This window comes from Littorina saxatilis, linkage group LG12, assembly GCF_037325665.1.
Source record: "Littorina saxatilis isolate snail1 linkage group LG12, US_GU_Lsax_2.0, whole genome shotgun sequence".
In the NCBI taxonomy this organism is placed as follows: Eukaryota; Metazoa; Mollusca; class Gastropoda; order Littorinimorpha; family Littorinidae; genus Littorina; species Littorina saxatilis.
Window position 1 is genome coordinate 38,989,683 of NC_090256.1, and position 72,089 is coordinate 39,061,771.

A 72,089-nucleotide genomic window follows, 5' to 3' on the forward strand; every position below is an offset into this window, starting at 1 on the left:
TTTTTGTTGCAACAGTACATTTGTAATATTGTGATGACCTACTTCTTTAAATGTAACGCTTGACTCACCCCTTTTCATTCCTTGAAGGTTGAATTGAGGGTGTGACGTGGTGGATTTGCTGAGTGTTTAGGGTATAGTCTCTCAGTCTTGTCAGTGGTATGACTATGTGTAAGTGTGTGTGTATGAGTGTGTGTGTGTGTATGTGTGTGTGTATGTGTGTGTGTGTGAGTGTGTTTGTGTGCGTCATCACAAATTCTGTATTCTGTATTTTGTATTCTGTGTGTGTATGTGTGTGCGGGCTCGCACGTTTGCGCGTGTGTGTGCGCGCGCGCGCGCGTGTGTGTGTGTGTGTGTATGTGTGTTTGTGTGTGTGTGCGTGTGTGCGTGCAGTGCATACAAGAATGTATACATACACATCATGTGTGACTTGGAATAATGGCCGATGTGAATGCGTGATGTATTGTGTAAAAAAAATTCCATCTCACACGGCATTGAATATGTGCACGATATATATTGCATAAAATTTTTTTTTTAAATCCCTGCGCTTAGAACTGTACCCACGGAATACGCGCGATATTACCCAATATTGACGGACTGTGTGATGATATCTTCTGCTAATGCTATGGTCTGTTGAGACAGTGATATCAAAATCGAGACCGGAGGTCGAGATTTTGATATCACTGTCGAAACTGACCAATAGCAGAAGATATCATCACACAGTCAGTCAATGTTAGTGATATCAACATCGAGACCGGAGGTCGAGATTTTGATATCACTGTCAAAACTGACCAATAGCAGAAGATATCATCACACAGTCAGTCAATGTTAGATATATTGCTAATTCTCTGGACATGTATTTACTGTAAAGAAATGACAAAAGTATTTGTCTCAGTTTTGGCTGTTCCATATCCCTCCATCTGATTATTATTTCTTTTTGTTCACTCTATTCTTGTACTTTTCAGTATTTTCAAATGTCTTTTCTTTCAATAAGTCTTTAGTCACTTGCTCAACTAAATTCTGGGATCATTACATTTTCAGATATATTTGTTTGTTTTTAAATTTAGGTGTTTTTGTTTTTGAAGAGGGGAAGCAATAAAGAGGTCGTCGATATCAAAACTGATATCGACGGAAATGTCGTCGATATCACTTTTGCACTGAGCTCAGTTTTGCCCAATTGACCAATGGAAATCCACGTAACATATGAAATAGCAATATAAGCCTCATATTGATTGATTGATATATCTTTGTCAAAATATGTGTGTGTGTGTGTGTGTGTGTGTGTGTGTGTGTGTGTGTGTGTGTGTGTGTGTGTGTGTACGTGTGTGTAAATATCTTTTGTCATGTAAGCCGTGTTTGCTTAGTGTTTTGGTTGTTGTTGTTTTATCTCAGTTATTTGTATGCTTTGTATGCTCGTATAATTTGTGCTGGTTTGTTTTAGAATGAAATTGTAAAGCGCTTGGGGCCAATTGATGGGACTCGCGCTATAGAAAAGTTGTTCATTATTAGGCTTATTATCATTTAAAATAACCGGATTCACATCCCCCTTTATCACATAGTGACTCATTTAGCGTGTTGCGACGCCCATGTGGAGATCATCAACAAGAGTGGTACCTGCGATGTCAGGCCCCTCTAATAAATAATAATGAGTATATTTATATGGCGCAAATCCTAACGTATGCATGTACAAGTTCCGTACTTTATTAAGCTTATAGCCTACATTTAGCTGCACAACAACAACACCCACATTCTTTTGAGACGTTAGAGGTGTGTTGATCAAGAAGTATGGGGCATTAACTGTGTTGCAAAAACCTGTTGGCTAGCTCATCAGACGTGTAAGTGACACCGTATTATTATAACGTTCCGCTACAGTTGCTGCTACAAATAGTTCCAGGAGCTGTTCAACAACGTAACAAAAATAGTTGAAGGTAAGCTTGATTTGATGGCAACTCCCGCTTCCCAATTCAAACCTTTTACACATATATATACATTGTATAGGCTATATACACTCGGCATTTTTTCAAACAATCACAGGCACATATGGACAGAGAGAGAGAGACTGGAGAGAGAGAGCGAGTGTGTGAGCGAAAGAGAGAGAGAGAGAGAGAGAGAGAGAGAGAGAGAGAGAGAGAGAGAGAGAGAGAGAGAGAGAGAGAGACATACACACACACACACATTACAGCGCACGTAGGTTCGCACGGCACGCACTCACACAAACACACACATTCACACACATACACACACACACATACACACACGGACGCGCGCACACACACACACACATATATATATATATATAAATACACACACACACACACACACACACACACACACACACACACACACACACACACACACACACACACATAAACACACTCACATACACATAAAAGAAGAAAATGTGATCATGGAAGTATTTACGTCATTCTTGCAAAAGAGAGAGAGAGATGAGTAGGGGCAGAGAATCAGAGAGAGAGAGAGAGAGAGAGAGAGAGAGAGAGAGAGAGAGAGAGAGAGAGAGAGAGAGAGAGAGAGAGAGAGAGAGAGAGAGAAGGGTGGAAAGCAAAACTCGCAGGGCTAGCACTTGAATTTCAATTACTCATATATGGTATTTTTAATCATCCTCATGAGAAAAGCACCGAGTAATATAATGAATGTTGTACGGCGTGGAAGATCAGTACAATTCGCGAGTATTATTCCATTTAGGGGAATGGCCCCTAATATGGACCACTTTTTGTTTCATGCTGATAACTAGCTTGTTTTCTTGCGAAGAAGTTTCATTTTGTGTTTGGTAGTCCTTCTCTCTTAGGTTAACCGTTGGGCCTAATTAGAGTGAAATAGCTTTGATACACATTCAACAAAAATTAAATACAGAAAAAAATCACAAAGGGTCCATATTAGGAGCCTGGGCGCCCAATATGGACCAGTGAAGCGGCCTTCACAAATCACTGTAAAAAGACCCTATATTTCAAAATAACATGAAACAACTTAGTGTACAAGTCAGCCTAATTAAAATATGCTCTAGATTTATCTGTTTTGGGTTGATGAGAGCATTATTTGAAGCACACCAGGAAACTAAAGAAGCTTATCAAAAACAGAGTGAAAATAAGTGAAATTATCAACTTCCACGAAAAGAAGACTTTTTGTTATATTCAAGTTTGTTAAATCTCGAGGGCTAGTTAGCCTATAGGTTATTTCTAGCAAGCTTCTTAATGAATTAATGAAAATAGCCTTTAGCTTTCATTTTCTTCGATTTGTTGAAGGTGGTCCATATTAAGGGACTCGCCACATACTTTGAGATTTTGCTATTATTATTTGTTTGCCGAGTAGAAACTCGGGGTCAACACTTCTAAAATGCAACAAATGCGGTCTTAGCTGTCATAAAAAGCAATTTTTGTGTGATAAAAGCTTTGGCTGTGGACAGAAACGAGTCCGTTTTAGACGGCAAATTTAGAGTGAACGCTGCCAAAAGTGAAAAAAAGAGAAAAAGCCTGACGGTTTTGAGATTTGTGATTCTGCAACTGTTTTGACATGTGCAAGTTATCCAGAGAGGGTGAATACAGCGAATAAAACTTTTTTGAACGCTCTAGCGCCGCTAGTTTGCCAGAACAAGAGGTGGTCCATATATTAGAAGCCGGTCCATATTAGTAGCCCTTCCCCTACCTGCCGCAGCGTGTGTTAGCGAATGCTTCGCGCCGTGACGTGCGCAAAATATATCTCCTTTCTTCTTCTTTGTGTTTTGGACGAATGGGATTTTTCGTGTTGGCCGTGTTTCTGTTTACCCCACAAAGGCAGTCATACTCGGGGGATGCATGCTGGGAGTTTTCGTTTTTCTGAACCCACCAAAGTCTGACATGGATTGCAGGATCTTTACCGGCGTGCACACTTGGTCTTGAGCCGCTTGGGTGTGCACACGAGGTACTAGCAGGTCTGCACATAAGTTGACCCAGGGGATTAGACAGATCTGCACTTGTGCCCGACAAGGCGCAGCCGGTGTAACTCGAGAAAATTACTCCCACGAGATTTTTACTCCGGAGTAAACATTTTGTACGAAAAAGTTACTCCCTTTACGAAAAAAGCACCCCCCCATTACACGAGAAAATTACTCCCCAAGACAGGTGAGTTCCGAGTAAACATTTCGTACAAAAATGTTACTCCCCTGACGAATAAATAACGAATAAATTACTACTTCACCCAAACACAAGCAATTTAACTTCCCATGCCAGGTGTACGAAATGTTTACTCCCTTGTCCCCTGTTAGTCTTGGTGGTGGAAGGGGTGGAAGGAGGGTAGCGCGACAACGGTGTGCGCGAGATCACTTATTGGCATTATCCTTTCGCCCGCATCCCATTTTTGCGTACGAGATTTTTATTGGAAGTGAACAAAATGGGGAGTAAAAATTTCGTGGAGGGAGTAATTTGTTCGTGCCTTGGGGAGTTCTTTTCTCGTACGAAAAGTGTACTCGGAGTAAGAATTTCGTACAAAATATTTACTCCGGAGTAAATTTTTCGTGGAGTAAAAATTTCGTGTTACACCGGGATTCGAACGACGTCTTAACCACTAGGCTATTGCGCTCGTATCGCACAATATGAGTGTGGATGCATTCATAATATGTGAACATGCAAATGTTTGCGAATACAAATATGCAAACCATGAACACAAATGCATTCAACACAGAACCGTGTAAACGTTTACAAGTCTATATAATTTGAGAGTTCTGTCAAGCAAATCTGAAAGTCCTGTCAAGCAAATCTGAAAGTTAGGTTTGTCTGACAAAAGAAGAAATTCAGCTATGCACCGTTTCAAGTGCTTGTTAGTGAGTGAGTGAATACGTTTGTTTGCTTGGTTGTTTCGTTTGCTTGATTTTTAATTTGTTTGCTTGTTTATTTGTTTGTAAACTTTATCGTGGATCACCACTGAAATGAAAGATACCACCTCACGAAATAACGTTTTGACATGTACGTTAAAGCTGAACAGATGTTACTGCGGACAGTGCAGGTCCAGGGAAAACTTTTCGGTTCACCATCTGAGATCTGGTCGGGGTTTACACGGGATAAGGCCATCCCTCCACTTGGGCACATACCAAAATTCAACAGCCGGGGCGCTCTCTGTGCACAGAGGCTAGTTTTAAATACCTAGTTTCGTTAAAGCCATTGGTAGCTTTTTAAAGAAATCGATTCATATTAATAAAAAAAAATTCTCCACACTGGACTGACAAAAAGCAGGCAGGCTGTTGATTCTTTGGTATGTGTGAAAGTGGAGGATTGGTCTTATTCCATGTAAAATTTGACTGGCCAGATCTAAGGTGGTGAGCCGAATAGTTTACACGGGAAGGACAGCGCCTTAAAGAAAAAACAAACAAACAAAAACGGAACAAATTCTCTGTTTGTTGTTTCCTTCCTTTATTCTTAGTCAGCTTTGTTGTAGAGGATGTCACGAAAGGAACGACATTATGGAAAAGAAACGACGACCTGTGACGCTGAACCGAGTCGGGGTTACTCTGGACAGAGCAGAATCCCGCCTAACATAAAAAAGTAACAAGTCGCGTAAGGCGAAAATACAACATTTAGTCAAGTAGCTGTCGAACTCACAGAATGAAACTGAACGCAACGCAACGCATCAAGACCGTATACTCGTAGCATCGTCACTCCACCGCCCGTGGCAAAGGCAGTGCCAGTGAAATTGACAAGAAGAGCGGGGTATTCGTTGCGCTGAGAAGGATAGCACGCTTTTCTGTACCTCTCTTCGTTTTAACTTTCTGAGCGTGTTTTTAATCCAAACATATCATATCTATATGTTTTTGGAATCAGGAACCGACAAGGAATAAGATGAAAGTGTTTTTAAATTGATTTCGAAAAAAAAAATTGATAATAATTTTTATATATTTAATTTTCAGAGCTTGTTGTTAATTCAAATATAACATATTTATATGTTTTTGGAATCAGCAAATGATGGAGAATAAGATGAACGTAAATTTGGATCGTTTTATAAAAAAAATATTTTTTTTACAATTTTCAGATTTTTAATGACCAAAGTCATTAATTAATTTTTAAGCCACCAAGCTGAAATGCAATACCGAAGTCCGGGCTTCGTCGAAGATTACTTGACCAAAATTTCAACCAATTTGGTTGAAAAATGAGGGCGTGACAGGCCTCAACTTTCACGAAAAGCCGGATATGACGTCATCAAAGACATTTATCAAAAAAATGAAAAAAACCTGTGAGGATATCATACCTAGGAACTCTCATGTCAAATTTAATAAAGATGGGTCCAGTAGTTTAGTCTGAATCGCTCTACACACACACACAGACAGACACACACACATACACCATGACACTCGTCTCGATTCCCCCCTCTACGTCAAAACTTGACTAAATGTAAAAATAGAGGAACGGAAAACAAGTCGCGTAAGGCGAAATTACTACATTTAGTCAAGCTGTGGAACTCACAGAATGAAACTGAACGTAGTCCGCCGCTAGTGCAAAAGGCAGTGAAAGTGACGAGCCTGTTTGGCGCGGTATGTAGCGATTGCGCTGTGCTTCATAGCACGCTTTACTGTACCTCTCTTCGTTTTAACTTTCTGAGCGTGTTTTTAATCCAAACATATCATATCTATATGTTTTTGGAATCAAGAACCGACAAGGAATAAGATGAAATAGTTTTTAAAACGATTTCGGAAATTTAATTTTGATCATAATTTTTATATTTTTAATTTTCAGAGCTTGTTTTTAATCCAAATATAACATATGTATATGTTTTTGGAATCAGAAAATGACGAAGAATAAGATGAAATTGTTTTTGGATCGTTTAATAAAAAAATAATTTTAATTACAAGTTTCCGATTTTTAATGACCAAACTCACTCATTAGTTTTTAAGCCACCAAGCTGAAATGCAATACCAAACCCCGGCCTTCGTCGAAGATTGCTTTGCCAAAATTTCAATCAATTTGATTGAAAAATGAGGGTGTGACAGTGCCGCCTCAACTTTTACAAAAAGCCGGATATGACGTCATCAAAGGTATTTATCGAAAAAATGAAAAAAACGTCCGGGGATATCATACCCAGGAACTCTCATGTCAAATTTCATAAAGATCGGCCCAGTAGTTTAGTCTGAATCGCTCTACACATACACACAGACAGACACACAGACAGACACATAGACACACATACACCACGACCCTCGTCTCGATTCCTCCCTCTATGTTAAAACATTTAGTCAAAACTTGACTAAATGTAAAAAGAAGAAATAAAGAAAAGAAGAATGGGAAAAAAAGAAATACAGAAAAGTAGAAAGAAAGAGGAGAAAAAAGCGCGCACACACACACACACACACACACCACACACACACCACACACACACACAGCCACACACACACCACACACACCAAACAAACACACACACCACACACACACACACCACACACACACACACACACACACACCACACACACCACACACACCACACACACACACACACCACACACACACACAAAAGAGGAGAAATGAAGAAAGAACTTAAGCATCATGCAAAAATTCCTTAACATGTAAACCGGTAAAAAACGTAAGTTTTAAGTCGGTGACCGAAGAAGAAGCGGCCATGCATCAATGAATAGACATGGTTTATCCTCATCTCACCTGTTCGGCATGTTTATTCATCCATTCACGTATTTTCTTAACCTACAAAATGTTGAATAGGTCGATTTTAGTGGATGGGGGCAAAGATTGTATGGAGAGGCGGCTTATGTTGATTTTAGACCACTTTCTGCTGTTGGATATATTTGCATTACAGCACAGCAGGCCGGTTTGCCGTTTGGTAATGATGTCTTGAATGTGTATGGACAAACACATCAGAGAAGGAAGCATGGTCCGGGGTGACTCATATGTCAAGTGTGTGTTTTTCCCCACTAAAAATCGTGTTTTAACGTTTTAATAGATATGTTTTCTGTTATTATTATTTTTTTAAGTTTTATTTCTTTTGTACACGATTTTTTGTGCTTTATTTTCATGTTCACGTGGGGTGTTTTTTTTACCCTTCATTTTCTTGGTTTTCATTGTTGAACAGACATTCACATTTGCTGAAAGCTTTGCTTCACTAAAAACTGCATGTACTCAACTGCATCAATCCTGTATCTGGCAGAAAAGTATTATCTGTCAAAACACTTGTTCAAAAATCAGAACTTTGAGGTAATGAGTTTGAGCATGGGCTACTGCTTTTGAGGTACAACAACTCTTGTGATTCTTGGAGCCCAAAAGGAGCGCTATCACATCTTCAACACACACAAAATCAAAAATATCCTCCTAGGTAGTTAAAAAATCATGTCAAACAACAGAAATATGCCCTGGCTTTCACATGGAATAAGAGCATCTTTTCACATAAGGATAGTCATACCAACAATCTACACCCATGCTGCTTTCTGTGCCAAGTGGGAATTTTTTGGCTGAATTCATTTCTCAACCGACGGCAGTGTCAACTTGTGAAATTAATTCGGGAAAAAACCCCAAATATCTCCACTCTGCACGGGGAGCAGTGAGGTTGCTGAATATAGGTAGCAAGTATATGTGTATCCAGCAGGACAGATCATTGCCATTACTCCATGTTTCTTCTTCTTCTTCGTTCATGGGCTTAGACTCCCACGTTCACTCATGTTTTTAGCACGAGTGGATTTTTACGTGTATGACCGTTTTTACCCCGCCATTCAGGCAGCATACGCCGATTTCGGGGTCGGCATGCTGGGTATTTTCGTGTTTCTATAACCCACCGAACTGTGACATGGATTACAGGATCTTTTCCGTGCGCACTTGGTCTTGTGCTTGCGTGTACACACGAAGGGGGTTAAGTCACTAGCAGGTCTGCACACAAGTTGACCTGGGAGATCGGAAAAATCTCCACTCTTAACCCACCAGGCGACAGCGACCGAGATTCGAACTCACGACCTCCCGATTAGGAGGCCGACGTCTTACCACCACGCCACTGCGCCCGCCACTCCATGTTTAAAGCCTGGACAGATCTGTGTGGGTTGACGTGAACATTTAATGGTTTCAGGTCAAAATACACATGAATATTTAATAGTTTCGGGTCAAAATACAGTCTGGCAGGGACCTCAGGAGTATTTTTCTTTTGTTAACGAGTTGTTGCAATGCCATTCACCTCTGATTTTCTGTTCTTTTTTTTCCACAGCTATAACTGATCAACAATGTCCTGAACATTTTGGCCTGAAGATAATTTGTGTGTGTGAGGTTGGTTATGTAGCATTGGTGAAGCTGTGAACGGTCTAGTAGTGTTGGTAACCTGGCCACTACTGAGCTTTTCCATCATCCAAACTCTGTCTCCAATGGGACAAGAAAGAATCAAAAACAGTACAGTGGATCCCCCTTTTAAGACCTCTTAAAATCTGAGAAAATCAAATCTTAAAAAGGAGGGAGTCTTCAAATGGAGGTCAATTTACAGATGTGAACTGAAAATCGGAAAAAGTAATCAGGGAGTCTTAATAGGGGGGGGGGGGGGGGGGGGGGATTTCACTGTAGGAACACCCCACTACAAACTTCACCAACCAAGATTTAACACGAAGTATGAGTTGTCCAGTTTTAATGAAAACCAATGTTAACACTGTAGTGTTTGACAGCAGTCAAACCTGCGGTCAAGTAAAACACATAGACAATGAAAAGCTCATGACAAACATTATTTCAATATTTTAATCAAATATGATTGATGAGCCAACATTCCAAAAACAAATGTTGTAATCAAATCAAATCAAATCAAATTAACTTTTATCATCTCTCTTGGAGAAATTGCAGTTGCACATGTCGCATAACATTTCATTACATGTACATGGTACTTTCTACGAAGCTTGTCTCCTTTGGCGATCTCTTTCTCCCATTGTTGACTGACTGTTGAGGTTTTTAAATCTCTCATTTTCAATAGCTACTGTTTCACAAATAGTCACTGCATTTACATGCTTTGAAAAGGTTCAGTCCCACAGTATGTTTTACAAATCCAGGTGCAGTTTTACAAACTGTTAAAGACATAAAATGGGGGTCTTTTTTTTTTAACCAGTTTTTAAAAACGTTTAAGACAGTGCACAAGCCTGTGGGAGGGATGGGTGTGTGTGTGTTTGTGTTTGTGTGTGTGTGTGTGTGTGTGTGTGTGTGTGTGTGTGTGTGTGTGTGTGTGTGTGTTTAACACAAATTCTACACATGCTGGAAAGCAAGAAGTAACACATTTTCTAATAAAAAAAAGTCCTTGTTCACCACTACACAAATACATCCAAGAACCACCTCTCTGAATGTAAATATTGTTTATGTACATATGTCTTGAACAACAACAACAGAAAAACTTAAAGGGTGGGGGGGGGGGGGGGGGGGTGGAAGCTGTTACCTGCTGTACACAGAACATACAGCTTATCCAGGCAACACCATTTCAATGGTAGAGTCCAACCACTATCAGCCGAAATCTTCAATTTCACAGTTTTTCCCCGAAAAACCTTGACACATCACTGACTCAGAGAGAAAACTCAATAGAGAATGTTCGGAAATAACACTGTCAAGTTTTTACGAATTGTGGGAGAACTGCTTTACCTTGATTCCATAGAAACACTGAGGCAAGCCTACAATGTCACATGTAGCTTGCCTCAGTGTTTCTGTAGAAATAGGAAGGAAAACTGAGGGAAAGAAACTCTTCCAAAACCAATACAAACCCAACAGAGTTATTTCCGGTATTCATCTATCAATCAATGAACAAGATTGTCAGGTGAATAATGCATTAATTTGGCAGAATTCAATGAGGATAACATCTCAAAGCTTATTGTCCTCAGTCTAACCATTCCTATTCAGACCAATCAAATCTTACTGCCCTGCGCTTTTTCTGAGCGTCAACACTTCTGATCCTGTGACAAAACTCAATTAATTAATGAAAACTTTCTCGTCCCTGCGACTTATCTAAGCGCCAACACCTGTCAAAATCGAAAATTTTTATCTAAATTTTGATTTGATTAATATACTTACCCGAATCACATGATTTGCATTGACCCACTTCGATGCTTAGGTTATGATAAAAGCTACCCCGTCTAGGTATAAGGGGAGCAACCCCAACTAAAAAAGTGACTGCACCAGCATGACTGGCACCCTGGGTTACGTCCCATGCAGCACACTACGTCATCAATGGTGCTGGTCACGTGATACCCCTTCAATCGACTAATAGAATATCAAAAAGATCGAGCGGGGCAGGCGGGAGGGAATTACTTATGTGATTCGGGTAAGTATATTAATCAAATCAAAATTTAGATAAAAATTTTCGATTATAATTACATATTCTTACGCCGAATCACATGATTTGCAGATAACTTCAACCAGGCGGTGGGTAAGATCAAAGAAGATCAAACTCACTCTTAAATTCTGGAGAGGCATTGTCCCGTTGCCACCAAAGCAGGAAGGGACCTAGATCCATCGTTACAGATAGATCCATACTGCCAGAAGGCAGCAATGTCTCCCTATGAAACTGATAAAGACAAAAGCCGAGCTACGCCAAGCATCAGAGAGCCCGTAAGCTGTGCTCAGCACTTCTTCCCATCTCCTGAACCATAAAAAACAGCCCAGAAAGGGGCTCAAGTCTTGAATAACCCGAGCCGAGTAGAGGGACAGACAAGCTGCCCCCCCCCCCCCCCTTACTCTTGGAAGGAAATGCCAAAAACCCTGGAAACGACTAAGCGTAAGGTTGACCGATCATAAATGAAAAGCACCAACCTTCCCCAGGACCGTAAAACAATCATGCCAAAGTTAAAAGCCTTGGCATGGAGAGAGGCCCGAAAGGCCGGAGAGATAACGGTCAGCTCCAGAGAGGAGTGACCTGTTTCCGAGAAAGAGAGAGAGACGTCTGGGTACAAAAAACCAGAGTCAAACTCAAAGAAAAAATCTCAGAAGAGACGGTCACCAGAAGTCCACTACCAGTCCATGCAGAAGCATAGAGGGAGGTAAACAGAGGAAGAAGCGGCCTACGAAAAGTGTAAGCCGCCAGCAGGGCGGAGATCGCGGTGGCCAAAGCCTGATGTGACCGGTGACTCTAACCGAAATGACTAAAGTCAGAGTGTTCACAAAGCAGTCTGCTTGTAGGTAAATGAAAGAAAATCAAAAACCCAAAACAGAAACGAGACTGGAAAGGAAAAACAGAAAACCGTGAAGCTAACCAGCCTTAAGAAGAAGAGCCCGAAGTAAATATCGCGGCCGACCGAGCCCAGAAAATTCCTGAGTCTGGCTGAAAAACCAAACACGTCTGATACCTCAGAACCGAGAATCAGACACGGAACACAAAAGGCAAGAGTCCGTAATAGTTGCAAGTGGTAGAGGGGTGACCGTAACAGGCAACCCAACCCCACCGGAAGTCGACCCGACTCGCCTCATGGCAGGATGAGGGAGAAGAGGAAGACACAAATTCTAGAGACACGGAGACCGTAGTCGCCCATGCCAGGCAGGAGACTATTACACGGGCTAAGGCTGAGAGCCGTAACGCCCGTAGACCTGCCATCAAAGATGCTGGGCTGAAAGCCCGCACCAAGAAACCAGGAAATAAACTAGACCTCTACCGAAAGGGGAGGGTTAGCCAATAAAGCTGAGAAAAGTGATAGGCCACAAGAATGACCCCTCACCATGCATTGCTAAAACCAATGCAAACTCAGTAAAATCTGAATGTAACTTCCGAGGCCAACTCAAGTAAACCTTAAGTTTGGACGAAACACCAGAACAAGTCCGATCGCTAGAGAAAGACAGAGTCAAAACCGGCGAAAGACCCACTAGGACCGAGTCCAAAAGAGCAAACAACAACCAACACCACCAACGGATGAAATGGCTGTTGCACCAGCCGAGGCTAAAAAACCCGGAAGCCCTAATGCCGGCTGTTGTTCCCTAAAAACACCGACTAAGACGTCTGTGAAAGGAAGAACCCCTCCGGATAAACCTGAGCTGAGGACTTAGCCTGAACAAGCTGAGTCTGCTTAGGTAGAGCCCGTTTTGCTGCTTCAAAGCTTGAAGAGCAAAAGAAGAGACCTGAAGGTCCCTACAAATCTTTATTTCCTTGGAGGCCAGGAGGCCAGGGAGGCCTTGGAAGCCAGGAGACCTTAGAGGCCCGGAGGCCTTAGAGGCCCGGAGGCCTTGGAGGCCAGGGGGCCTTGGAGGCCAGGAGGCCTTGGAGGCCAGGAGGCCTTAGAGGCCAGGAGGCCTTGGAAGCCAGGAGACCTTAGAGGTTAGGAGGCCTTAGAGGCCAGGAGGCCAGGAGGCCTTGGAGACCAGGAGGCCTTGGAGGCCTTGGAGACCAGGAGGCCTTGGAAGCCAGGAGACCTTAGAGGCCAGGAGTCCTTAAAGGCCAGGAGGCCTTGGAGGCCAGGAGGCCTTGGAGACCCGGAGGTCTTGGAGGCCTAAGAGGCCCGGAGGCCTAGGAAGCCAGGAGACCTTAGAGGCCAGGAGGCCTTAGAGGTCAGGAGGCCTTGGAGACCAGGAGGCCTTGGAGGCCTTAGAGGCCAGGAGGCCTTGGGGGCCAGGAGGCCTTAGAGGCCAGGAGGCTTCAGAGACCAGGAGGCCAGGAGGACTTGAAGGCCAGGAGGCCTTAGAGGCCAGGAGGCCGAAGAGAGACCCATCCACCAAGGGTGAAGAACTAAGGGTGTCTCTCATTGATTCCTCACAGACTAGGAATGGGCGAGGAACAAGTCCCGTCTGAACATGACCGTATGGGCATTGTGCAGAGAGGAAGGCCTTCTCTGTTCTAAATTCGCCCTAGCAAAGGTGGAGAAAGCATCCCCTGCGTCCTGCTCTTTACTGAGTGTAAAGGGCGCCAAGGACTCCGTAAAGGAGTGTCTCCAAAATGGAAGCAAGTTCCAAAAGCTGTCTGCCCACTTCCTCAGAGGGGAAGAGAGTCTGCTCAGAGAGCAGGGGACTCGAAACGTTCCCCAAAGAAGAAGTTCCGGCGTGACCGGCAAAGGTGCACGCCGAGGGGCAAAAGACGACAGCAAATTCCGGGACATCTTGGGCAAAGGCAACTTCCTCTAAGCCGCTAATGTCCCGAAGCTGGGAAGGCCGGAGCCTGAAGCCCCTTTCCTGCAAGTCAACGGCCAAACTTCACCCCTGACTAAGAGGAGGATGAGAGGCGTCGAAGACCAAAGGCACAGGAAGTGAGAAGAACGGCAGAACCCACTACCGAAGTGTGTGGTAGCTGCTAATCCGCCTGAGGCAGGGAGCCTGCAAGCCCAAAGGGCACTGCTGACGAAAAAACCAGACTCAAACCAGATGGGACCATAGCAGGTCCACTATCCAGTGAGCCCCCACTTCCGGCCGGAGCCAGAAGCGCAGAGGTCGCGTACGATCGCCGACATAAGGCAAGGTTCAAACCGAACGTGACCGTAGTCTGTGCACTAACCAGTGAACCTACGCTTCCAGCCGGAACCAGACGCACAGCTGTCGCGGACGACTGCTGAAGTAGGGCAAGCTCGAACCAGAAGTGACAGCAGCCTGTGCACTAACCGGTGAGCTCACGCTTCCGTCCGCAGCCAGAAGCGTAGAGGTCGCGTACGACCACCGCCGTAAGGCAAGGTTCGAACTGAACGTGCCAGTAGCCTGTGCACTAACCAGTGAACCAATACTTCCAGCCGGAACTGGAAGCACAGCCGTCGCGTACGACTGCTGCCGTAGGGCAAGGCTCGAAACCGGACGTGACAGCAATCTGTACACTAACCAGTGAACCTACGCTCCCGGCCGTAACCGGAAGCGGCGCCGTCGCGGACGACTGCTGAAGTAGGTAAAGGCTCGAACCAGAAGTGACAGCAACCTGAGCACTAACCAGTGAACCTACACTTCCGGCCGGAACCGGAAGCCCAGCTGACGCTGACGACTGCTGACGTAGGGTAAGGCCCAAACCGGACGTGACAGCAGCCTGTGCACTACCGGTGAACCTACAATTCCGGCCGGAACCGGAAGCGCAGCTGCCGCGGACGACTGCTGACATAAGGCAAGGCTCAAACCGGACGTGAACGTAGTCCGAACACTAGCCAGTGAGCCTTTTACTTCCGGCCTGAGCCGGAAGCAGCTGTCGCTGACGACTGCTGACGTAAGATGTGGGACGCACCGGACGTGGCAGCAGGCTGCGCACGAGCGGAAGAACCACTGCTTCCGGCCAGAGCCGGAAGAACAGCTGCCGGAACTGACTGCTGTGGTAAGATGTGGGACGCACCGGACGTGACAGCAAGCTGCGCACGAGCGGAAGAACCACTGCTTCCGGCCGTAGCCGGAAGCCCAGCTGTCGCGTACAACTGCTGGTGTAAGGCGGGGTTCGGTCCGGACGTGAACGCAAGTCGCTCACTAGACGGTGAACCCCTACTTCCTGCGAAAGCAGGAAGCCCAGCTGTCGGAACCGACTGCTGGAGTACGGAGAGGTTCTGACCCGACGTGAACGCAAGTCGCTCACTAGCAGGAGAACATCCGATTCCGGAAACCGGAAGTGCAACTGCCGTAAACGGCTGCTGCAGACACCAACCTTGTTGTGGCCGGATCCCCGGAGGGACATGCACTGTTGCGCTACCGCCAGCGGAAGGCAACAAATGCCGGCCAGGAAGAGGAGAAGAAGATCCCCACGGGACCGTCCAGAAACATCACGGTGGACAGCAGCCTGGTCCGGAGAAGACCCAGCGTCTGAAGGAGAGAACGTCGCCTAACCCCCAGGCGGGGGGCAGAGCTGACGACGAAGTCCGCCGCGGCAAACCTCGCGAACGAGGGAATCCATTTCTGGAAATAAGCAAAAGATAAGGGCAGACCCCAGAGCCCTAGACTCTGGAGCCGAAACAGACGTAAAACGACAGCCTTAGAGGCCAAGACGGACGGCTGAGAGCCAGACGGCCAATCGTCCGTAACAGAAAAACGGCACAGAACAACGTAAAAATTGCCTAAAATTGTGCCAACATGAACAACAACGGAGTTCTTCAAAAGAAGAGGCTGCTGAGGGATAGAGCTTAGCAGGGCCCAAGCCCTAACCCTCGGCCTTAGCTCCCTCTAATTCTCATTAACGGCCATGTAAGCACCGAGAGAAAAATAAACAAACAACTGAAACTAGCAAAGTCCGAACGGACGCCAACCTTTCAGAAGCCAGCAAAGAGGGCAGCTAAAACCAGTTAGGAGCTACCAAAGGCAGCTAAACAACTAGCTATACGAAGAGTTAAGCGTCCGAGTACGGACGAAAAAATCAACATAACAACAACATGCTAACTAAACATGGCGACCAAGGAGGAAGCCACAAGTCTGAAAATAATCAAGTCCGTACAGACACAAACATTTCAGAAGTAAGCAAGCAATAGAAAAGCACATGCGTAAAAGCTACCGACGGCAGCTACAAAGCAAGCTACAACAGCGTTAATAGACCGAACACGGACTAAAACAACAGAAGCCAGACAACGTGCTAATGCAAATGGCGACCGTGAGGAAGCCAAACAACTGCTGAAAACTTCAGAGTCCAACGGACATGTGAAATTCACAGCAGAAGCAATAAAACATACAAGAAAATATGAACGATCTCACCAGCTGCAAGCCAGCAAGAAGTAGACGGGGGCCGAGGCCAGTGGGTGCCGTAGACACAAAACAAGCCAGAGCAAAAGCAAACACAACCGTCACCCTTGAGTGATAGTAGTCGATTGAAGGGGTATCACGTGACCAGCACCATTGATGACGTAGTGTGCTGCATGGGACGTAACCCAGGGTGCCAGTCATGCTGGTGCAGTCACTTTTTTAGTTGGGGTTGCTCCCCTTATACCTAGACGGGGTAGCTTTTATCATAACCTAAGCATCGAAGTGGGTCAATGCAAATCATGTGATTCGGCGTAAGAATATGTAATTATAATTCTATTGATAACATCTCAAAGCTTATTGTGTCCTTCGCCTGACCATTCCTATTCAGACCAATCAAATCCAACTGCCCTGCGCTTTTTCTGAGCACCAACACCACTGATCCGGAGTGAAAACTCAATTAGTTGATGAACACTTTCTCGTCCTTGCGCTTTTTCTGCGGTTGTGCGCCGGGCTTCTGCTGCGCGTCAGGATGGTTGGCCAGCTCGGGGGGACAGGTGGACACCGGACTGGACACCATCAGCTGCTTGAGGTCGTAGAACACCATGCTGTCCTCCTTGGTCAGGAACGTGATGGACGTCCCCGCTTTGCCCTCACGACCCGTTCGCCCCACACGATGGGTGTAGTCTGCAACACAGAGACATAAGATAGTTTATTGTCCATAAAATTAAACAGGGTGTAGTCTGCAAGAAAGACATAAGATAAAGATGATCACTGTAAATTTACCCCCATCTCGATATTCCCTCCCTTATAACACCTGGATTTTTAAAAATGTTTTGAGGTCTTAAACGGTTGGGGGGGGGGGGGGGGGTGTCTTTTGTAGTGCCTCGAAGCCTGAATAGTTTGATTTCTGTGTATGGCCACTGTAAATTTACCACCATGTAAAGATTCTAAAGATTCTTTTAAGACTTGATTTTCTCAGATTTGTTGAAGTTTTTAAATGGAAAATTTCCTAAATAAATTATCATTTAATTAATATACTTACCCGAATCACATTAGCATTGAGTCACCTGAGATGCTTATCACTGAAAAACGCTTACCCGGCTAAAGAATTTAAAGGGAAGCAACCCCATCACCAAAACGAAAGTGAAAGTAGCTTTGGTAATGGGCCAGTACACCGGGAGTTACCTCCCATACGGGTGTATGCCACGTCACTTCCTCTAGGAACACGTGCCTATTATCATACGGCTTTAAAAAATCTTAAAACCATAAGCGGGGCAGGTGGGAGGGAATACAGTATGTGATTCGGGTAAGTATATTAATTAAATGATAATTTATTTAGGAAATTTTCCATTTAATATCATATTCTTACTCCGAATCACATTAGCAGATAACATCAACAAGGCGGTGGGCTAGAAATGAATCAAAACTCACCATCAAGTTCTGGACAGGAACTGGCCTGCTGCTATGAGCGCTGGAAGGCCTCTGGAGCCATCCTGTCGAAGAGCTGTGACGTCCCGAAGATAAAAGTTTATGAAAACATCTTCGGAACGCCAATACGCAGTTGTCAGCACCTCCTCTAGACGTCTGGAGCGCAGAACTGCCAGAGAGGATGCCCACGCCCTCGTCTCATGGGCTCGGGCCGAGTCAAGTGGCAAGGAGGGCATAACCCCCCCCCTCTTTGTGCGCCTCCACTCATAAGCCTGCTTGATGAGCGAGGACACCCACCGGGCCAACGTTACCTTCGACAAATCTTTCTCGCGCCTAGTAAGGAGAGAGATAAACAACAACTTCTGAGAACTAGACCGAATCGGCTGAGTCCGGGCTAAGTACAGACGAAGTGCCCTCACAGGGCAATTGACCGAATCGGGGTCACCCGGGGCCAACGCGCTGGTCAGAGCCTTAACTCTAACCAGCGGAGAGGCCTGCCCCGGAGACTGATTCTTGGCCAGGAAATCAGGCCGGAAACGCAAAGATGCGGAACCGTCCGGCTCAAAGGAGATATCTCCAGGCTGACCCGACAGGGCGTGGACCTCGCTACCCCGTCGGGCCGTAGCCAACAAAAGGAGAAACAGCGCTTTGCGAGTGACATTGAACAGACTGGCCTCGCTTAAAGGCTCAAAATCCGCAGAACGAAGGAATTCCAGGATTAAAAACAAGTCCCACTTGGGAGCGGGCAAACGAGCTTTAGCTTCCTTAAGAGCAGCCCCTTTAATGACTGCAGCTATAACGCCCCCGACTCGAACAGAACGACCAATCTGCTGAAGAGTCGCCGAGATAGCGGAGCGCCGGACCCTCAACGAGGAGACTGAGGCGCCCTGTGAAGACATGAAAGAGAGGTGGTTAGCGACCTGAATAGAGCGCGGAGCCACCGAACTCACCCCTCTAGCTGAACACCAGGCAGTCCATGCCTTCCAGTGGGAAGCATAAACTGAAGAGGTGGACGCTCTATGCGAGCGAGCCACCAAGTCCAGAGTCAAAGACGACGCCCCAGAGCGCTTCAGCGAGTCCCGAACAACTTCCACACGTGAAGCTTCAGAAGACTGGGCTCCTCGTGTGGAATGCCTGTTCGGGGCTGCACTAGTTCCCCTCGCACGAGTGCGAGAGGAATGGGGGGCCCTTGGGCAAGCCGAAGAAGATCTGGAAACCAGACCTGCGACGGCCACAGAGGAGCGACCAGAAGAAGAAGGGCCGGCTCCTCCATCTCCGCTTTCCGGATTACTCGGCTGAGTAACGGAAAGGGAGGAGTCTGAAGATCTGTATGTGCCCCCCAACCCTCCCTGGACGCATCTGTAAAGAGGTCCAGGTCGGGGAGGGGCACGACGATCGGAACACCTCTGCAGACCCACTCCGTGTGCAACCACGGAAGGGTCGCAGACCGGAACCATCCCTGCAAAGGGATGAGGGCGTCCCAGTCCACCAGAGGAGAGTCCACAAACGGCTTCAGCGCGAACTGAAGCGGACATTTGTGGACCCGGCCCAGTGAAACCAGAAGAGCCATAGACTCCATCTGCCCCAAGATGGAGGCGAGCGAGCGGATGGAAGCCATCAGGAGAGGTAAAGTGGAGCGAATCTGAGCTTGGAGCTTGTCCACCCTTCTCTGAGAAGGCTGGACAGTCCAAGCGACCGTGTCGAAAGACATCCCCAGATAAGTGAATGTCTGTGACGGGGTCAGCTCCGACTTTACCCGGTTGATCGAGAACCCCAACCAGTTGGATTCTCGAAGAACCGTCAGGGTATCCTGCGAACAGCCGCTCTGGGACTGGTTCATGATGAGCCAGTCGTCCAGATAAGCCCGCAGACGGATACCCTGGGACCTCACCAGTGCACAGACCTGTCTCACCACCATGGTGAAAATCCACGGTGCGAGAGACAGCCCGAAAGGGAGTGCGCGAAACTGGTAGATCTGATCTCCCCACCGGAAACGAAGCCATTTCCGGTCGGTCGGATGCATAAGAATGTGAAAGTATGCGTCCGTGAGATCGATCGAGGTCACCCAGTCTCCTGGGCGGAGAGAGTCTCGGACAGAGGCTGGCGTCTCCATCTTGAATTTTATCTCCCTCAAGAAAGTATTGAGGAGAGATAAATCCAACACGGGACGCCATCCTCCTGATGCTTTGGGAACAGCGACCAGACGCCCGTAAAATCCCAGGGAGCTGTGGACCCGAACTCTCTCCACCGCGCCCTTCTGCTCCAGGGAGGCAATTTCCGACTGCAAGACGGAACGTGCTTCCTGCGAGAAGGGGGGCTTGAACCGCGGAGGCACTCGGGTAAGAGGCGCCTTTTCCTCCCGCCAGAGTAGACGGAAGCCCGAACTCACCACTCCCACAATCCATTGGCTGTCTACTACCGACATCCAACGAGAAAGTGCCCGGGAGGGGCCTCCCGCCATCACCAAGGTGGAGGGCGGGAGGGAGGTGAGATCGGGAGCGCTTCATTGGGGGTGTGGCTTACTTCCAGAGCCGCCACGCCCCCTCCCCGATGCCGTCCTCTTCTTCCCACCACGAGCGGCCGGCGAAGCCTGCCGCTTCTGAGCTGGCTTGGGGTTAGACGATGTCTGAGCCTGCTTCTGTTTAGAAGGCTGAGACTGTTTCACCCCCTTCAGAGTGTAGTCAAGGAACTGACTGTCCTTGTTTGACTGAATCTCCTTCTGTCTGGCATCCAGTGCCAGCGGACAGAAGAGAGACTCCTCTGAGACCGGGGAGACTCTCAAGGTCTCCCTAGTAGCCAGCTCCGTGAATTGGGACTGCGAGAGGAAGAGATCCCTCCTGCAGAGTACCGCTTGGGTGTACTGCAGGGAGGAAAGACGCAATTGTTCCTCATTGACCTTGGCCAATGCGGTCAAAAGCGCAGAGACATCGTCCGCATTCTGTTCTTCACTGAGAGTGAAAGGAACTAGCGAATCGGTCAATGCCCGAGACAGAGCCCGAACGAGAGTCTCCGCAATGGAGGACAGTTCGATCTGCCGACGTCCAACCTCCTCAGCAGAGAGGAGGGAAGCCTCGGAAACCGGCAAAACCGAATCACGCTTGATCGGTTTAGTCAGAAGAGGCAGCAATTCCCGGGAAACCGGAAGGGTAGCCCTAGGGAGTGCAAAAGACGCCAGCCAATTCTGGCTCTGATTGGGCATGCCAAGCTTCCTATTGGCCGTAGGCACGAAGGAAGAGGCTTGGGCAGCTGAAGCCACCCACTGCTGAGCTGATTCCGGAACTGGACCAAAAGGAAGCAGTAACGGAACAGGCACTGGCCGAATACCACTCCCCGCATGTGCTGGACGAACCAGTGAATGCGAAAGTTGGTAAGCCACTGACGGAGACTCGGCGAACCGGAAGGAAGAAACATCCTCCTGTGCCGGCCGGAAGTCCGCCATGGCAGAAGGAACGAATGATGCGGAAGAGTCCGCAGCCACCACCCCTTCAGGAAAATAACGAGACGTTACTTCCGCCGCGACGTCAAGAACAGACTTGAGCTTCGACGGAAACACGCCCCGCGACTCCTCGCTGACCACTGATGGAGCATCAGAATAGTCACACGTGGAACCATGACCGAAGTCACCAGTTCCGGAAGCAGAAGCATGCCCTGGCAAACCGGAAACCGGAAAAGCCTGAGCACTAACGTCATCCTGCCGCCCAAAACCCTGTGAAGGTAAAGGGTAAGCAGGACGACCATCCGCAAAAACCGGAGCTGGATGAGCTGACGTCACTCCCCCGACTGAGTGGAGTGATGCCTGCTCAAGCCTAGGCGCTTGAAAGCCGGAAGGCGCACGCTGTAATCCACTATCTGGTATCCGGAAGGAACCACCAGAAGAGGAAGAAGCGTTTCCGGCCGAAACCGGAAGTGTAGTCAACGGAACCGCAAAATGCGGAAGTGAAGACTGCACTGGTTGACTTCGCGATCCGGAAGGACCGGAAGTCAGTGAATACTCCATCCTGCCGCGACCGCCGTAGCGTGCCGGAGCGGACGGATCATCACTTCCGGCAAGTGCCGGAAATGCGGCAGTCGAAACCGACTGCCGCCGCTGTTCGAACAAGTCCGGGGCCTCGTAGGTTATCGCCGGAAATGAAAGATCAGCAAGGTATCGGTCGTGACCCGATGCGAAAGAGCTGTCCCCCGAAGGAGAACGTCCAGGCGCCTCACGAGGGCTATCGGACCAGCTCTGCTTACCAACCGACGCTGAAGAGGGAGGACGCTGCTCCAAGCCGGAAGTGGAGGACAAAGACACGGAAGCCAATGCCCGGACGTCACTGCCAGATGCCGGAAACGCCGAACTGCTGGCGACGGAACGCTGAAATTCTGCCTGCACCAAGCTGCGGATTTCTGGAACCAGTGACTTTAACAGAGAGGAAACCAACGCACCTTGTCCAGGTGCTAACAAAGAAGACGAAGTCTCCGATGTAGAGACAGGTGCAGAAGTAACAGTAGCGCTAGGCGCCGCAAAAGAAGCAGAAGTAGTAACAGCGCTAGGCGCCGAAATTGGTACAGCCAACAAAGTGTTACGCTCTTGGTCTGTAACAAGTAACGTTGCTTTGGAAGAGGAAGACTTAGCCTTAATTTTCCCCTTGGGGTCCGACTTGCCACGGCGCTTGTCTGAATCAGACATGTTGACAACAACACGTGGCAACGCGAAAAAATTTACTGAAACATAAGTCTAAACGACTGGAAAATTCAGTAAACACACGCACTAATGCGTTAACAAAATACTATAGCTAAACTTGCCCCACAAGCAGAGGCACGGAGAGCTACAAACAAAGTCACACGAGCTAGAAAACTAACTCACACAACAAAATGGCGACACGCAAGACACTGACACAAACGTCAACAACACGTGGCAAAGTAAAAAGATTTACTGAAACGTAAGTCAAAACGACTGAAAACACAGTAAACACACACGCTTACGCGTCAACAAAATACTAAAGCTACACTTGCCCAAACAGAAAGAGGGCACGCAGAGCTACTAGCAAAGTCACACGAGTTAGCTAACTAACTCACACAACAAAATGGCGAAACACGCAAGTCACTGACACACAAGTCCGTAAAAAACGGACAACGTACAGTAACGAAACAGCGCAAACAACCAACAACAAACGGGAACGAGCTCACCAAACTGTAGGCAAGGCGAGCAGACAAGCTGGGTAACGTGGCCGGCGGGTGTCACTCAAACACACAAGGTCAGCCACAGAGCGTCAAAAAGTGAACCGTCCTCTCCGAGGTGAAAAAGACGTATGATAATAGGCACGTGTTCCTAGAGGAAGTGACGTGGCATACACCCGTATGGGAGGTAACTCCCGGTGTACTGGCCCATTACCAAAGCTACTTTCACTTTCGTTTTGGTGATGGGGTTGCTTCCCTTTAAATTCTTTAGCCGGGTAAGCGTTTTTCAGTGATAAGCATCTCAGGTGACTCAATGCTAATGTGATTCGGAGTAAGAATATGATATTAAATGCTGGGTGCGGGTTGGGTGGGGTGGGGGAGGGGAGTGGGGGGATAGGAGGAGATTTCTGCAATTTCGCCTCGTAGACTGAAACATTCCAATGACTTGTAGATTTCCAAACGACGTACCTTCAATTGTGCGCGCCATGTCGTAGTTGATGACGAGAGAAACGTCCTTGATGTCGATACCTCGGCCAGCAACGTCAGTGGCCACCATGATGTCTTTGGTTCCGCCCTTTAGACTGGCCAGGGCGTACTCTCTCTGCTCCTGGCCCTTGCCTCCGTGGAGCGTGGTGGCGTTGTACTGTGGACACACACCGACAAGGTTTAGACAGATGGTTTGGTGGGTGTAAGAATGTGTGTGTGAGAGAGAGAGAGAGAGAGAGAGAGAGAGAGAGAGAGAGAGAGAGAGAGAGAGAGAGAGAGAGAGAGAGAGAGAGAGAGAGAAGTGTGTGCGTGCATGAGAGCGTACGTGTGCATGTACTGGCATGTATGATTGCATGCGTGCATGTGGTGGTTTTTTTCAAAGTGGCAAAAGAACTGACCCCCATTTTCTCCAGTGACTTGGCGAGGACATCTGCTCCCTTCTTCTGGTTGACGAAGATGATGATGGGTGGATCAACCCCAGCGTTCAAAACCTCCACAAGCTTCTTCCTGTTGACAGAAAAAACCAAAAGAAACGTTTAATAGATGATTTTCATGCGTGTTTCCGACAAACCCCTCGTTAGTGATTGGCCCCTCCAATATTTGTACAAGGTTTTGCAAGAAAAGGTCACTCCCACAACCCATACAAACCCGACGGAGTGACTTTCAGAATTCGTCTATTCAGGGCAAAAGAACACATTCACAAGAACTAACTGAAGTGGACAAACAAAAGACACGACAGAAAAAAATAAAGAAATGAGGCTGTGACTTATCTTAGAATGTCCCCAAGATGGTAGTAGCAATGACAAGACAATCACAAGTTACAACAAAATGTACAGACTGACCATACTTTCCATACACAGTGATATAATATTATCTCCCTTCCTCTTCACTTCAAATCTCCTCTCACGGGTCATGTCCGAAAAAAAGAAATCAACACATTCAAAATGATGGGTTTTTTCTTTTAAGAAATAAGGGCTGTTAAAGTCGTTAAATAGTCTTCCAGTGAGTCCAGGCTTACATAATTATTATCATCATGACAACACAACATCATGAAACAACCAGGAGAAAGAACAGATGATGACACTGACGATATTTTGATGAATTCAGGTAGGCTACTTGCCCATTTTTTGGGGGAGGTACAATTCAGATACTATCTAATCAAGTGTGTTCACAGTATATGTATTTATGTCACTCAACTGGCAACGCCCACTTGAAGTTGCCGTGACCTAGAGGGAGAAAGACAGACAGACAGACAGATAGACAGACAGAGAGAAAGGACAGATATACTGATACAGTTTTGTTCCCTATTACTATTAGTAATAGGACAACAGGTCAGTTGACTCAGGACTAAAAATATATACAGGTCCAAATGTCCTGGCTACAAAAAGAAAATGTTCAGTCAGAAGAGCTCCTACATGTCAAAAATGTCAGCCAGTCAACCGACCAGGGGTTAGAACAATGCGTCAGATGAAAAAATTCTGCACAGCTGTTTCTGGCTTGCATTTTTGTTGGAGGAGGTGCGAGTTAAATATAGCCAGGGCAGAGGGAATCTTTTGGTTACCAACAACTTCAGCCAGCACACTGTTAAGCTCACTTGCTTCTTAGGGCCCCCCCCCAAAAAAAAATAGTCTGTTTACGGTAACATAGGCACAAAAAAAGGGTCGGTAGGTCAGGATTTTTTTTCCCCCAAAAAAACATATTGTTAAGTTATTTTGCCAAAAAACAGACTTTCTTGTTTTAATTTTTTCCCCCCCAAATGCCAAAATAAAGTCTAGGGTCGCGCGGAAAAATAGGGTCGGTCGGGATACCATAAACAGACTATTTTTTTTGTGTGCCTTATACCCAAATGCGTCCGCGATATACCGGGAGATGGGCCTTATCAGTGGCTGGCACTGAGCGAGCCTGCTGCTGCTGTGTTATATCTGCTGTGGGGGAAGGGTGGGTGGTAAAAATGGCTCAGCCTGCCTGCAGCTAAAGAGGCATAAATGAAGCCCGGGAACAGCCGTGTGTCAATGACTGAAAAGTGGGAACAACACAGCTGATATCGTCAGACTGACCTCTTCTCGGACTCGGTGAGCATGTAGACAATCTGTTCGACACGCTCCACTGGCTTGCCGATGTTACCGATGTAGACCACTGTTGGGCGTCGAAGGAAGGTTCTGGCCAGACGCTCCACTGCTGGAGGCATGGTGGCTGTGAACATCACCGTCTGTGGACAAACATGTATGTGTCATCAGAGTTATATACTGGCTATATGGATTTTACACACATAAAAAGAATGTACCGTACTGTGGACCCCCTGTTTTAACATCTGAATAAATATCTGTACTCGTAGTACTTCTAGTATTGTGGCAAAGTATTCTGAAAGTTTTAAAGCAATCCACCAAGCCATTGCTGAAATACAGCGCTTTTTGTCATGATACCCCTCAAAATTGATGCAAAATGCCTGTTTTTGACCACTCATGTGATCGACACCTGCATCAGTAGGAATAGCATAGCACACGAAATGCGCAAGCTAGCTAAACAAAACAACATATTCTGGGTAGATAATTGACTTGAATTTCTTCTTGTATGTAAAAGTTGCAATGTTTTGCCTATTGTGATTTTTCGTCGATTTTTAATGGGTTCCTTCCGATTTTGTCCGGTCGATTTTGAGGGTACCCTTATTTCAGCAGTGGTCACGTGATCCCTGTTAAAGACATCTTTAATCCGAAAAGTCATCAAGATAGTCAAGTGAATGGCCTTAACTGGCATAGAAAGATGATCCAGATAGTCAAGTGAATGGCCTTAACTGGCATAGAAAGATGATCCAGATAGTCAAGTGAATGGCCTTAACTGGCATAGAAAGATGATCCAGATAGTCAAGTGAACGGCCTTAACTGGCATAGAAAGGTGATCCAGATAGTCAAGTGAATGGCCTTAACTGGCATAGAAAGATGATCCAGATAGTCAAGTGAATGGCCTTAACTGGCATAGAAAGATGATCCAGATAGTCAAGTGAATGGCCTTAACTGGCATAGAAAGATGATCCAGATAGTCAAGTGAATGGCCTTAACTGGCATAGAAAGATGATCCAGATAGTCAAGTGAATGGCCTTAAATGGCATAGAAAGATGATCCAGATAGTCAAGTGAATGGCCTTAACTGGCATAGAAAGATGATCCAGATAGTCAAGTGAACGACCTTAACTGGCATAGAAAGGTGATCCAGATAGTCAAGTGAACGGCCTTAACTGGCATAAAAAGGTGATCCAGATAGTCAAGTGAACGGCCTTAACTGGCATAGAAAGGTGATCCAGATAGTCAAGTGAACGGCCTTAACTGGCATAGAAAGTCATCAAGATAGTCAAGTGAACGGCCTTAACTGGCATAGAAAGTCATCAAGATAGTCAAGTGAACGGCCTTAACTGGCATAGAAAGTCATCAAGATAGTCAAAGGAACGGCCTTAACTGGCATAGAAAGTCATCAAGATAGTCAAGTGAACGGCCTTAACTGGCATAGAAAGTCATCAAGATAGTCAAGTGAACGGCCTTAAGCCTTTCGCTTCCGACCGCGCATTTAAGCGCGGTCGGACCCTCACAGCAGTCGGACGCCCTGTTACTCAGGGGAAACAACCGAGAGTCCGCAGTTGCCTCGTTTTCGATAGCCAAGATGTCTGCCTCCATGTGGGTGCTGTTTTGAGTGAATTCGATTGATTTTGACGGATTTTATTGCGTTTTTCTGGACATCTTTGGTTTGATTCTCTAACATGGCGAATCGGCGCTATACTGTTGAGGAAGCTGTTCGTATTTTGATGGATATTCCCGGCAATGGAGATGAAAGTGAAGATGAAAATGTGGTGGGAGGCGAGGGAGACATTGTTCAAAATGAAAGGGAAATTGAAAGTGACGAAAGTGAGAGTGATAATGATGATTTTGTACAACCATCCACGTCGCGTGGAAGGGGGCGTGGCAGAAGGGGACAAGGCAGGGGTGGGAGGGGTGGGACAGGTAGGAAAAGAACCGACACAGTTGATAATTCTCGTCAGGAAGATCCAACATTTCCACGTGAGTATCCTATATACATAGATGTTTCTTTCCTCTACTGTTGTCCTAACAGTTTTTATGCAATCTCAATTCAACACACCCTATTTTTAGAAATATCGTAAAAAATCTCATATTATGGCTAACCTGTTGCAAAAAACAAAAAAATGAATAAGGCATATCTCAAAACTAAAATCATTCAACTATGCTGACAAAAGGCCAATAAAAATGTCTACATTAGTTTTGACTGGATATTTTTAATATTTACAAGCATAAAATAGCATTTTGTCTATATTTTCACTAATAAACTGAATAAATTGGATTATCCGCCCCTTGCGTAAAACATTGTCTGCCCCTTTTGAGTAATTTGTGGTATTATTGGAATCTCCAATCATATACCTACACATACATATATGTTTCTTTCCCCTACTGTTATCCTAACAGTTTTTATGCACTCTCAAATCAAAACACTCTTTTTTTACCAATATCCTCAAATAGTTCCGGAAGTCAAGGGGTTAACTGGCATAGAAAGGTGATCCAGATAGTCAAGTGAACGGCCTTAACTGGCATAGAAAGATGATCCAGATAGTCAAGTGAATGGCCTTAACTGGCATAGAAAGTTTGACTGAAATGACTGGGGAAATAATGCTTTAATTTGGGTGCAAAATTTGTCGCAATAATCTTTTTGCTAACTTTAAATACAAGTGCATATGGGAGTTGCAGTCCAGGAACACAGAAGAAGAAGAAGACGTGAAAGAAGCCCTTACTTGGCGGTACTTGTGCTTGCTAAGGAAGTTCTCCATCATCTTGATATCATCCTCGGCATCCTCCGTGTCTGGTTTCTGGTTGGTCACAGGCAGGTAGTCCAGAATCTTGCGCACCTCGGGTTCGAACCCCATGTTGATCATGCGATCAGCCTCGTCCATGACCACATAGGTACACTGGTTTAGCACCAGGTAACGGTTCTCCAACACGTCAATCATACGACCAGGTGTGGCAATCACAATCTGAAAGTATAGAAACCAGGAAGAATCAAAATACTGCAGAACCCCCCTTTTAACTCTTACCAGTTCGCTCCCTTACCCCCCCTGTAGTTTTCCACTGACCTTATCGAGAAAAAAAATTGGTTATTTTACATTGGATGGGTCAGACAGTGGATAAACTCACATGTTAGACACACTTTATGACAGAAACAAGCTGGGTTTTTGTTATAAGTTAGTTATAGGAATGCATTATTAGCCAAAAAATTAAAAATAGTCTGTTAACGGTAACATAGGCCAAAAAAATAGGGTCGGTAGGTCGGGACTTTTTTTTTCTTCTCCCAAAAAACATATTTTTAAGTTATTTTGCCAAAAAACAAAAACCTTTTTTTCCCCCTACAAAAAACCATATTTTCAAGTTATTTTGCCAAAAAACAAAGCCTAAACAAAAAATAAAAGCCAAAAAAAAGTCTAGGGTCGCGCGAAAAATAGGGTCGGTCGGGATACCGTAAACACTTTTTTTTTGGGGGGGGGGGGGGGCCTTAGGCATGCGTATGTCATGAAACGTCCAACTTTGAAATTTGGGCCGGTCATACACGTAAAATTCCATTCGTGCAAAAAACACGAGTGTACGTGGGAGTTTCAGCCCACGAACGAAGAAGAAGAAGAAGAAGAAATTTGGGTGGGGGTATTCAGGTGACAATAACTTTTTTGTTTATCAGCAAAACTCAATAAAACTTTGTTATGTTATGTAAAATGAATGTCAAAACAGACTAGTTAGCAGCATATCTAAAATAAACTGAACACAAAAAAATGTCTTCTTTGTGTTTGTCTCGTGTTCCAAAAAATGGGCGTACAAATTTCAACAAAAATCATGTTGTCACCCCCATAACCTTTTTTACCTTTAAAGATAGCACAATTCTCTTTGCAAATATGAAAAGCTTATTCATTTTCCTTTCATTTGATATATAACTTTCTATATTTCATTTAGAATATGACCCCAGATAGCCACTCGGCCAGTAGGCACCAACAGCACTGTAAAATATGCCCTAAAACCCCCGAACTGGTAAGAGTTAACACTATTGTGACTAGCACTGCCACGGCGTTTACGTCCTGCCTGCCCAAGCTTGCCACCAAGAAACTTCCCAAAAATCAGTAACTGTAAAGAAATCTGTCTAGCAAGCTTGAATTAAGTCCAATCACCACCAAATTTTGTGTACTAATTCAAAAATGGATGCCCAGTTCAGTCGTGCTATTTATAAGTTTGTCACGCAATTTGTTTTAGCAAAGGGGGGTGAAAGGGGGGTGAAACGGGGATAATTTGTGTTTTTTGACGTTTTTTTGTGTGTGTTTTATTTTCTACTGCTTTTTTTAAAAGTTATTTTTTAACAGAAAGTATTATAAATAATGTTATAACCAAACAAGGTGTAAAACCTATGAATTAGCTGAAATATTGTTAACATTGTACACAGAAATAAGGAGACAGTACAAAGAAAAAAAACAAGCAAATCACGCATTCACTCACAGCATCCTGACTCAAATGAAACAAAACTGTAACACTCACCAAATGATGTCTGGGTAATCCATATTGAATATAAGTCACATTTTCACAACAAAGTACCAACTGTACACCTATGAACAATTCCAAAAGGATTTGAAGGCTCCAGCCATCCATTGTTATCAGTGCTGCCACGCCCCCATAGCTCTTGCACGATTCCGAGATAGATCTACATGTTCGTCTAGCAGTATCACCGCCTACCACGTTTAGTTTGCCGACTCGTACTAGCAACAACGCGGGACTGTTTCTTCCTCGCTTTCACTGCTTGTATCGCTTTCGTGAGGCGAAAACGATACGTCCGAATCATGCTCTACGGGATCCTCTAGGTCCAACATCCGGAGAATCTCCTCCCGAGACAAGGCTCGCCTTTGATTCATTTTTTTTTCTCAAAAACGCACACAAATCAGGCGAATTTGCAAATGGCAGAAGGGGACGCCAAGTGTATCAAGGGAAACAACTCAATTTATTTGCAAGCTTCAAAAACCGGGAAGCAATCACGAGTCGTGTACCCTCTATGGCTGGTACTGAAAAATGCGCGTCCCGTCCATGGGCGTGTCAGCGCTGGTACTGATTTATCAGTGTCCCATCGCGAAAGTGTTAAGACTCCCCAATTTAAGACTCTCCTCTTTCAAGACCGTGCTTTTCCAGATTTTCTGTTCATAACCTGTGTAAATGTACCCCCATTTTAAGACATGATTTTCTCCGATTTTTGGAGGTCTTAAAAGGTTTTTTTCCACTGTAACAGAAAGGTTAGTTATTTGAAAGTGTAACAAACAACTACCCTGTTTTGTTTTTTGAATCTTGATTTTGGAATGCTGGCAGTCTACCTGTTTCAGATTTTCTGTGGTTTTTGTATGTTACTTTTGTACAGAAAGAACGGGTTTGATTTGTATCAGTGATGTGCACTTACGGTTCTACCCTAACCCTAACCCTTTTTTTTTTCCCCCCCTCCCTTTCTTGTGTTGAAATAACACTAGTTCGCAGGAACGACTGACATACAATGAACCACAGCAATAACTGGACTTGGTAAAGAATGAATTACAGTGGAACCCCCCTTTCAAGACCCCTGATTAAACACTCCCTCCTTCTTAAGACTCGTTTTTCTCAGATTTTCAGTGTATAACCTCTGTAAATTTACCCCAATTTTACAGCACTCTGTATTTGGTTGTGTTTGAATGTACTCAAGCCAAGCAACATTCCCTTGTACTGCATGTGGTTGAAATAAAATCTTATGTCTTTTAAGACTCCTTACTTTTGAAGACCTGATTTTCTCAGATTTGTGGAGGTCTTAAAAGGGGGGTTTCTCCATATTCTCCCTTGAAGATCCTCACCTCGCAACCCTGCCTCAGTTTGAAGCCCTGCTCCTCACGGGAGATACCTCCGATGACGGAGACCACCCTGATGCCCAGACACTCGCCGAACTTGTGCGTCTCCTCTTCGATCTGCTGTGCCAGCTCACGAGTGGGGGCAAGAATGATTGCGTAAGGCCCTTGATCTGCATCCTCCATTCTGGCAGAGAAACAGGACAATGCGTGTCAGGTCAAGTGCAGTCTGAGCTATGGGGAGTAAGATAAAGGTGTTTGTCTCAGGTAATAATACTTTTTGTTAAATAATAATAATTGTCAGTAAGTACTGGTGTCACATGACTGATGTGAACCAGTTGATTGGCTAATGGCGATGCGCTAAAACTGTTAGCGCACTCCAAGAGTGCGCTAACTTTTCCACAAAGCGTATTCTTCCGCCCTTTGCCTAAGCGAGACTGTACTCTCATCCTCAGAATTAATTAATGACATGTAGCTTATATATTCTCCACAATACCAATGACCATAAATTTCCTGCTTCTCAATTAAAGCAGAAGTGGGTTTTTTTCTGACAGATTGCATGTGCCTGTGCCACAGTTGCCACTGATCTAAAAATAGAACCCGCTGTGTCTAATTTTTCAGTTTCGACTTGCAAAGATTCTTCTCATAATTATGCCGTGTTAGTGGCATGTAGCTTATTATCCACATTACCAAATGATGAGTTAGTATATATACAATTCCCAGCAGCTAACAGAAAACACAAGTGTTATTCCGGCTAGATCAGCATTTGGAATTATACGTAGCAGACTACACTGAAGTACGACTGCATCTGTTCAGTAAATGAATGGTTTCCGAATTATTATTTCAAGGCAAGAACAATCGGAATCGAAAACGTGTAGTGTTTAGAACGGTCTTACCATATATAAGACTTATTACCAGCCTGCCTCATGCGTGCAGACTCAGTGCAACGTGACGAGCAATTTTTGTTTTTGAAATGAGACTGTCGCACAGTGGTTCGATTGCCATAGCCTAGCAGACGACATAAACCCCGCTCAGCAAATTAACATGTTGGGCAAATGTGAACGATAAAACGATGGGGATATAATACGTGTAGGGTTCAGAGCATTCTTACCGTTCATATTTAGTACCAGACTCCCCGATGAGTGAAGATACCACACGAGAAACATGCCACATTTATTTTGAAAATGTGCTAACCGTCGACCTTGGGGGTCAGCCAATTCAAGGGGAGTCACTCTGCACAGTCAATCCGTCGAAGCTTGACTGGAGGTTTCGAATCGCAAATAACTAAGAACACAGTCCTTTCTCCGAGTTCAAATGAGGTCTCTCTGAAAGATCATCACTGTTTAGCTTAACGCTACACTGGAATTTACCAACAGAAATTAAAACAAGAGTTCGCGTGTGACGAAAGCACGACACACTTGAGACAGCCCACACAAAAGTAGATCTGACACAAACCTGACCACACAGTTACGCCTATCCAAATGCGCGTTGCAAAATGTGCGTGTTGAATCTTCTTTTTTCTCTGGCGGTACTGACAATATCGTTATTGAAACAATCCCAGTGCACTAACACTAAGGGATTTATAGAGCAAATCTCAAAAATAATTATTGAACTCAGCGCTATGCGCTTCGTTCAATAATGAATTTTCTCGAATTGCTCTATAAATCCCTTAGTGCACTGGGATGTCTCAATAACTTAAATAGTAATTGTCACTGGCATCACATGACTGATGTCAAGCAGTAGATTGGCTCACGGCAATACGCTAAAACTGTTAGCGCACTCCAAGAGTGAGGAAGGCGAAGTAGACTTCTCCTAATTAATTTGAGGCTTCAGGCTGTTCCGACTTTCGATGATTTCCGCGAATTCATGGCGATAAACAATGTACCAAAACAATAAAGATAAAAGGCAGTAGATGTAATCAAGTTCTGCCAAATCCATGCATTAACATGTATTCACCTGACAATCTTGGGCAGTGACTGGATCCACACCAGTAGAGGAATGAGAAAAGCGGCCGTTTTACCGCTGCCAGTTTCCGCAACACCGATGATGTCACGGTTCTGTAGACCAATGGGGATGGCCTGCATCTGAATAGGTGTGGGTTCCTGTGGACAGAAGGAATACAGTGAAGTAGTTCTGGTTTTAAAGGTACATTATTTTTCATGTAAGTCATTGTGTGTGTGTGTGTGTGTGTGTGTGTGTGTGTGTGTGTGTGGTGTGATGTGTGTGTGTGGTGTGTGTGTGTATTTGTGTGTGTGTATTTGTGTGTGTGTGGTGTGATGTGTGTGTGTGTGTGTGTGTGTGTGTGTGTGTGTGTGTGTGGTGTGATGTGTGTGTGTGGTGTGTGTGTGTGTGTTTGTGTTTGTGTGTCACTGTGTGTGTGCACATGCATACAAGAATGTGTGTAAAAAAGAGTATACATATCCTATCTTCGTCAGAATATGTTTGAACAAGGTTCCAGCACGTGCCAGCAAACTCGCCACTCACTTTGTAGCCGACTCTGTCAATGGTATCCATGATGTCCTTGCCAATGTCCGACTCTTTCCAGAAACGGATGGGGTTCGGGATTCGGCCTCCCTTGCAAGAGATATTGTAGTCCTCACGGAAGATACGCCAATCACGCTCTTGCATCTCCTCCTTAGACTTATCAGCCCAGTGACGATCGTCCCACTTTTGTTTGGCTTCCTTATTGGCCATGTTTTTCAACCGTTTCCTGGAAAGAGAGAAGTCAGACGTCAGAACTGCTTAATTTTTTCGGCTATATGCCCATTGACAGTAAGTAGGGAATTATTTGGGGGGGGCGCATTCAAACATTCAACAATCAAAACCGCGACACCAATGTACACCAAGAAAAACGAAATGGGAATGCTTGTAAAAATTGACATGGAAGACAAATGAAAAGAGAGAGAAAAAGAAAGTGAGGCAGGGGTGTTGCTAGACATTTTTATGTTGGGACATTTGGCCGAAACTGTCAGAATGCTTTAGGACATTTTGAAAAAATGTCGGCCATTATTTTGGCTCATCGAAAGTCACCGCAACATTGAAGCACAAGAGGTAATCATTTTCTTAGGAACACAGAACATATGTTGCATACTGCAACTGAAACAATCAGCTTTGTTGATTTAAGTAAAACACAAAGACACCAATTCTTTAAAACTTTTTCAAACCTTTAACTTTAATGTTTTGAAAGTAAAACAATAAAACTCTTCCAATCTTGTGCAAATCTTGACAAGCCTTTCAGTTGGAAACATGACTGGTAAAACACCAATAAAACATAAACACACTCTGACACCGTCACATAACATTGTGATTTTATCAAAGTTGACTAGAAGTAGAACAACAATGAATATGGCAGAACACCTAAAATATTTTTACATCCACCGTTCTTGCACAGTTTGCAAAACATGGACCCACCCTCATAGCTAAGCCATGGGTGTAGGGTGAGCCAATTTGCTTGAAAACCACGATTTGGATGTCACTTTTCATTCTCAGCAGATGTCGATACGCGGTGAATGTGACTGTCGTCTGCTAAGCTTGTGTCGTCTGCTTCCATCGACTCGACAACACTACCCCTATCACTCACACTCACACTGTCCACGTTCGCGGTGTTGCTGTTATTTTTTTCAGAAGCACCTACCTTGGCGAAGGGTAGCACACCTTGGCCACTGATCAATTGAGTTTTTTTCTTTTTTGGTTGCGACATGATCATGATGATGTTCGGCGAACGCAAACGCTGAGAGCGGTCCGCTGAGAGTGTGGTTTCCCTTGTCCAAGGGAAACCACTCTGGCAGCTATAGTTTTTGTCAATGGCTTCCGCTCAAAACACTGATGTTTCGTTCTTGGTATTCACGAAGAAAATAAACGCCAGTCAGTTGACTAAGTACATCGGCAGCAGTTTTATCAATCAAAGCCTGACCAATAAAAAAAACGGACAAACCTTGGCCGATTCAGACGAATACTCTTCGGACATTTGGCCGATAAGTACATGAAAGTTTCGGCCAAAGTAAAAAAAAATCGGCGATTCGCCGAAGGGCCGATCCAAACGACACCCCTGAGTGAGGTGAAAAAAATGTAGAGACTTTTGTACCGCACACCATACGAGTGATGAAAAGATAATTATCTCCTCCCCATCCCCCCCCAAAAAAAATTAACAACACCAAAAATAACACACAAAAAGGATTATTCTAGCATACAGAGCTCTTACGTCTTTGTTTCCAATACAGTGCAACCTCACCCCCCCATTTAAGACTCCCCAATTTAAGACTCCCTCCGTTTTAAGATATTGTTTTCTCAAATTTGTGGAGGTCTTAAAATGGGGGTTCCACTGAATCTTGTCATAAGGGCTCTGCCTCCCTTGCTTATGATTCTCGTTTGTTACAATGGAAGAAACTGAAAGGACTTACTTCTCCTGTTCTTTTTCTGCGTCTGTCCTGCGTTTTTCCAGCAAGTCTCCATAGAACTTGGATTGATCTTTTTTCTGAGCCTGTAAACAACATACAGTAGAATTTCACCAAACAACAAAGAAAATGGAAGAAAATGTAAATGAAACAAGAAGAGCAAACGCTCGATCGAGTCACTTTCGCAGTTCTGAATATTATATGAGGCATCAGATGGACAGGAAGAAATTGCTATTCACAACACAATGAGTCACGTTCACATAAAATTTGAGCCCGGTCACTTTTATAGTTTCCGAGAAAAGCCCAACGTTAAGTTGTGTGTTGCCGAACAGAAAAGGCTAGTTATCTCCCTTGTTTTTCTGATAACGTTCGTAAAAGGCTACAGATGTAAATACTTTGATGTAAAGAATAATCCTACAAAGTTTCAATCACATCCGATGAACTTTGTCAAAGATATAAAATGTCTAATTTTTCCTTTGACGCTGACCTGTGACCTTGAAAAAGGTCAAAGGTCAACGAAACCATCGTTAAAGTGTAGAGGTCATTGGAGGTCACGACTAAACAAAATATGAGCCCGATCGCTTTGATAGTTTCCGAGAAAGGTCCAACGTTAAGGTGGTGTCTACGGACGGCCGGCCGGATGGCCGGCCGGACGGCCGGCCGGCCGGACAGACTAACACTGACCGATTACATAGAGTCACTTTTTCTCAAGTGACTCAAAAATGTAATGCAAGCAGGGTACATGATCTATCTTAACTGCTGATTTTCTCTTTTCTTTTCCTCTTACCCAAGCATTCCTCTAGCCTCTCGAGGGACACTCGATACAATTTCTCTGCATAAAACTCTTCTCTAAGTTACTCCGTTCAATAGGTTTCACCAAAAAATACCTCAAATAGATCAAAAAGTTTGATGACACTAAGCAAGGGAAGAAACCATTCTTAAAAGATGGTTTTAACAGACGCAATTTTCTCAATCTAGTGCAAAAGCTGTCCGTGGTTGTTTGCTTTATAGAATTTTTAAACATTTGCTGTCCTTTCAGCGAATCTGACAAACTTTTTTTCACAGTTGGAAAAAAGGTGACACTAAGGCTGCTTGAAACTTCAGAAAACTGTCGAAACTTTACAGGCCATTCTGAAATATTTCCCAAAGGAAATAATTTCTAGCAACACCCGTGGCTTGGATTTGGACACATATTGTATGTACAATATCAAACAAAGACTGTTGTATTTAATTCACTCACCTTGATGTCGATACCGGCAACGTTTCCTCTGCCATAAAACTGGACCCCATGCCGTTCCTTGTAGAGCTCATTGTAATCCAGTGAAGTATCATCGCCAGCGTCCCAATCAAACACAAACTTGCGATCATTCAAACGACGCACCCTTTTGCGTTTTTTGATGATTCCAAGGTAACGTTCCTGTACACAAAAAAAGAGGGGTGTGTGTGTGTGAAAATGTAAGAACTTCTCATCATACTCGCTCACACAAACAAAAAGCTGAAAATGAATATCTGAAGTTCAAAGTTTCCTTTCACCAACAACTCTTAGGAACAGGAAGAGCTACTGCTCATGCTACTGACCTTCCTCATACCTAAAAAATATGAATCAGAAGCATATTAACTGCTACTCTTATTGCTCCAACAACACCAAAACAATGATAGTTTCCAACTTATCATCCGCACTGTGACCTTGGAATTTGACCAGGATCAGCCAGATTTTGGTCATGTCACGAGATCGTGAAGTATCAAAGCTCTAGCAGGGTATGGCTTGGGCGTCGGTCATCGGTCTTTTGCCTAGGTAAATTCGGAAAAGACCGATAGATAAATGTCTGTCAGTCAATTTAAAAAAAAATCGGAATATGGTTACAGAAATCGGAAATAGCTGGAACGAGATAAAAACTTGGAAGAATTCCGCGAAAATTGGAAGGGTTGGTAGCTTTTCGGGTTACATTCTTTAATTAGTTTCAATCGAATGCTTCACATTTAGCACAACTATGAATGAAGAAACAAGAACAAGAAAGTTCAAAATCAAATGCAATTCCCCCCCCCCCCCCCCCCAATTTACTGTACATGATCTTCATGAAATTAAACAACCTCTTCAAGACATTGTGCCTTCAGTCTTCTGAAATTCTGCCAGAAGAAGGTTGCATAAACCAAAATATTGCAACTATTGGTTTTTGATCTTTATGATTCTTTATTCTTCACTGTTTTTTTCCTCCATTTAAACAATTCTCACAACAGCTCTGTAACTGTAATAAGTTTCTCCTCACTGCTGTAATGCATAATGTGCGGTCCCGGGGCGGCAAACAAGCTATTTTTTGTTGTTGACTGATTGATTTTCAAAATGACTGGTTGATTCATGGCCGAGTAAGTCAATGGACCTATAGTGGACAAAACCCAAGCCAATCCCTGCTCTAGCTTCAAAAACATTTAAGAAAATACTTATTTTAACTTTTTTTTTATAACCCAAACTTGACCTATGCCCATAAAATGTGCGGAGGGTCAACCAGACTTGGATCATATCTGGAGGTCATCAAACCCTGGAAGAGTGTAAAGTTTTATAGCTCTAGCTTCAAAATTGAATGGTTTCCTACCTTGATAGCTGCTGCTTCCTTTTCCTGGTCCTTCTCTGAGCGTTTTTCACCTTTGTCGTCTTCCCTCTGTACATCTCTTTCTCTCCGATCAGGTCTATATCGTCTGTCTCGATCAAAGTCATCCACTGAAAAAATGAAAAGAAGCAGAAATTTAGAAGAATTAAAGGAGTTTCATTGCAAATCATATTGTAAAGAACGCCAGTATGTACAATGACTTATCTCGCCTCTTTAAAAATGTGCATCCAAAGCACTAAATCATACAGTATTTTTCGTCAGTTGGCTAAAGTTTAGAGTTTTAATTTTTCATTCTGCATTACAATTTACCAGGGGTGTACCTTAACTTTTTTTGCTACCGGCCAGGGGGGCCGGTAAGTCAAAAATTGAACCGGCCCCCCCAAATCCCAACCGGCCCCCAACTTGCCGGGATTTCTTACAACCGCCCCAGCGGCTCGTCGCTTGCTAACCACATACACAAAAGACGTACATTCATACTTATAATGCATACATGTGGATTTGCACGATTAATAACTACCACAAACACACAGAAAACTTGATGACTAAAATGCTATGTTTTAATATAATGATAATTAACCTTGTTTTAATAAAGAATTTAAAATAAAAGCCGCCACAAAGAAACAAGAAATCAAAACCACATTCACACCCTGTCACACAATCACACACTAAACCTCACTAAAAAGTTACCCCCTTTATGTACCCCTACCACACAATTTACAAAGTAATTTACTATGGAACTTTACTTACCACATAAACACACACTACAAAAGAGTAAATCAGCTTTTTTTTTTAATTTAAATTATGTTTTTTGTTGTATAAAACCAAGTATAAAAAGCTGACTACAAACAAAACATTTTCTAAGTTGCTTTCTTGTTTTGTTTCTTTTTCTTTATGTCTGTGTTATTAATATTACTGTAAAAGTTGCATACCAGCCAAATTTACCACAGCTTAAGTCATAAATAATCGAAAATTTCTTATCAAATTTTCATTTAATTAATATACTTACCAACTCACATAAATAGCATTAACTTCAGTTTGATGCGTTAGACATTGAAGCACTGACCCTGGTAACAGGGGGAGATAACTCCCAAAACAAAACAAACCCTTGACAACGGGTCCCGGGAGTTACCTCCCCCCACCGGCTGCCCGCGCATGCGCTGGACATACTGCCGGTATAGTCATTCCCACTGAAACACCACCTTAAACCACACAAAGCGGGGTAGGTAGGGAGGGCATTAAGTATGTGAGTTGGTAAGTATATTATTTAAATGAAAATTTGATAAGAAATTTTCGATTAAATAACATATTCTTACTACAACTCACATAAATAGCAGATTGCTACACAAGGCGGCGGGAAACTCACCTAAACCTTCGGTAGAACCTGGCCAGCTGCCACCATGGCAGGCAAACAGCTCGAGCCATCTTGCCTAGTGCTGGCAATATCACGTAGATAAAAGTTTATGAAAACGTCTTCAGACTTCCAGTATGCTGCTCTGAGCACTTCAGTCATCCTGCCTGAGCGCAAGACCGCTAGAGAGGCGGCCCAGGCTCTCGCCTCATGCGTACGAGGCGACCGTAATGGGAGAACGGAGCGTCCCCCCCCCTGTGTCTGCCACCACTCATATGCTTGCCTTATAAGCCCGGCAGACCATCTCGCCAAAGTCGTCTTAACAATATCCTTATCCCTGGCTACGTTTAACGAGATGAAAAGCAATTTCTGAGATGAAGCTCTTAACGGAGCCGTGCGAGACAGGTAAGCCCGCAGAGCCCGGACCGGGCAGTTCAAGAGGTCAGGGTCACCGCGCGGTAAAATAGAACGCAGCGACTGTATGTTCACAACAGGAGACGGCTGGTTAGGTTTTTGATTCTTTGCTAAAAACACAGGCGAAAAACGCAAGATAACCGAGCCATCTTTTTCGAAAGAAATATCCTGATTAAGTCCGGAAAGAGCGTGAACCTCGCTTCCCCGACGCGCTGACGCGAGCAAAATAAGGAGGAGAGTCTTCTTAGTAAGGTTAGACAGACTAGCCTCTTTCAAAGGTTCGAAAACCGAGGAGCGCAAAAATTCCAGTACAAGTAAGAGATCCCAGGCTGGGACAGACGTTCTGCGTGAAGCAGAGCTAAGAGCGGCACCTTTAATGACGCTTGCGATCACCCCGTCCAGGGTAATAGAGCGTCCCAACTGCTTGAGGGTAGTGGAAATGGCAGAACGACGTACCCGGAGGGTAGACGCCGTCCGACCTTGGGAGGACAGCCAAGCCAAATGATTTGCAACCTGCATAGTACGTGGAGACAACGGGTTAACACCGTTAAGACGACACCACTGGGCCCAAGCAGCCCAATGGGACGAATAAACAGCAGAAGTAGATCTTCTATGCGCCTTCTGCACCAATGTCAGAGTGAGGTCTGACGCCCCCGAGCGCCTCAACGCTCTCCTGACAGAACCCAAGCGTGTAGAGCCAGGAGATGAGGGTCCCTGTGAGGGATCCCCGACCTCGGTTGCAGAAGCTACCCCTCTCGAAGATCGAGAGGAATGGGTGGACCGTCGGCTAGACGAAGAAGGTCCGGAAACCACGCCTGGCTCGGCCACAACGGCGCTATGAGAACCAGCCTTGGCTTCTCCAAGTCCGCCTTTCTCAGTACCTTGCCCAGCAACGGAATGGGAGGGAAGGCATAAGCTATCAGATCCTTCCAGTCTATTCCCATGGCGTTGACCTCCCAAGCCTCCGGGTCCGGCACTGGAGACACGAAGACTGGGAGACGCCGAGAGAACCGGGTGGCAAACAGATCCACGAGGGGTTTGTCTACCTGCGTCCACAGACGCCTCAGTGCTTGGTGTGCGATAGTCCACTCCGAGTGCAGAATCTGCGAAGTGCGACTGAGTGAATCTGCCAAGATGTTCAGGCACCCCGGAAGGTACTTCGCAGAAATCACAATCCCCTGAAGGAACGCCCAAGCGAGAATCTCGCAAGCTCTGTTGGACAGAACCAGCGAGCGCGTACCCCCCTGCTTGTTCAGGTACGCGGCCACAGTGGTGTTGTCCGTGTGGATCAACACATGCTTGCCAGGCGCACTGCTTCCAACTCCAGAATGTTGATATGCAACGACTTCTGATTCTGGTCCCAAAGACCGGAAGCTGTGTTCCCCTCCAGATGAGCTCCCCAACCCTGAAGGGAAGCATCGGTAAAAAGATGCAACTCCGGAGGGGGCAAGGAAATCGGAACGCCCTGAGTCAGCCAGGCCGAATCCAACCACTGCCTTGTTGACTCCAGGAACCATCCCTGAAGGGGAAGAGACAGATTCCAACCTTGCGAGGCTGGATCCCAGGCAGAGTTCAGAAACGCCTGAAACGGGCGTTTGTGAACTCTGCCCAGAGGAATCAGGGTAGACATCGACTCCATCTGGCCCTGGAGTGACGCCAACACCCTGACAGGCGCGTGGCGGAGGCTTGACAGAGACCTGACCAGATCCTGCAGCTTGTCTATCCTCCGCTGGGCGGGACGCACAGTCCAAGCTCGGGTGTCGAACACCATGCCCAGATACGTGAACTCCTGAGAGGGAACCAAGTCGGACTTCCCTTGGTTCACGAAGAAACCTAAGTCTCTCGCAGTCTGCAAGACTATCTGGGTGTGCTGCCCGCACAGGGACTCTTGTTGACTCAGAATCAACCAGTCGTCCAGATAAACTCTGAGACGAATCCCTTTCTGGCGCACTAACGCGCAAAGCTGGCGCACTATCATGGTGAAAATCCAGGGTGCTAAAGAAAGCCCGAACGGCAGCGCCCTGAACTGGAACACCCTGTCGCCCCACAGGAACCGCAGCCACTTTCGATCTGACCTGTGCATCAGAATATGGAAGTACGCGTCTGTCAGGTCGATGGAAGTGACCCAGTCCGACGGACGAAGGGCCTCCCTGACAGACGCTGGAGTCTCCATCTTGAACGGAACTTTCCGGAGAAAGCCGTTCAAGGGAGACAGATCCAACACCGGTCGCCAACCCCCTGACGCTTTCGGGACGACAAACAGTCTCCCGTAAAAGCCAGGGGATCGACGATCGATGACCTCTTCTACCGCTTGCTTCTGCAAGAGCAGTAGAACCTCCGCCTGGATAACGGCACAAGCCTCTAGATCGGCGGGGAACTTGAACCTGGGTGTTGTCCTGGTTAGAGGGGCCTTGTCCTCCAACCAGAGCAACCGGAACCCCGATCGAACCACTCCCGTAACCCAAGGGTTGCTCGTAAGAGCCAACCAAGCTGGAACGGCCCTTGAGAGGCCGCCCGCTACCAAAGGGGTAGGGGCTAGGGGAGTGGCTGGATCGGGGAGCCTTCATTGGGGGTTAGGTTTGCCACCTGACCCCTTCTTCCCGAAGGAAGGCCTCTTATTGTAGGGGCGAGAACGGCTGCCACCCCTATGCGACCTCGCGTTGCCAACCCCTGGAGGCAAAGCCGGAATGGTGGAGTAAGACACACCCCTGTCAGTTGCCAGCATCTCCCTCATTTGATCCTTGAAAGTAGAAAAAAGAGCAAACAATTCATCGCGCGAGACCGCCTGGGCCTCTTTCTCCTGCGGCGACAAAACAGGCATGCTAGCAGGAGGATCGATCGAAACACGCAACGACTCCTCGCTAACCGGATCGAAAACGCTGACCAGAGGTCGTTTCACCGGTGAAACCTTATCTTTCGAACGCGACTTCTTGGATTTACTTTTAGACGAAGACGCAGACCCAGAACTGCCCAGCGGCGAACCCACCGGTACCTGCCTGGCAGAGCTCTTACCCTTGTCCGCCATCGAAATGACAAGTCACAACGAGAAAATTTCGCAAAAATAATTACAAAATTCTAAAATGCAAATGGCGGCATGCACCCGTAACACCGGGCACTGCCTACACTAGGTTGAAGCAACAAAAAACTCCAGAAATCGGAGTCAAAAGTTCCACAACCGGCAGACAAAACAAAATGCAAATGGCGGCATGCGCTTGTAACACAGCGCTCTGCCTACAGCAGGTTGAGACAACAAAAAACCCCAGAAATCGGAGCAAAAAGTTTCACAACCCAAAAATAATAAAGCAAAAGAAGGCAGGCACCTAAACGACGGTGTTCCTACCTGAAAGCGCCAAGTTGACGAACAGATAAACTTCGTAAGACGAAGTGCAAATTTTCAACAACAATTACAAAATGCAAATGGCGGCCGGCACCAACTAACAGTGCCCCGACCGTTATAAGCCAAGTTGAGAAGAACAAGAAACTCCAAGTTAGAGTCAAGTTCCCCAACAAAATACACTTTGCAAATGGCGGCAAGGCAAAACAAGATAAACAAGAAAGATCTCACCGTAGCAGAGGCAAGAAGCGTTCAGACTTCAAAGGGTCAACGGCCTACCGTGGCAGGCCAGCGGCTGAAGAAAACAGCCAGAGTGCAAACACGTCTATCCGCTAGCGTGTTGAAGAAGGGAATGACTATACCGGCAGTATGTCCAGCGCATGCGCGGGCAGCCGGTGGGGGGAGGTAACTCCCGGGACCCGTTGTCAAGGGTTTGTTTTGTTTTGGGAGTTATCTCCCCCTGTTACCAGGGTCAGTGCTTCAATGTCTAACGCATCAAACTGAAGTTAATGCTATTTATGTGAGTTGTAGTAAGAATATGTTATTTAATCAAAAGCATTACATTTCATTTCTATTTCCTAATGAAAACAAACAGATGTTCAGATTTCCTGATCCTAGAATTGTTCACAGGTGATCTTTATGCTTTTGATTCAGCAGAGTTGCATCCCTTGTCCTATTGTTGAAGGTCTGTCTTTTCTTCTTTATTACATATAGTGGATCTGGGTTTTTTTTTTTTACTTCCTTAGTTGAAGGGAAATAATTGACAGCAGTAGTACTGTCACTACTTGTACTAAGTTGGTCAGCAAAGCTGGTGTTAACATATTTGGGAAAACGGTCTCAATGAGTATCCCTGCAGTCAATGACATAATTATATACATTTCCCAGAAACTGGATCAGTGGTACATAGCAGGCACATCAAAGGAAAAATACAGAGGGCTAGGGGGAATATGTTTGCTCTGGATGGGTGGTCAGATCAAAGGCAGATGCATTGTAAAAGCTGGTTGGCCTTGAGACCTGGGTCAATGACCGTTACTTGCAATGTGAACACAGCTGCCTGTCGAGACACTGACCTTCTTACTCGGGGTCAATGACCGAGTTTTTATCTGAGAGGAAACTGTTTTACAACATGTGAAAGTCTCTGAAGGATTGGTGAGCGCAGGATAAGATCAGAGAGGGGGTGAAGTGAATAGCGCAAAGAGGGGGGACGGAGGGGGGGTTTAACTATTTTGACTGCTGATGCAATCGCCAGCGGCTCGTGGCACTGGAGGGATGATGACACGGTCAAGTGAGGCGGAGGGGGGTAGCTGTCTAGCCAATGTGTCTGACATTGATTGATGGTAGTCCTGAGTCCTCAAAGTGGGGGTGGGGGAAGGGGGGGGGGATGAGTGGGCAGTAGAGAAGTGACAGATTTTGAGATCGCCCGCAGAGATATTTGTTCGCCGGCCGTTCCGATTGACTACGTTGCCTAACGACTTTGTACTTCAGCAACATTTGAACCCGCCCGGCGGGCGATTTCAGAGGAATTTCGAACTCGCCCGACGCGATTTGAAGTCGCCGCTGGCGAGCGGGCGAGCGCCAAAACTCACCCCTGATTTACATTTGAAGTTAACCTAAATAAGAAGTTTGAACGGGTCAAATTGAGCTTGAGGGAAAGGGAGAAAAAACAAACAGATTTCTACTAATTGCTGTATCAGTTGGCTTAAAAACATCATTTCAGCCCAGTGTGGTGAAAGACAAGGAATATTGCTTGTCTATGAGGAAGTCTCTCATTAACACACATACACACACACACAATCCATCAAGACATATCCATGCACTGTAGCCCTTGGATCTTTTCTGATTAAAAAATAACACCTGGCTTCCACACTTGACTGAATGATTAATCATGCTTCAGCATTCTTGACAGACACACACACACCCATACCTAGGGAGACAAACCTTTCTCTCAGTTCTCGTTAAAACATTCAGTCAAGTAAAACATTCAGTCATTACTTGACTGAATAAATGGTGCTCGCCCTGTGAGGACCCCCCAGGCAGGTGCAGCGCCGGGCTCCGTGCCTCAAAGGAGCCCACCCTCAGCTACTGGAGGTCCCTTCGTCTTGTCCTGTGGAGCCAGGGGACGAGCAAGGAGAGCAACTGGCCAAAAACCAAGCAAGGTCAAGGAGACCCCTGACATCAACATCATGCAATGGAATGCAGAAGGGGTCAGCAACAAGAAGGAAGAACTCGAACACTTTCTTCATAAGAACAGTATCAACATCTGCTGCTTACAGGAAACACACCTGCAAGAGGGGAAGCCGTTCAAGATCAGAGGCTACCAGGTGTTTTCAAATGGACGGAAAGGGAGAGCAAAGGGAGGAGTGATGACACTGGTGAGAAACAACATCAACGCCACTGAAGTCAAGAAACTTACAGGCGAAGCTGAGTACATAGAAGTCAAGGTCATTATCCAAGACAGCACATTTAACATCGTCAACTACTATTGCCCCGATGACAAGATGCTGTCCCTTGACACTATCCAGGTCCCAGACAGCGGCTTCCTCATCGCTGGAGACCTCAACAGCCGGTCCCAGAGTTGGGGATACAGCAACATGGACAACAGAGGAGAAGAAGTTGAAGCCTGGCAAGATGAACACCACCTTATCCTTGCAAATGACCCCACTGACACACATACCTTCTACTCGCGCCGCTGGCACACCACCACAACTCCAGACCTGGCCTTCTGCACCGATGACATCCACAGAAAGATCAGCAGAAAGGTAGAAGAACAGCTCGGAGGTAGTGACCATCGCCCAGTCGTCCTTACCATGCGTGCTAAAGCACCAGAACACTCGCAACACCCGCGATGGAACTACAAAAAGGCCCAGTGGGGCTTGTTCAGCGTACGCACCAACGAGCTGACAAAGGGCATAGAAGTTACAGATAGGAACATCAACAATGTAGTCAAAGACTTCAACAACAGTATTTCCCAGGCAGCCAAGGAGTGCATACCCAATGGCGCAAGAAAAGACTACACCCCTTACTGGACAAGTGAGCTGCAGAAGGCGCATGATGCTCTGACAGAAGCAAGAAGAGAGGCTGAAACCAACCCCAGCCAGGAGAACAACATCAAGCTCCAAGAAAGAAAAGCAAAGTTCTTGCGAACCAAGCTGGAGAGCAAAAGAAGAAGTTGGAGAGAGAAAACAGCAAGCCTCAACATGGAGAAAGACACAACAAAGCTTTGGAAACTGACAAAGGCCCCGAACGACGAAAGCACCAAAGGCCAGAAGATCACCCTGGAAAATGAAGGAAACACTCTTACAGGAAGGGCTGCCGCCAACAATTTTGCAACAGCATATGCAGCAGAAAGTAATACCACCATACCCCAGCACCGCCAGAAAGAGATACGACAGGAAGAGAAGGAAAGAACAGCAGGAGAAAATGAGGTACCAGACGCCATGCATACTGACATCAGCCTGGCAGAAATGAAGAAGGCCATCAGGAAGTTGAAGAAAAAGAAGTCTCCAGGACCTGACAACATCACAAACGAAATGCTTCAACGTCTAGGAAACACCGCGCTTCAGAAGCTACTAGATATATACAACCTCAGCTGGAAGCAAGGCCAGGTACCCCAGTGCTGGAGAGAAGCCACAATGATTCCCATCCTCAAACGTGGCAAAAACAAAAGCAAAGCCCAAAGCTACCGTCCCATCAGCTTAACAAGTTGTGTCTGTAAGACCATGGAGCGCATCATCAATCAGCGCCTACAACTCTACCTGGAGACACAGAGCATCATTGCCCCAGAGCAAGCTGGCTTCAGACAGTACAGAAGCACAGAAGATCAAACGACCCACCTCTCACAGGTCATAGAGGATGCTTTTCAGGCCAAGAAGGCTGTCCTGGCAGTGTTTATTGATCTACAGAAGGCATTCGACAAGGTCTGGAAGGATGGTCTTCAAGTAAAACTCCTACGGTGTGGCATCAGAGGCAACATGTTCCAGTGGACCAAGTCCTACCTTCACAACCGAAGAGCCAGAGTGTCGGTAAATGGTCGCTGTGGCCAGAAGGTGTTACTGAGGCAGGGAGTTCCCCAGGGAGGCGTCCTCTCCCCCTCTTTGTTCATACTCTTCATCAACGACATTGTAGCAGAACTACCAAGAGGTGTCCACGCAGCGCTTTACGCAGACGACCTGGTACTCTGGTGCAGCGAGGAGTATGCAACCACAGCAACATACAGAATACAGATCGCCCTAGAGAGTGTTGCAGCATGGGCTGAAAGCTGGTGCGTAACAATCAACAGGGAGAAGTCAACCGCCACTCTTTTCACACTGTCAACAAAAGCCAAACCTGGAAAACTTACCCTGGGAAATACTACACTAAAGTACGAAGACCAACAGACGTACCTTGGTGTCACCTTTGACAAGAAAATGACCTGGAAACCTCACATCAACCAGGCAGAGGGAAAAGCCAGAAGGAAGCTCAACATCTTAAGGAAACTGGCAGGAACTACATGGGGCGCAACTGACAAGATTCTGAAATCAGTTTACCAAGGTACTGTAAGACCACACCTCGAGTACGGGTCCAACTCTTGGATGACAGCTGCGAAGACGCATCTACAGACCCTGGACAAAGTCCAAAACCAGGCACTTCGACTAATCACAGGTGCCATGAAGACAACACCTATAGTGAAGATGGAAGAAACATCTAGCATCCCACCACTTGCCAAGAGAAGAGAGCAGAAGGCAATGCTTCAGGCCAACAAATTCAGATGCTCAGAGAACCACCCAATGAAAGAAAGGCTCCAAACGCTATCATCAGGCAGACTAAAAAGATCAAGCTTTGCTGTGGAGGCCAGAGCACTGAACAGGAAGCATCAAGAAACCCTCCCTAACCAGGTCATTCCCATCTCCTTTTCCCTCAACGCCCCACCTTGGGAAGATAGAGAAGAAACTGTCACTGTCCAAACAACAATACCCCACATCAACAACAAAGGTGAACATAGCGACCAAGCCTTGAAAGCCCTGACGTTGGCAACGCTTGAGGAAAGATACCCTGATGATGCCTGGATCCGGGTGTATACGGACGGCTCAGCCACAAATGCCGTCAAAAGTGGAGGAGCTGGGGTCCACATCCAATACCCCGGTGGAGAACGGACGGAAGAGACGCTTCCGACCGGCCTTTACTGCACCAACTACAAGGCAGAGGTATACGCTCTCATTCAGGCAGCACACACCATTGCGACAAGAGCAGACCACAACACAAATGTCGTCTTCCTAACAGACGCCCTATCTGTGCTGCAAGCCTATAACAGTGACAGTCAACCCTCATTGAAGAAGGCCCTCAACAACATCAAGAGCCTACGGACAGTGCTTCAGTGGATCCCCTCACACTGCGGCATAGAGGGAAATGAGAAAGCCGATGACCTGGCAAAATCCGGTGCAAGAAAAGAACAAGAAGACAACGCCGTGAGCCTTGCCGAGCTAAATACCATCACTAAAGCCCTGTTCCGAACCCCGGCTCAAAAAGACAGCCTTCACCTGCTCACAAGACCAGAGCAGGTTACCATCTTTAGTCTGCGAACAGGGCACAACAGGCTGAACAAACACCTCCACTCAAAGCTGAAAGTTGTGCCATCCCCGATGTGTCCCTGTGGAGAAGCAGAGCAGGACACCCACCACATCCTACAAGACTGCGGGAACTTCCAGTTGTTGAGAAGGAAGATATGGCCGGAGCCGACCCCCATCCAGGATAAGCTGTACGGCACGGCGGCGTCCCTGCAGATGACCACTACATTTCTAAATTGGACTGGTCTCCACGTGTAGCGGCAACAAGAAGAAGAAGAAGACTTGACTGAATGTAAAAATTGGCTTCTCTATCTCTCTCTCTGATATATTGTTAGTTCAACATACTCATAGAATCTTTGCTGGCCTTGAGGAAGTCCATCTGTTTCTTGCGCTCTTCGTCCATTTTCTGTCGTTGAGAGTCCGCCAGCTCCTGTCTCTTTCTCAGCGCCTCGGCCACTCGCTGCTCTTTCGTTAAGAATTTAGGCTGAAAACCAGAAATATTACAGCTACAATAACGATCACGTACACTACCAATAATCCAAAAACAGATCGCCTGCTAACGCCAACATTCCAAAATTCAGAATAAAAAAACATGAATTGTAGGTTATTGGAACGTTTAATTATTGACAAAACAAAACGTTACATTTATTAGCAAGCGAGTTTCATCTACAATTTCAAGAGAAGTTCTTTATTTGTATCATAAGTGTGTGTCTCTCTAGTTTGAAGACCACTGGGTCGACGTACTAGGAAATGCAACATTTTGTTTTGTTCAATAATCAAATGTTCCAATACTCTACAATTCTTGTGTTTTTTGGCTCACGTAAGTGTAGCCTATGCGATGCTAACTTTTGTCTGTCTGTGCGTGTGTATGTGTGTGATAGAAACTTTAACATTTGACTGAACACCGAAATACTAATTTTACCTGGTTATTATCCAAGCAACAGCTTCAAAGTATTGAAGCAATGATCAACATTTCATCGGCACGTATGTAGTTAAAGTGTGTATCCAAAGTAAACGGGTGGTGGGGGTTTTTTTTTGGGGGGGGGGGGAGGGGTAAAAAAAGCTGACTGGTTTGTGTCGTGTGTGGTATGTAGACCAGGTTAGGGGTCAAGGTTAAGTCAGATCGCGTGAAGGATTGTGGTATAGATACAGTTCTCACCCAGCTGCAGTTCGCCGATTCGGGGAAGACGATTTCACATTGTTCGGTTTCGTAGCCCCAGAAAAATAGATAAAGAAGATACCAAAGGAGATTTCCTACAGGTTGATCTGCACAGCGTGTTTCCAGTGTGTGCGCGAGGAAGCGCTGTCGAAAGAGCAGTCGATCTGGCAGTCGTGTCCCCGTAAGTAGGCTACAGACAGACAGATCTAGATCTAGTGTCTCCCACTCTTGCACCGTGTCACCTATGCTTACTGTGTGTGTGTATGTGTGACGGAGTGAATGAGTTTGTGTTACCGTTTGTCGATTTCTTACGGGAGCCTTGAAGGCTTCGCCTCTTGTTTTATCATGTAAACTACCACAAACCTGTCCAGGCTTTTAAATGAGGTACGAGCATCCTACCCAGGGATGGCCAAAACACCCGTCATATAAATACTGCACATGCAAGAACTTCTGTTGTCTGCAAAGCACTGCCATGGTCTAGTGAAATGAGAGCGAGACTCCTATATCGGACCATACAGTGTTACATTTACGCTGCAGCTTGGCTGCTTCTACTTTCACAACTGATCCCAAACCAGGATAAATGTCATCAGGTGTACCCACATACAAAAAGACTGATGCCAAAAAGAAGAAGAAAAACAAACAGTATAAGAAAGAGAAAAGATCAAACATTAAAACTCATTGTCTCCCAGGTACGGATATATCCGTACCCACTCATATGGCTCTATTTGACCAGGTACGGATATATCCGCTCAGACTGTTAGCTTCAGTCGCTTCCTGTAACGTCGATCTAACGCATGCGTTCCAGCGTGTTGATACACAGTTACTACATAGTAACTACAATTCTGAGTGACCTGCTGCAGCACAGCTGGTCTCGGCTAAAAAAAAACTTGGTCAACATAGGTGGGGTAGAAAGTGTTGAAAGAAAACTGGCTGGTGAATGTTAACAAGGAGGAGCGTGGTTGGAATTTGATAGGGAAAGAGATGGTGGGTATGTTTTGGGGGTCAAATATTTCTAAGAACATCTAGAAACAAAAAGAACATTGCTCATATCAAAACAATATCAAGTTGAGTGAAACATGCATTGCTCAGAATTTGAGTGCAACAAGCCAGACAAGACGTTAGATTGGAAGGCCTATTCATCGCTGACTGCACCCCATTGTTGATTGTGTCTCAGCTATTCTGTGTGTATAAATAAATCTGATAGTCATTCAAACTATCACTGTGTCATGATTTTTGTGTGTGGTATGTCCTGGGCTAATGACATTTCTGGCGGACTATTGACTTTCTTGAAGTTTAACTTGTCTTGCTTGCGAGTAATATCTATTAGATTTGGTTATTCCTGCTTCCACTTGGACACTTACTAAAATCAAAAGCCTGACTGCTTCCTGTGTACAGTGAGAATTTTATGCTGAATTAATTAATTGATTGACAAAGGTGTCACCTGCCAAATTAATTCAGCCAAAAATCCCACTCTGCACAGATGGTGAAGAAAATGATTTCATCTGCTATAAACCTTCTTCCTACCAACAAAGGTGTTTTCCTGTTTAATAAAATATATCTGTAAATGCCACGAAACTATCATCAGCACAGAAAGGTTAAAAAAGATATTATACCATGCAGTTCACAAACCTAAAGTTTGAAGGTCACAAATTGGTTTTTTTAAATAAAACCGCTAGCAAGACATTAGCCACTTTGTGTACAGCCTTGTTAAACAAAAGCACTAACTCAATCAATCAATCAATCAATGAGTCTTATATCGCGCATATTCCGTGGGTACAGTTCTAGGCGCTCTGCAGTGATGCCGTGTGAGATGAAATTTTATACGGCCAGTAGATTGCAGCCATTTCGGCGCATATTTACCTTTCACGGCCTATTATTCCAAGTCACACGGGTATAGGTAGACAATTATTAACTGTGCCTAAGCAATTTTGCCAGGAAAGACCCTTTTGTCAATCGTGGGATCTTTAACGTGCACACCCAATGTAGTGTACACGCAACATCAAGAGCTAACTCATTTCGCATTGTTGTTTCATCTTTTCATTTTAAGGAGACAAAAGAGCAAAATGTACAGGTGGTACGAACAGCAAAATCTGAAACACCAGGGTCTCAATAGGGGGTTCTACTAAGTACTATACACTTTTCTGTTGTTTTTTCTTCTTTGCCTTACCTTGCTCAGAGCTTCCTCTTCAGCCTTCTTCTTTGCAAGCAACTCTTCCAGTGAAAGTGGAACTTTCTTTTCTTCCTTGGACTCATGCTTGACACTGTAAAAGAGACAAATCTCATTCTTAGTCATGCCTCATGATAATGAAATACACTTTGTTTAGAGTTTCACAACATACTTTCTGTCTGTCTGTGTATTTCTCTCTCTCACACACTCACAGCCAGACCACACACACTTTTTCTCTCTCTCATGCACAAACCTCTGGCTCATGCATGTTTCAATCTGCATTCACACACATGTAATTTGATATTTTCATACTTTTTGAGTTTTAGATGTGGAAACCCAGGTTGTAAAGACAGCCATAACTTACCCCTTGTCGTCTTGTGGTGACCTAGATCTGTGTCTCTTCCGGTCTCTGCCGTCACTGCGTTGTGACCTCTCGGGACTTCGGCGACGCTCCCCTTTGCCCGGACTCCTCTTCCTGTTGACAACATTTCAAAATAAACATGGTCCTATGATGGTCAGTTGAGGATACTCCTTGACCGACTGGTCTATTACAGGGCTACTACATGTCTTTGTAACCAACTCTTTGGAATCCAAATAATCTTTCTTTCTTTATTTGGTGTTTAACGTCGTTTTCAACCATTCAAGGTTATATCGCGACGGGGAAAGGGGGGAGATGGGATAGGGGAAAGGGGGGAGATGGGATAGAGCCACTTGTTAATTGTTTCTTGTTCACAAAAGCACTAATCAAAAAATTGCTCCAGGGGCTTGCAACGTAGTACAATATATGACCTTACTGGGAGAATGCAAGTTTCCAGTACAAAGGACTTAACATTTCTTACATACTGCTTGACTAAAATCTTTACAAACATTGACTATATTCTATACAAGAAACACTTAACAAGGGTAAAAGGAGAAACAGAACCGTTAGTCGCCTCTCACGACATGCTGGGTAGCATCGGGTAAATTCTTTCTCGTCCCAACCAATATGGGACTGCCCCTAACCCGCGGGGGGTGAATCCAAATAAGATACATGCATTAAAAGCAAAAACACTGCTAACACTAACAGTAACAAGCTACTAGCTGTTCTAGTAGTACTAGTATACATAAAAAAATACTTAAAGCCCCACTACACCTCACATGAGGTTTACAGAACGATAAAATCTTTCACGAAATAAGCAAATCTAACCTTATGGAACACACTTGCAATAGCATTTCACAGCATTAAATGACAGTTTGTAGGTTATTGGAACATTTGAATGGGTATATATATTTAAACCATACAACACTTCTTGTGGTTTATTCACTCCCCCCCCCCTCCCCCCCCCCATCGTGGCCCCACTTTCCTTTTTTTTACAGACGTGATGAATTTAGTCGTCAGTTTGAGGTTTCAATGTGACTGTATCTGCAATAGCACGTTATTATGTACTTCTGAATCTTATATTATATACAACAAACGACTGCAAGTGACATGAAGTATGATGAACTGAGCGGCAGCGGTTGACTTCAAAGAAACTAGCGATATGCAGAAAATGTGTCAGCTTGAGCAATGGTAAGATGCAGCTTATGAGATGCGATTTTAGTACTGTCGCAGCAGTATGTTTTTAAGCACAATACTCGTTCTACATAGGCACAACAACAAACAATATCAAATGTTTGAAGATCTCAGTCGACTGGCATTCCAAAAAAAAGAGAAAGTTGCATGGTTTTCGGTAGCTTACTTCCCCGCCATCAAGTCGAAAGGTCTGCATCTTTACACTTACCATTCAACTGGCACGACCTTGCATGACCTGCATCCGGGATCCCTTTTTTCAAACTTTCAAAACTTCGAATTGTACTGATCTTGTCTTGATGAAATCAGAATTCTTTCATGATTTAAGAATGTTTGTCTCATATGCTGTCCATTCATTATTAAGATTTTAAAAGTTAGGTCTAAACTAGCGCCAAAACGAGGCTTCCGATTCCTTTTATAGTACATCCTTTTCTAACTGCACGAAATAAATTCTTTAAAAATGTCTCATTCTCAACGGAAAGCAGCCAGGATGTTCCTGAGCGGTAAGCATTCAAATGGAAGTATACATTTGTACTGCATGTACAAACTCGGGGAGCTCAGTGATCAGAAACAGATGGTTAAAACCAGTCTGTCACACTGTACCGTGTTTCCACGGAGTTGTAAATTTCTCAGAGCGCCGTGGGTACGGCGTTCCTACCACGCGCATATTAGAACGCCGAGCGACAGCGCATACTTTGTGCATGCTCAAAATGCGCGCCGTTGCATGGCGTTCTTGGCGACCCCACCACGTCAAATGGAGATGCCACCGCGTTGCTCCGGCGCTGTAGGAGACCCTACTGCGTGCACCTTGGCCTTCTTCATTTTTCTTGGACGCCATGCGGATGCAGCCCTAGTGTGACAGGGGTATTATGGGAGGCGGAGGGTGACTTTAAATAATGCGTTATAACATCAATATCAGACTAAGACTTATATAAACCTATATGATTTCGTCAGACTGTTATTCTAGACACAAAACTCTCAGTCTCATTTACTATATGATGGTGATGTCACTTGTCACAGTAAAGTTCTGCATGGTTTTCATTACAAAAACTGAAAAAGAACTATCTTTGGCTGACTCAGTACGCTCCATTTGTTAGGTACATGTACATGCCAAAAATGTCACTAACAACTAAGACTTGATTTTTGTTGGTCGTTTACCTTTCTCGACTCCTGGGTCGCTTGTGTTTTCCGCGGTCATCGCGGCGATCATCTCTTCCATCTCGCTCTCTTCGTTCTCTGGATCGAGAACGTTCTCGCCTATCCACTCTGTCCACTCTGTCTACTCGGGAGTCTACTCTGTCTCTCGAGCGCGACCGTTCTCGTCGTGGTTCTCTGCGTCGGGAATCGTCCATCCGGACTTCACTTTTCATCACAGGGCTTCTGGAGCGAGATCTGGGCCCTGGACCCATTCTGTGTGTGGAAGTAATCCTCTTGTGCGTTCTAAAAAGTCTTTCTTGCAAGTAAATTTCGTTCGTGCTACGATAAGGTTCTAAAGCTAACCAGCACTTCCTGTTGCTGAAACAATTGATTTTGAGAATTTGACCTGTTTGCGGACTCGTGGATTTTGTATTGTGCTCAGTCGAGGGAATGGAAAGAGATGATTTCTTTACTTTACGAGAGTAACAGAATAAGCTGTGATCTGCTCTTTAACATTTGGCCCTTGCCCTAAAGAGGGACTAATCTAATGTGGCCAAAGAGTAAATAAGACTTAATAATAATACGAGAATTTCATCGAAACGCGCACATATCATCTTACCACAAGGCGACTCAAGGAGCACTCAAGACTTGTTACGGAATAACTGAATAAAGTCATAATCCGCTAAGGATACACCTCCCCTCTCAGTCTCTCTCTTTCTCTGTTTATCTCTCTAAATGAATGACACGTTTTCCCTTTCAGTCCTGCATTTTAGCAATTCAACGCATATCCTTTGTGTTCCAATACTTTTTTTTTTTAATACTTTATATATTAAAAGTATACATATTCCGCAACAAGTCTTGAGTGCGCCTTGAGTCGTATCCTTGGCGGGTTATGACTTTATTCGGTTATTCTGCAGAAAAGACAAATGCTGGAGAAAAACCGTTCTTTTCTGCAGAATTTCTGCATGATGTCATCTTTCGCCGAAGCAGCGTTTTTCAGTTTCTGCAGCAAAACATTTTACTGCAGTAAAATTGAAATCAAGAATGCTGCAGTAAAACGGTGCTGCTGTTTACATTTTTTCTGCAGCATTTTGTACTGGCTCTTGGCGGATTATGACATTATTCAGTTATTCTGAAGAAAACCCGAAATGCTGGAGAAAAACTGTCTTTTCTGCAGCATTTCTGCATAATGTCATCTTTCGCCGAAGCAACGTTTTTTTACTGCAGTAAAACAGTTTTTCTGAAGCATAATGTTTACTTGGTTTTTTGCAGCATTATTGCGATTAACTTTTTCTTCAGAATAGTCTGTGACAGTTTTTCTGGAGAAAAACGAAGGACCTTGTAAAGTAGCGTTTGTATTCGTCGCCCCGTTTTACTGCAGCATTCTTGATTTCAATTGTACTGCAGTAAAATGTTTTGCTGCAGAAAAATCCGTTGCTTTGGTGAAAGATGACATTTTGCAGAAATGCTGCAGAAAAGATAGTTTTTCTCCAGCATTTCTGTTTTTTCTGCAGAATAACTGAATAATGCCAAAATGCTGAAGAAAAAGTGTAAACAGTTTTTCTCCAGTAAAACAACATCACCGTTTTACTGCAACATTCTTGATTTCAATTTTACTGCAGTAAAACTGTTTTACTGCAGAAAAAAACGTTGCTCTCGCGAAAGATGACATTATGCAGAAATGCTGCAGAAAAAACCCAGATTTTCTCCAGCATTTCTGTTTTTCTGCAGAATAACTGAATAAAGTCATAATCCGTTAAGGATAGAGGTGGGGAGGAGGAGAGATGTTAATTTTGTTTAGGGTAATGGAGTAAGCATACAATCGTATTTTTTTTGCATCCAACCCTCATCCGATGAGGGATTACTCTACATTACAAAATAATATACATTCATCAAACAGGTACGACGACACTGAGTGAGCCACGGGACACATACCAATACAGAGAAAGAGAGAGAGAGAGAGAGAGAGAGAGAGAGAGAGAGAGAGAGAGAGAGAGAGAGAGAGAGAGAGAGAGAGAGAGAGAGAGAGAGAGAGAGAGAGAGAGAGAGAGAGAGAGAGATCAAATCAAATCAAATCAAATCAATCAATCAAATCAAATTTTATTTTACGAGGGTTGTGGCATAAGCAATATAAACGAGCTTCTTTTCAACCAGCCCTCGCCCAGAGAGGGACTATTCTAATCTTGAATACATATATAAAATATATATATATATATTTATATATATATATATATATACATACGTAAAACAATTACAAAAGATAAGCAAGGCAGAAAAACTATTCACATGACTATATACACGTTGTAGGCTATACATACATTCTTGCGTTATGAAACACTGATGCTTTATGGACAGATATGATCAATATGAAAATAATCAGAACGAAGTCTTCCATCACTGTGACTTTTCGTAATTTGACATTAAATGTAATGAGAGGTGTTTTTTGAAAGTATTGAGACTTGTTGGGACTCGAACTGATTCCGGGAGAGAATTCCACAAAACGCTGCCAGAATAAGCTAAACTGGATTTAAAGAGATCTATCCGCGGAATGGGGACGTTGAATTTTCGGCTTGGTTTGGCTTTAAATTTTGTAATGAAAGCACTCGGTGCATGGCCGGAAAGGATTTTGTGAAGGAGCACGCCTTTATTTGATTTAAATCTTTCTTTTAAAGGCAAAATCTTAAGTTTTTTATAATCGTCGAAAACAAGACTGGATTGTTTTAATAGAACTGATTTTAGTGCTCGTCTGTGTAGACTGTACAGTGGTTTTAAAATGTTTGCACTGGCAGAGTCCCAGATGGTCGAACAATAATCCGTGATGGTTTGTATGTATGCATTATAAAATAATAACCTTGAGTGTGGATCAAGAAAGTGCTTTATTCTGTTCAACAAATATATTTTCCTCGACACGGTTTTACACAACGATCTAACATGATGGGTCCATATTATCGATATTTACTCCCAAAACTTTGTGATCTCCTACTTCCGCTATTGCATCGTTGCCAATTAATAAGGAATGAGGATTATTCTTGATGTTTTGTCTTTTTTGCCTTGTTGTAATTAACATGTATTTGGTCTTTTGGGGGTGAAGACTCATGTGGTTATATTTCGTCCAATTAATGAGATCATCTACACTGTTCTGCAATGATAAATACACTTTGTCTAATTTTTTTATCAGAAGTGTGTATGGTCGTATCATCAGCAAATAGTTCACAATCATCATTAACACTAAAAGGAAGATCGTTAATATACAGAGAGAAAAGAAGTGGCCCAAGGACAGAACCCTGGGGGACTCCATATAACACCGGTCTTTTACTTTCATAGTGGAATTCGCGCAGACGGATTGCTCTCGTCCGGCTAAGAAAGATGAGAGGAGGCATAGGGTTTGGGGTGACAATCTATACTCAGCTAATTTTAGAGAGAGAGGTGAGAGAGAGACTGACCGAGATGGAGAGAGATCGAGAGAGAGAGAGAGAGAGAGAGGGGCTAGCTGTGTGTTTGCGTGTCATTTTGATTGGTTAGTTGTTGATGTTGGTATGGTGTGGGTGGTTTGTGTAGCCTGCACTTAATGTATTTTCTTGTATTATTTATTCTATCTTCAAGCTGGATGCAACATATATATCAGTACAATATTTTCTGTTTCCTCCATATGAAACACTAACCGGCACGGTTGGCCTAGTGGTAAGGCGTCCGCCCCGGCCCCGTGATCGGGAGGTCGTGGGTTCGAACCCCGGCCGGGTCATACCTAAGACTTTAAAATTGGCAATCTAGTGGCTGCTCCGCCTGGCGTCTGGCATTATGGGGTTAGTGCTAGGACTGGTTGGTCCGGTGTCAGAATAATGTGACTGGGTGAGACATGAAGCCTGTGCTGCGACTTCTGTCTTGTGTGTGGCGCACGTTAAATGTCAAAGCAGCACCGCCCTGATATGGCTCCTCGTGGTCGGCTGGGCGTTAAGCAAACAAACAAATATGAAACACTTACTTTATTGAAAATAAACAAAAGAATGGCAAACTGCCCCATGCAGTGCCTCTAAGGAGCATCCAGAAAGACATGAGATTCCCCCAACTTCCCCGCTTTTTAGAAAATTTGCCTAGGAAGCCAGCGAGAATGCTATTTTACCCAAAGCTCTCTAACTGTAACCAGTGAGGCTAAATTTGGAAAGAAGCTCGACCGTGCGGCGAGGCAGCGGGAGCTCCAAGCATAGAAAATGTGTTTGAGGGACAGCTAATCTGGACAGATCTGCCGCTATGGATGTTCATGACAGCGACCGTGTTCAGACGTGTCTACCATGGACACAATGCTCCGTCAATGTTTTCTTGCAAAACGTTTATATCGGCTTCAAATGAACGCGAAGCTCCGATGGTGGTTTTAACAAAATGTTTTCTACGAATGTTGGTCAAAATGCGTCAGCTGCACAGAAAAATCAAAGATTGAAATCAAAGATATATTATACTACTGAGATATTACACTGTTCCGCCTCAACCAAGTTGATATGCGCCTCTTTGAGGCTTAAATTTCAATGAAGTTTGTCCCAACGTTCCAGTTGCGTAAAGAACAGCCATCAGCAAGGTTATCTCTCTTGTGCTTATCGACTGACGTGACGTTTTTGTGTTATATTCGTTGGCAGTATTTATGACAATTAAAAGTATCGTCTGCTTCAATATGCATAAAGCGCTACGTGTATTTTCTGTCGTATTAAACTGAAACACATCAATAAATTTAATTTTGTAAAATGTTGTTAATCAAGGGAGCTAATACGACTGTTCTCAAACAACGCTCAGTTGGGTCCCCTTTCGTTTAGTTTGTTGAACAAACGCACAACAAAAACTTGTCTCCCACAGAAAACAAAATTCAGTGTCTTTTTTGGTCGATTTCTTTTGAAAACTTTCATGCGCTATGGAGGTTGCAAAAATACGTTATAATGCACCTTTGTATTTTTATGAACACATGATACTAAAAACAACCTTTTTTTCCCCCAAAGAAAACACAGGTGCACGTCAGCTGCAAAAGCACACCAAATTAGAAAGGAAGATATTCACCTGATTCAAGTCAGCGTTGAAAGTAACGGTACATACAGTGAGGCCTCTCCTATGAGAGGACACCTCCCATGAATAAAGGACACCTTCTCTTGTCCCAACTATGTCCATTATTTTGACCCAAAATAATATACTTTTCCGGACAGGCTACCTGCAATGAAGGGACTGGTACAAAGGGTGTCCTTTCATCGCAGGTACAGTGGAACCTCCTTTTTAAGACCCCCAATTTAAGACTCCCTCCCTTTTAAGACCCCGTTTTCTCCAATTTTCTGTTCATAACCTCTGTAAATGTACCCCCATTTGAAGACTCCCTCCTTTTTATGACCTGATTTTCTGATTTGTTGAGGTCTTAAAGTGGGGGTTCCACTGTACCACTTTATTGCATGCCTCTCTACTTACCATCAACCTCCTCTCTCTTTCCCCCTTCGACTGCTGCATTACTCGAGGCTCAGAGGCGTTTTCCACTGCCAATCTGCAACCGCTTGTGTGCATTTTGCAGATAACCAATGCTGTGTTATCCACTCTTCTTTACATCTGTTGCATGAACTGAAAGCAGTGTGGGCTGTGTCAGTGATCACGTGTGCAATGCTTGAAGCACTATTCTGTGTGTGTGTGTTTAGTTTTTCAATCAAGAATATAGTGCAAGTCCAATCTTTTATCAAATCAAGATCCGTTTGTAGAATTTATTTGTTGAAACTGGCATGGTTAAGAGGCAAAACTTCTCCAGGTACAAATACTTTATGTGTACCTCAATTTGTCAATGACAAGGGCACTGATCAACACAAACGCATGTACACACACATGCACTCTTTGTCATATACACACACCTAAAAACTGTCATGTTTCATGAAAAAATGCTTTATTCAATTCACTTCATACCACATACCAACAATTGCAAAACAAATCAACTGAAATCAAGTTCCAATGAAATCCAACGAAACTAGCTAGTCTTGCATCGCATCAATTTTGGCGATTTCGACAGTACATTTTCAAAACACATATAGAGCCGTTAATAAGTATACACATTAACTTGTATTCCTACACAAGGTGCTCAGGTAGAGTGTGCACGCAAAATAAAGTTTGACCAGTGTACAAATACGTAATAATTATACCATGACAAAATGGTAAACAAAGTTCATAACAATCACCACACCAAAATGAGATTATGCTGCCATGTCTACCAATGATCGAGAATGGAGTTCCTTCCTGCAACTCCCCTCTAGCTCTGGATAGCGACACCTCGATCCGATAACACGGTGATAAAAAGGGAGCACTAACTTACACAATGCTTTTTTTTTAACCGACAAACATCCCAAAACCAGAATGGACCAGCAACCTTCATGAAGAAAAATGAAATGTTCATTGAACATCTACTAAGAAAAATGCAGTTTTTCTAACCTAATTGAAGACAAACACAGCCAAAGCTTATTTGATTAAAAACAACAATAAATGTATTTGCTTTGTGCAAAAATGTCTTTTTTTTGTCTTTAATAATACACATGGAAAAAAATATTTCTAGTTCTAGCTGCAAAAGTTAGTATTAAACATTAAAAAAAGATAAAAATGAACAAAAGAGGGAAAACAAAACGAACAGAAGAATATGTCAAAGCAACAGACTGTAAATAAAATGCTTTACATGACCCTAACTGACATTACACAGAAAAACAAGTCTGAGCAAGAGTGACAAAATAGCCAAATGACAGAAGTAAACAGCATGATCATGAGGAAGTCCACAAATACTAGAAGCATTTTAAACTTTCACAGCCCTCTCTAACACCAGAGAAAAACAAGCACCTCCACATTTGTATAAAAAACCCAGCATGCCATTAACAGAACACAGCAATTGAACATATCATGATCGTAGTTAAATTTATGGAGCCACCAACAGTATACTAGATGTTTGAAAGATACAAGATTTGAAAGATACAGAGTCCAAGACCCGAAATTCCAACCCACATCTTTAAAGGTTAGTGAGAAACAAAAGGAAGAAAATCCTACAATTCAAACCTGCTTCAAAATACATGCCCACTACTCAACAAGTCCAAGCTATAAAAAGGACTAAATTAAACACAAAAGCTGAAGACAAACATCATGATGCTCACAATCCACTATACAAACTGATAAATTATGCCGACTATTTTGTATGCATTAACACTTTTGTCAATCTTACACATTGATGTGGTTATTCCAGTCAAAACTAAGAGTGAGGGTAACTGAACATTACCAAAAAAAAATCAACAGCAAAATCTGCAAGAACTAAGGGAAAAGACACGCAATGCTGTCAACCGAAACACAACAGCTTCAATCAACCCACACACGTATACCTTATTTAAACAATACCATTGTAACGAATTCTTAGTGTGGCAGTCAGCACGGTAATTCAGCCGAGTCTTCAAAACTTCAAATAGTCAACCGAGACGGTATATCGTCATAAGCATAAGCTAATCGAGACAGTGAATCTCCAAAGATTCTTTAGATAGTAAGCCGAGACTGTATTCGTCATAGTGACGTCACACTGTAAATGTCGATGACGTAATTTTCGTAACCCGGTCTCTCGTCTAGGAAACACGACGGTTTGGAAAGTATTTCTTGTAAACATAATATTATTGCTAAGACCAGCGATAGTGGCATGAAGCGATGTCAATGTTTAGAATTGCTTCATGATTACTAACATTCTCGTCCATTTGAGAGCAATGTAACCTAGGTATCACTTGACGACAGACAACAATCGTCGAAACGTAAAACCAACGATCAGTCCCAGTCTGTTCGTCAAGACCCGAAAAAGTCCTGTACGAAAGATTCTAGGCAGGTTAGTAAATGATTCATAATCAGTAACTTTTTGATGAAGCCAATCCTTGTGTGTGTTAATGTAATCATTTGTCTGTTCGTTTGGAGAAATTAGATGACACGAATAGGTAATTTGTGTTCCATTTCTCAAGATGCTGAAACATGTTCTGTTTCATTTTACATGTTACTAGATGAACGATTTGTTAACGGTATGCTACACTTTGTGTGCAGACACTGAATTCTCTTCACAGAGGATTTGATCAGCTGTTTTATTTGTATACCTATACCTACACTGAATTCGCTAACCTGTTCGTCGATGAAGAATAACCACTTGGTGTAACCTGCTGTACCTGTTGTCTACGTCGACCTGTCGTCACTGGATCGTCGTCGTCCCAACATTTGCTGTTCGTCATCCTGTCTTCATTATTTCTTCGACCTCAAGCTAAGCGTCTAACACTATAACTCATCGTCATCATATGTTCTAAATACTGTGTATTTCACCAGAAACTTTTGGAAGAAGAATGACTTGTGTTCTCCCATTGTGGGCATCTATTTATTAATTAACCTGTGATAAATAGAGGATGTTGTGAATTTTGAACAATATATAGTTAGCTACTTATAAACGAAATTGTTCAAACTAAATTAACGCTGTTGTGTATTCTTTGGGCAAGAGAGTACAGTGTCAGCACAGAAAGAGATTGTGTGTATCTCAACCAAACGTTTATACCCCAGACCAATTGGTAAAATCGTCACAGCCATAATATGCAGAGCATAAAAAAAATAAAAAAATAAATGGGGTGCTGACTTGATAAGTGAATGTTAACACGATTGCATGAAGGAAAACAAACTCCACACGATTTCTTACAACCGAGACAGAAGACACCAAAGGAACAACACAAAGTAAATAAACGATTAAGCAGAAAAAGGAAACGCTATCACCTCTTATTGGTTTTGTGTTTTGACCACAGTATAAGCATTTCACCCCTTGCAGAGTTGACCACGGTAGAAGGGTTGAAAGAATGTGCAAAGAGCCTTGCATAAAGGTGCTTCTGTGTGACCTTGCAAATCTTTTAATTAACTCCATGACCAGAGTTAAATTGTGTTAGCATTTTGGAACGAGTTCAAAAGCAGTCTGCTTGTTATCCTTCTATATGTTGTTTTTGTTAAACAATTGTGCATATCAAACAGAATAAAACACGCTTAAACCAATTGTGTTAGCAATGTTTAAAATGTATCTTCCTGGTTAAAAAGTGGTGTCCTTTCCTGTTTCTTTTTTCTGCTTTTGGATAAAAGTTAGACTGCAAAGGCCCTAAAACATACCAATGAAAAAAGGAGTTTGCTGGCCCATTTCATTAATAATCATACCAATGCACACCTGTTCAACAGATTAGTGAAGAACATGGGAAGCTATTGTTCAAGGGTTTCCAGTTTGCTTAGAAAGAAAGCTCTCTATCATGGGAAACAAATCGACGAAGGGACAAAGTAGCCTTAGAACTCCGTTCGACAATTACTATTCCAATTACCTTGTAATGTGTTCTCTCCATCCAGAACCATGAAGCACAAAAAAAAACCTCTTTCAAACAGTAGAGTGCACCAAAATCACTGTTTCATGTCTTTGTGAACAGCTCTCAAGGGCTGTCGGGAACACCTAGTTAGTGGAGCGAATGTTAAGTCCAATTGCCACGAGAGCAGAATCCTGTCAAGGGTGGTTGCAGTCGAGTGTGGGTCGTGGAATGACGCAGCTCTCACATACTATGTATACAGGGGATGTCCAGCAGCTTATGACGTGGTCTCCTTCACACGACCGCCGTCCCCCTCGGAAACAAACCTCTTGCGTCCTCTGTAAAGCAAAGAGCATGATACAAGCCTGTACAACAATTGTGATAGGGTCTTAAACTTTCGGTGCCTACTAATAACTAAAAAATCCCCAAATAGACAGACTGCTAACGTTCAAATATAAAGAACAAAACAAGTCGCGTAAGGCGAAAATACAACATTTAGTCAAGTAGCTGTCGAACTCACAGAATAAAACTGAACGCAATGCAACGCAGCATCGTCAGTCCATCGCTCATGGCAAAGGCAGTAAAATTGACAAGAAGAGCGGGGTAGTAGTTGCGCTTAGGATAGCACGCTTTTCTGTACCTCTCTTCGTTTTAACTTTCTGAGCGTGTTTTTAATCCAAACATATCATATCTATATGTTTTTGGAATCAGGAACCGACAAGGAATAAGATGAAAGTGTTTTTAAATTGATTTGGACAATTTAATTTTGATAATAATTTTTATATTTTTAATTTTCAGAGCTTGTTTTTAATCCAAATATAACATATTTATATGTTTTTGGAATCAGAAAATGATGGACAATAAGATGAACGTAAATTTGAATCGTTTTATAAATTTTTTTTTTTTTTTACAATTTTCAGATTTTTAAATTAATGACCAAAGTCAATAACTATTTTTCAAGCCACCAAGCTGAAATGCAATACCGAAGTCCGGGCTTCGTCAAAGATTACTTGACAAAAATTTCAACCAATTTGGTTGAAAAATGAGAGCGTGACAGGGCCGCCACATGTACCCGCGATTTAACACATCACTGTTTTTCCTTTGCTAATGGTCAGCATGCAGTTATAGCTTCAAGAAGCCTTATTTTGCAGTTCTGTGAGCGGGACAAAAGTGTCATAATTCTCAAAACAAAAGGAGTCCTCATATCAACCAGATTTTTATATATTGACAGTATTCCTGAATTGTCCCTACATGTACAAGATACACCATCAGTACCCTCCTGCTGGACCTAGACATCAAACATTCACCTTACTAAGCATACATTCGATCATTACAGTTAAGCTTCACTTTTTTTGTACAAGGATGAAAGTTGGGAAAATAGAAATTCAAGATTAAAACAAAAAAGCTGGGGGTCGCGGGGGCCAACAGGTATATCACGGGGTAAAGAGGCAGTGGCCCTGTTGGTGTTCCATTGAATTTTGACAATATTTGGAGCAATTACATGCAAAGAAATTAACACATCTTTAAAAGATTCCACCTGAAATTTTTTTCAAAATCAAGAATCTGATTCAGAAACTGTTTACAAAATCTTGATTTCTGGATGGGACTTTTCATCCATGTGTGTGCAAAAACAACCTGAACTAACCTTTGTGGCATGTCCTTAAGAATAGACTCAGGCAAGAAGTCCTCCTTCTGACACACGGTGATGAATTCTTCCAACAGTGTGTAGGCGTTGGGCACATCCAGACAAATGTCAGGCATGTTGTCAAACACCCTATTAAAACCCTGCAACACAGTATGAGACGCCTTTCAGAAACTAACACAATTCTCAGCCTCACTTAAGCTGTAAGAACAAATCAATTAAAATCTTGCAACACAGAATCAGAAGCCTTCCACACACTAAAACACCTGAGGCTCAGTAAAGCTGCAAGATAGACCCTCTACTATACCCCCTATACTGGTCAGAAGGATTGAAGATAAGAGAACTCAACACGGGTTGGTGAATCATTGCTTTGAGAAAACAGCTGAAAAGAAACTGACAACCAACTGGATTACTAACAAGCAAGAAAAGCAAATGTTCACGGGACTCACCCTTGTTATGTGTAATATAAATAAGAAACAAACCATCCGCTGCTCTAGCACTATGAACAGTACAAATATATAATTTCCTTTCTATTGGCCGGAACTTGACCTATTGTGATCTTCAAATTTGACCAGGATTAACATCGTCATGTTTAGCGGTCATTTAACCCCAAAAGTGTGGGATGTTACAAAGATCTTGCTTCAAAAACTTTTTTTTTGAAAGATAATTCTCCAGTGTTTTTTTTACCAGCACTCAAACCCCTCAGCGTCTTTGAAATTTGATTAGGTCAAACAAAAAAGTTCAAGAAAATGATTTTTTCTTTTTTTTTAAGCCCCAAACATGGCCCTGCTTTGATCTTAAATTTGATGAGGGTACAGCAAAAGATTTTCCTGTTTAAAGATGATTAAAACCTACCAGTGTATGAAAGTTGGAGGATTAAACTTGAAAAACAGAAGAAAAAACCCTCAACATTAAGTTTTTCGTCTATGGCCGACCCAACTTTGCTCATGACTAAGATTCTCCTGATTACCCAGTTGAATCAACAAAACTAAACAAAGAATCAATGGGAAAAAACAGATAAAAGGAGTTCTGAAAGCATAAGGGTGCTTTGAACAGGTGAAACTGAAATCAGGTGTCAAAATGCTCACCACTCTAAATTGTTCTGGAGTAATTATGACAGCATCAGCCCAAGACTTCAGCAGCTTGGCCATCATTTCAGCAGCACGTTCATGAGAATCCTCCATAACTATCACAGTTGCCTGAAACACACAAAGATTAAGTTGTACAGTCAAAACTGTCAATAACGAACCAACCAAAACGAATCTTTATAGACAGGTGGTCGCTATGGAAATTTGAATTACATAGAAAAACCCTCGTTGGAGATCTTTTGGGGTGGTTGTACGTGGCAGGTGGTCGTTATTGAGAGGTGGTCGCTAGGGCAGGTTCGACTGTACATACTTTCAATATATTATAGCATCACACAGCCCTCCTCTCTCTCTTGTTACATTTATGTCGTTGAAAAAGAAGCAACTATATCATCACTCAGTGTAGATTGTTACTTACAGTACCGTTCAGTTCCAAGTATAGTTCGCACCACTGGATTCTTAGCAGGAGGCATGAATACCCCATGTTTTTTCTCACCAAGAGATGTGAGAATGTGGAAAACTACCAAGTACTATACACTCAATGTCCTGTTTCAATGGGAAAGACAGATGCATAATCTTACCTCATACACCACCTCGTGGTGGAAGTGCGGCACATTGAGCTCAGTCAGGCACTGAGTGGCCTCCCTTAGGTCGCTTGATGACAAATACTCTTTCAGCAGCATCACAATCTTGGGAAAGAAAAGAGAAGGTCATATATTAAAGATCCACTGCACATTTGCTACTGCTGTTGCAGAAAAGCTTCAATACAAAGAAGTGACAACTGCTCTGCCTGCCCAACCGCCAGACAACCAAACATGTCCTCAGTAACTAACAACCTGCCACATGTTTCTTTCCATTATTAGGACTAACAACAAATAAACAGATTATAATACACTCTGCAGCTTCAGCCAATTTTTGCATGCAGAGAATAATCCACCAAAAAGTGAAATCACTTGTTCTGCCATAAAAAAAGTGCTCCACTAACACAAAATAAGATGCATATACTGGTGCTGCTTACATTAGTACAGGATAATGTCCATGGAAAGGGAAAAGAAAATGCGTTACCTTCTTAATGAGAAGCTTGACAGGGCGAATGCCGCCACCAGTACCCCAGATGTTGTCTAGGCGCACAAAACCGTGAGTCTGGTTCAGCAGCACATCTGCATGATCCACTGCTTTCCTGTGAATCACACAACGAAATGTTAACACCTAAGATATGTTTCCTGTAATCAGTTCAGATTTTCAAAAACTAATCAATATCAGAGATCAAAACTGCAGCACCTTATTCATCCAGTCTCCATTGAGAACAAAACCTTCCAGACAGAACCTTCTCAAATCATACGTATATGCACTCAAGTTTAGTTTCCACCACAAAGAGGTATGGCCGCAGGATACTCTGGCCATACTTTGTAAGAAAGTAAGACCAGCGCAAGTTGACACCCCTCGCCGGTTCCTATGCCATTAGTACCTACACCTCAAATTCATCTATATATATATACGACTTGTGTCTGTGTGTGTGTGTGTGTGTGTGTGTGTGTGATTGATCGCCATGCACGGCCAAAGTTCTCGATGGATCTGCTTCAAATTTGGTGGGCTTATTGACAGAGACCCCGGACACAACCTGATCGATGAAATATTTCAACACGTGCTCTCAGCGCGCAGCGCTGAACCGATTTTCGTTTTTCACTGCACGTTACTATTTTTAGATCTCCCTTCCTTCGTGCGCCGGCGTCAATCGATATTCCCGTTTGTACGTTTATATTTAGAAGGTCACTGCACGTTACTATTTTTAGATCTCCCTTCCTTCGTGCGCCGGCGATGCCGGCGTACACCCGGCAAAGCCGGGTCCCCGGCGACGGCCGGGTATTCGGCTCTACTTCTTCCCGGCGAAGCGGGTAATCATCTAGTATCAAATATGTATTAATGGATACAAAGTTGGTTGTCAATACCCAGCCCAAATAAGAATCTGCAGCATGAATATATAAAATGCAATCAAGAACAAGATTTTCACCAGACGGCTAATATCTTCCAAACTCACTTGGTTAGTGTGCAGTCGGCCTCACCCTTGTGCTTGATGATGTATTTAGGCGGCAGGCAGTCGTCAGCCACAGCTCGTGCAATAAATTTACCAACAAGCTGCAGAAAGACAGGCAGAAATGAAAGGAGGTTTACATAAAACTAAAAGTGATGCAAAACATACTACAGTGGAAACACCCTTTTAAGACCCCTGTCTTTTTCTACCCTGTTTTCTCACACTTTCTCTTGATAAATCTCTGTAATTTAACCTCCATTTGAAAATGTCCTCCATTTTAAGACAGATTTTTCCAGATTTTTTGAGGTCTTAAAAGGGGGGGGGTTCCACTGTACAACTTATTGCAAAAGAAGAAACACTAATGTCTAGACTTACATCGCGGGCGATTTCAAAAACTTATTAGCTTAACCATTTGTGCAATTACACTCATTCCAAGTAAACAAAAGAACATAGGAACATAGTCTTCAAAAGTTATATCTATTCAATTTCAATCCAAGGAAAAATCATGAAAATAACCACAGCAAGTAAGGCTAAAAGTCAAAACAAAACTGGAACTCCTTTGACCGTTGTTTTGTGTGGGTATAATCGAACATTTTAAGAATAAATTTTCATTTGATTAATATACTTACCCGAATCACATAAAGCATTGACACAGTCTGAGATGCTAAGGTCTGAAAAGCGCTACCCGTCTAAGGGAAGCAACCCCACCACAAAAAAAGTGTAAATGGAGCCATGGTAACGACACCAGACCAACACGTGGTCAAGATCATACGGCTTTTGAAGAAACTAAAAACCATAAGCGGGGTTGGTGGGAGGGCATAAACTATGTGATTCGGGTAAGTATATTATCAAATGAAAATTTATTCATAAAATTTTCGATTAAATTACATATTCTTACTCCGAATCACATAAAGCAGATAGCTTCAACAAGGCGGTGGGAAAGAAAAATCTAACTCACTCTAAAAATCCTTGCCAGGAACTGGCCCACTGCAACCAAGGCAGGAAGGGCCCGAAAACCATCCTGATGGACATCCGCGATGTCTCTCAGGCAAAAGTTGCTAAAGAAACTTCAGAGAGCCAGTAAGCTGTGCCAAGCACTTCGTCCAATCTCCTGGTCGTAAAACAGCCAAGGAAGAGACCCAAGCCCTGGATTTAATTAACCCGAGCCGAGTCAAGGGGAATGACAGGCTGCGCCCCCCCCCCCTCCCCTTTCTGTTGGAAGGAAATGCCAATGCCCTGAAACGATCAGTGCATAAGATTGTCCGCTCAGTACTGAGTAGGACGAACCAAGGTGACCGTAAGAAAATCATGCCAAAGTATGCAAAACCTTGGGAAGGAGTGAAGCCCGAAAAGGCCTAGGAGATAGAAGTCAGCTCTAGAGAAGAGTGACCGATCTCCACACAATGAGCGAGAGAGACTCCTGAGTACAAGAGTCCAACTCGATGGGAAAAACTCAATAAAGAGCCTAAGTGTTCCAAAAGTTCCAGGAACATGAAGAAACGCTCACCCTCCAATGCACGCTGTCCTGCTTTTCTGCGTTAGAGCCTGTTTCTAACCAAGACAAGCATCATAGTACCCCTGGGTAGTGACGCCAAAGAAAGAACATGGCTGCGATCTTTGACATTGTTACCCTTCGAGCCTGCTTGAGAAGGGTGCCTTAACCAGCAGTCCTGCTGCCCTCAAAATAGATGGTCGGAGGAACTGGAAAACCAGAACCACCCGACAGCAGAACCCTCAACTGCTTCGTGCCTCAGTAGGCAAAGAAGGTAGCAGGTAGCCGCTTGCACCGACAGAGTGGTCGGCGTAACCGTATAACAGACAAGAAGGGCAAAGCCCATACGACTCACATGCTTTACACATTTTTCCTACCAAAATACATGTGACCTTGACCCAAGGTCAAGGTCATCCAAGGTCATGCAACACAAAGCTGTTAATTCAAGACATAGGAAGTACAATGGTGCTTATTGGCTCTTTCTACCATGAGATATGGTCACTTTTAGTGGTTCACTACCTTATTTTGGTCACATTTCATAAGGGTCAAAGTGACCTTGACCTTGATCATATGTGACCAAATGTGTCTCATGATGAAAGCATAACATGTGCCCCACATAATTTTTAAGTTTGAAACAGTTATCTTCCATAGTTCAGGGTCAAGGTCACTTCAAAATATGTATACAATCCATTTTTGAAGAGCTCCTGTGACCTTGACCTTGAAGCAAGGTAAACCAAACTGGTATCAAAAGATGGGGCTTACTTTGCCCTATATATCATATATAGGTGAGGTATTTAATCTCAAAAACTTCAGAGAAAATGGGAAAAATGTGAAAAATAGCTGTTTTTTAGGCAACATTTATGGCCCCTGCGACCTTGACCTTGAAGCAAGGTCAAGATGCTATGTATGTTTTTTGGGGCCTTGTCATCATACACCATCTTGCCAAATTTGGTACTGATAGACTGAATAGTGTCCAAGAAATATCCAACGTTAAAGTTTTCCGGACGTCCGGACGTCCGGACGGACGGACGGACGACTCGGGTGAGTACATAGACTCACTTTTGCTTCGCATGTGAGTCAAAAACCCACCTGACCGCCAGTTATCCTCTACCAGTCCATGCGAAAGCAGAGAGAGATAGTACGAGGAAGCAGCGACTTCAGGTTGTGCGTAGGCAACCGGAAGTGCGAAAATCATGGTGGCCAAAGCCTGTTGTGACTGGTGACCCTGAACAAAAAAGGCTGAAAGCCATAGTGCCCGCAGGTCAGTCTGCTTGTGGGTAATTGAATGTGAATCAAAAACCCAAAACAGAAAACAAGACTGATAGGCATAACCGGAAAACCAGGAAGCCAACCTGTCATAAGCCTCCGGCGACAAAG

At 44.1% G+C, this 72,089-nt stretch overlaps 2 protein-coding genes across 2 annotated transcripts in view; both read right to left on the reverse strand.

The window, feature by feature from the left end:
- Positions 1–16,837: 16,837 nt before the first annotated feature.
- On the reverse strand, positions 16,838–55,500 carry LOC138981895 (probable ATP-dependent RNA helicase DDX23). Its single transcript, XM_070355038.1, has 15 exons — positions 55,157–55,500; positions 52,814–52,924; positions 52,450–52,543; positions 49,469–49,607; positions 38,470–38,594; positions 37,119–37,295; positions 35,885–35,964; positions 33,969–34,194; positions 33,441–33,586; positions 31,494–31,671; positions 28,392–28,631; positions 25,661–25,812; positions 24,002–24,110; positions 23,586–23,760; positions 16,838–17,213 (listed from the first exon to the last, which is right to left on the reverse strand). The coding sequence occupies exons 1-15, from the start codon at positions 55,405–55,407 to the stop codon at positions 16,987–16,989; spliced, it is 2,430 nt and encodes an 809-aa protein (XP_070211139.1). The 5' UTR covers positions 55,408–55,500; the 3' UTR covers positions 16,838–16,986.
- A 5,514-nt stretch (positions 55,501–61,014) lies between these two features.
- The window catches only part of LOC138981898 (programmed cell death protein 4-like), a 28,786-nt gene continuing 17,711 nt past the window's right edge, over positions 61,015–72,089 (reverse strand). Inside the window, exons 5-10 of the mRNA XM_070355040.1 lie at positions 69,227–69,324; positions 68,254–68,368; positions 67,770–67,877; positions 67,192–67,302; positions 66,107–66,246; positions 61,015–64,799 (exon numbers count right to left, since the gene is read on the reverse strand). Of these exons, the coding sequence (XP_070211141.1) occupies positions 64,739–64,799; positions 66,107–66,246; positions 67,192–67,302; positions 67,770–67,877; positions 68,254–68,368; positions 69,227–69,324 (633 nt within the window). The 3' untranslated portion in view covers positions 61,015–64,738. The remainder of the gene's footprint in view (positions 64,800–66,106; positions 66,247–67,191; positions 67,303–67,769; positions 67,878–68,253; positions 68,369–69,226; positions 69,325–72,089) is intronic.

Excerpts from the sequence above, each read along its gene's own strand:
- LOC138981895 (XM_070355038.1), bottom strand. The coding sequence starts at position 55,407 with ATGGGTCCAGGGCCCAGATCTCGCTCCAGAAGCCCTGTGATGAAAAGT. Across the intron at positions 52,925-55,156 it reads CGACCCAGGAGTCGAGAAAG|GAAGAGGAGTCCGGGCAAAG; the intron begins GTAAACGACCAA and ends TGTTGTCAACAG. Across the intron at positions 34,195-35,884 it reads GCAGAAAAAGAACAGGAGAA|GAAACGGTTGAAAAACATGG; the intron begins GTAAGTCCTTTC and ends CTCTCTTTCCAG.